Source organism: Clarias gariepinus, chromosome 21 (assembly GCF_024256425.1).
Source record: "Clarias gariepinus isolate MV-2021 ecotype Netherlands chromosome 21, CGAR_prim_01v2, whole genome shotgun sequence".
NCBI classification, from domain to species: Eukaryota; Metazoa; Chordata; class Actinopteri; order Siluriformes; family Clariidae; genus Clarias; species Clarias gariepinus.
Window position 1 is genome coordinate 18,024,114 of NC_071120.1, and position 72,089 is coordinate 18,096,202.

General features: G+C 36.7%; 1 protein-coding gene across 1 annotated transcript; it reads right to left on the reverse strand.

The window, feature by feature from the left end:
• Positions 1-6,544: 6,544 nt before the first annotated feature.
• vcana (versican a) lies at positions 6,545-36,251 on the reverse strand. The gene is made up of 15 exons (XM_053481186.1): positions 36,169-36,251; positions 35,033-35,103; positions 33,355-33,726; positions 32,502-32,676; positions 32,090-32,217; positions 30,609-30,902; positions 25,538-26,677; positions 14,671-21,210; positions 14,432-14,545; positions 14,182-14,295; positions 12,837-12,995; positions 12,433-12,515; positions 9,947-10,091; positions 9,180-9,362; positions 6,545-8,157 (listed from the first exon to the last, which is right to left on the reverse strand). The coding sequence occupies exons 2-15, from the start codon at positions 35,094-35,096 to the stop codon at positions 8,015-8,017; spliced, it is 9,654 nt and encodes a 3,217-aa protein (XP_053337161.1). The 5' UTR covers positions 35,097-35,103; positions 36,169-36,251; the 3' UTR covers positions 6,545-8,014.
• Positions 36,252-72,089: the final 35,838 nt, after the last annotated feature.

A 72,089-nucleotide genomic window follows, 5' to 3' on the forward strand; every position in this document is an offset into this window, starting at 1 on the left:
GCATGAGTCCACAAGATGTCTGGGGGTGTGCTGTGCTGTCTGGCACCAGGGTATTAACGGCAGAAAATCCGGTGCTGTAGGTTGCGGGATGTAGCCTCCCTGGATCAGACTTGTTTGTGCAATACATCCCATTGGCACTCAGTCGGACCAAAATCTAAGCAATTTTACATCCATGGGATCTTGGTTGCTGGGCCATGTGCAGGGTGGCCAGTTGTGCCTTTCTATTGTTTTTAGCACTTCCTCTTTCAGCAATTTGCGCTATATTGTTTCTTCTGTGGGGTTAACCCAGACAAGCTGGGCTTTGGTCCCCCATTCGGTGCTCATGATCCTGTCATCAGTTTACTGGTGTATAATAGATAACCAATGTTAATATGTTAATGTTTTGTGGCATTGATGTTATGGCTAATCAGTCTATTTTTAAAGTAATTCAGCGGTGGTTAAAGATCCATTTACAGATCTGATGGTGTCAGCCCACCAAATTTTAGCTCTATTAGAAATTCAGGAATAGCTATTCTGAATTATGCATGCTTTCAGGTGATTAAGGCCATTACTTCACAAGTCTACTTACAGTTTGCCACATAGATGCAGCATTCCATATGCATAATGAAGCTAATTGGGGGAAAAAGGCTTTACTTTGCTGCATAACATAATGATTAACATTTGAAGCATCAGAAACAGAGGGCGGATTATTGCGCTCCATGCAGAACCGCATTTCAGTGTATATTTTAGGTTAGTGATATTTTATTCATCTTTAATTTACATCCATACATTTATTTTGTGTTTATCTTTCCAGACACAGTGTATATTTCAGATATGTTAGATGTAGTCAATCACTGTTTCAGATATACAGGACATATCTTTTGCATATTCTGTATGTAACAGATGCAACCAATTTCCTCCCTGTGATAGAGCGGTGAAGAAGACCCCGCTTACAGAAGAGTTCTCGGCCAGAAAAACCATGTCACTGTGGTCCATAGCAGATCCTTATTAATTTAGGTTTATTAAAGGTTTGCAACATATGTAGACTATAAAATGTATAGATTTTACACTCAAGCATTACATTGATAGGTCTAGTGCTGCCGCAGTGCAAGTTAGGAAAAAAAAAATATTTGTATAATTTGGTTGGAATTCATGCAAACTGTTTGTATAAAATTTGTACGTGCTTGAAGATCCAATCGCCAGTAAAGTGTATGTCATCCAAGTGAACCAACAAAAACATTTGAATGATCTAAGGTGGCACAGAGCTGATAGAGCTCTGATTATAGTATGATAACAATAATAATAATAATAAGAAGAAGAAATCTTTAAGAGGACACCCAAAGCACAATCTATTATAAAACAATTAGAGTTAAACCTTGCTTAGCATAATTTGCTCTGGAAGCATGCTTGTACAGTATATCAAAACACTTGCATATCAAACTGAATTTCCCCAGAAAAAAAAAATAGAAACTTTGATAATTAATTCCAGAGCCCAAAATATTCATTTGAAAATAATTAATGCAAAATGGCAATAATTTATCCATTCCTATACTATGGGCAATTTTGAAATGCCACTTGACCCTAAGTCATAGTCAGTAGGAGGAACTGGAGGTGAACATTAAAATTAATTAAAGGAGGTTAAAACATTGTCATTTAATGTTTTAACGTTGAAAAACATCAACAAGGTTGATCAGGTGATCATTGGCTATGTATGCTTTCAATCAGAAATAAGGCCTTAAATTAAAAAAAAAGTAACCAATGTGTCTCTGATCTTATCTTGATGTTTCCATTTTCTGTAGAAGAGCTTTCACTCTAAAACTGCTTTTAGAAAATGTGACGTGTTAAGAACCTTAAAACAGCTTGTAGCAGAACCACAGGAAAAATGCTCTGTAAAAGTCAGTTCAAACATATTCATGCTGTGAATTTTTCAGACTGGTGTCTTTAATAAAAAAATTATTATATGATAAAACTCTCTCACAGAGCAGTGAGTATAAATAAATATGATCATGCTTTCCTTTAAACGGAAACATGATCACAATACTGTGTAATAGATTTATATCACTATAGTGATATTTTGATAATATACTGTAAGTATTGTATGTTATATAAAGTGCAAGGCTTAAGTTCATCAAAATGTTTAAATTAATAATCATATTTTCTTTCTTCTCAGCTTCCCATTACATAAATATATAGTACAGTATAGGTGATGTAAACTACAACAACTCAAAAAATGAATAAATAAAACATAAATTGTTCATTAATCAATGATCACATGATACAACTGTGGATTTAAACACTATTTAAATTGAAATGCTTTGATCACAGAGCTTGTTTTTCCTCGCTGTATAAATCACAAATTAGTCCCATATGTGGCTAAGGGTGATGTACTGGGTGTTCTGATACCTTCCTGTCATGGCCATCATTGACTTTTTCCAGCCTACATTGGTGTTTCTGTGCGTTTGGATTTCTGTGGGCTAGCCTTTGGTCAACACAGGCATAGATAAGCCTTGGGTGTCCATGATTCTCTCACTTTACTGAAATTTTTGTGACATTAACCATCCTCATGTGGTTCTGGAAGTTTATTTATTTATCTATTTAAGATTACATAACAACACAATGGACCAAAGAATCAGATAGGAGCTCAAACATAGCTGAATATCCCTCTAACTAGTTATATATTCACATTTCACTCTAGGGTTAGGGTTAGCTCACTAATATAAATGTGAATACCAGAAACATTTGGATAAGAGCAAGTTTTTGTTGCATTTGTTTGCAAACTAGGCCAACCCTGCATCATTTTGAGATAATTGCAAACTAGCTATATTATCTATATCAATGAAGAAGATCTATTATTATCTATATCAATGTTGAAGAGTTATTTATCTTATTTATCCTCTATTTTAGAATCCAACTGTTCCCACATGGTTTGTCCAGTAATGTATACCTTAATTATATAACTTTACTAATTGTGTAAATTAGGCATTTTAAGCTTAAATACATTATATCTAAATTATAAAATGTTGAAAACACCACAAAAAGCAGCAGGTCTCTATTTTCAGATGCACATAGCAAGATTGTAGGCTCTTAATCAATTGATCTGCTACAGTATTGCCTTGTCATTCTAGGGAGTGCAAGGTCTTAACAACATCAAGGTCAAGGTCGAAGAACATACTGGAATATTGTCATACTAAAATATTTAAGTAGTTGTCTGCCAAATGCTTTAAATAGATTTTACAGAAGATTATTAGCCTCGGGCACAATAATATTGACAGATCTATTTACTATGAAAGGCAATTACTTTAAAATACATAAATTTCTTTGCCACCTTTGCATTGTGAGTCTCTTCTGAGAATGACCCAAAAATTTTTGAAAAATAATTGAGAACAAACATGTATTTTCCACAAGCAAATGAGACCAATTTGAAATAATTTGGTAGGAGATTACGCGGAGTGTGGCATGAACAAAAATAACCTTTAATCATTTAAAAATGTTTATTTTGCATGCACAAAGAATGTACAGCAATTACAGTACCCTTCCTCACACCCTGTAACTGCAGGCAGCAAATGTTTGCATATTAACTGCATTTAGAAATCAAAGAATCGTTAAGGTTTTGTTTTGTTCTTTTATAATGGAAAGACGCATTTCTGATTGTTTCCTTGTTGTACAAACACAGTTAAAAGAGCAAAGGTTTACAAAATCAACAAGTAGATTTAAAGAAATAATCACATCCTGCTAGTCCGCCAAATGACACAAACAGAGTGAAGAAAGCTAAATGTGTTTGAGCATTAACAATAGCTTTATTTTAAATTTCTTCCATGTTGTGCTACAACACAATAAGGTTATCACAATTATATAACTTTACTAATTGTGTTAGGTTATATTATACAGGTAATAGGTTACTTTAACCTATTACCTGTATAATTTTTCAATCTAGTATAGTTTTCAACTGTACATTTAACATATTATGGAGCAATCCCCATACTTTCACTTATGTATCCTATTACTGTACATTCTTTTGTTATTGAAATAATATATTTGCTGTCAGAGTTTGGTCACTGTAGAGGGAAGGGTTATGAAACATCTTCTAATATCCTCATAAATCCTAATTGAAACGTCTCTTCCCAGAGATGAGATGACTCTTCTTTCAGGATCTCTCTCTTCTCTGCCCCTATCCACAGGAATGGTTTCATGTTGAAAATGATGTAAATCTTGCTACAGCCTTCACAGTGAACACATTTCGGCTTAACCGAATACCTGTAGATAATTATGAAGTGTATTTCCAGACATCTCCCTCCAGTCCAGTTCAAGAGACGTGTAGAATCTATGCCAATGTCCATGGAAAATGTTCTGGTTTCTTAGTAAGACACTGAAGACCACTTTTTTTTTTTTTTACCTGTCTGAATTTGCAATCAGATTTTATATACTTGTTTGCTATTCTAAAAATGCTATTTTACTATTGTGTTCTTTTACTACTTATTACTTACTAAATTGAATACCTGTGTTTTTGTATGTATGATTATCAGAAGATTCCTAGTACAGTATAATCTACAGGGTACTTAAATGATTAGTGACTAACTATACAGCACATTTGAAACTGAAAAAGATTCAAGTGGTTTTATCTGTGTATGCATGCACGTCTGGCTTCAGCATCAGGTTTGCTTATGGTGACTGACCTTGATATCACATTTAATCCATTAATTAGGTTTTAGACTTTTGTGCATCACTTTTAATCAGTGTGCATAAAGGCATATCTGCATATGGTTTTGTCTCTGTCTCTTTCAAGAGGACTTTAACAAATCCTCTTGAAAGAGAGGATTTTTATTAAAATGTATTAAATACTGAATTTTCCTCATCTTTCTATCCCTAGGAACCTAGGAAACTGGACAGAAAACAAACAGCCACAGGCACCCTTTTGGGGCTTATGTTCTGGGTTTTGCAGCCATTCAGCTGAAGACTAACTGCATTTCAGTCCAAGTTCATCTTCAGGGGTGTGTAAATTTATGGTTTGTTAGGGCCGTTAATAATCTCAGTTTTGTGCTTTATTCCTTGAGGTTTTCCAGTGGGGAAACTTGCCCATCCTGAATCAGTCCATCTTTACAACCCTTGTCTGGACAGCTGACAAAGCAATTTTGCTAACATGAGCTGTGATATAGACCTAAGTCTCTACAAATTTTATTTGACAAGTCATCTTAGTCTTAAATCAACATTCTGTTGTCAGTAAAACTACTTAGACATGTGTGGACCACAGGAATAGTCTGGGAAAAATGTAAAGTAAGAATGCTGAAAGATGAAAACCACTATTGAATTAAGAAGTTATGGTTACACTCATTTTCATGTCAATTTATGTACCTTTAAACTATATGCTTTTTATTATGAAAGATACTCATATAGGTTTTTATCAACGTGTGCCTATTCTTTTTTCAAATTGATTAGACAATATGGCGGCATGGTGTTCTACAGTAGTGGTTAGCACTTCCAGGGTCAAGAGTATGATTTCCACCTCGGGTCTGGGCGCATGGAGTGGATAGAAAACCACCTATGCATGGTGGGTTTCTTCTGGGTACTCTGGTTTCCTCCCACAGTCCAAAGACATGCTGAGGTGGGTAATTAGCATTTACACATTGCCCATAGTAAATAATTAATGTGTGAATGTGTGTGCTTGTGTGCTCTGAGATGAACTGGCACCACATCCAGGGTGTGCCACGAGTCCCCTGGGATAGGCTTTAGGCTTCTCACAAGTCTGTACAGGATAAGTGACATAGAAAACGAGTGAGAGTGATTGATGAGCCACTAATAGCCTTTACTTTTCTGAAGTCTTTCCAGTAGATTTTGGAGCATGTTTTTTTTTTTTTTTTTTTGCTCATTTAGCCACAAGAGCATTATTACTGAAGCCTTGAGTACAGTCTGTGTTCTGATTCATCCCAAAAGAGCTCAGTGGTGTTGAGATCACTGCTCTGTGCAGGTCAGTTCTTCCACTCCAGACTTGGAAAGGATGTCTTTCTGGACCTCAGGGACATACTACGTAAATCATGTTTGTGGCCCTTAGTTTCAGTGAAGGGGAATTCTTAATGATACAGTATATTAATGCATTGCATACTATGCTTTAAAATTTGGAGGAAAGGTTTTTAGGAAGGCCCATATATAACTGAAATGGTTAATTCTCCTTATACATTTGGTCATTTTGTTCATTTACTTGATATTCAGGAGGGCGAAGTACAGAAATATTACAAAAAAATTAATTGGAAGGTCTAAATAAATTATACTGGGAGTAATTTTTTTCTTAATATATATCACCATACATAAGTAAGTGATTTATGCTCTGGTAAAGTGTTTAGTGATAAAGTATGTATTATGACCTGTATATGAACTTCAAAAAATTACATTTAGAATTAAATACATACACTGGCTCAGAATTTGTGTACTTGTTGTAGACTAAAATAATCACTCCATCTTCTGGTCAAATTGTATAACTACTTTTGCATTTCGCATTATAACACTGAAATCACCTGTGCTATTTTTTTTATAATTATAATAGTTCATAATAAAATGTATTCTATTTTATATAATAATTAATATATTCATTAGGCTTTTTATCACAATAATATTATGACACAGAAAGACCCGACTAGAATGGAAAAACCTTGTCTCTTTGGTGACATGTTGCAAGTATAAAAAGTAACATTGCTTGCAAATTGTTTTTTCCACACACAACCCAGACATTCACATTATACAATAAACATGTTATACTTTAAATATATAAAAAGATATGTGCACTTTTGGATAAAACACAACTGACAAAACAACCAAAATGCTTAAAAAAAAAAAAAAACAATGCTTGGGATGAACAAAAGGATGACAATTACTGTTAATATGTTTTGAGACATTCCATGTAAAATTTTTTTTTTTTTTTTTTTTGGCCCAGTGAAACACCCCAAATGTCATAACACTTTCTAACCTCTGTGTTTAAATAGAAAACATCCTTAACAATCACAAGTGACACCACATGGATTTGCTGGGCTCTAAAATAATCCATTTATGCACGTAGGTCATATTACATCTCCAGTGTGTTGCATATAAGCTACAACCACGAGAAGATTAGGAGCAGCTTGGAAAATAAATGACCTGCATGCTGTTAAAAAGCATGTGGTTCAAGTCTTTTTGAGCAATTCACAAAGTACATTCTCTTAAAAGTAGTTTGACATTTACCAACGACAAAATGAAAGCTGAAATTATGGATGAGATATGGAGAATTTAGAGAATAAATGAAACGTATCTGCTGCAAGTATATGAAGACCCAATGGTTTACATGAGATCATTTCACACTGATGGTTCTGTTGCTATTTGATCTAGGCACCTAATTGTTCTTTGGGTGAGTGATTATATAAAAAAACCCTTTTGGATCAGTTATCAAAGCTCACTCCACCTTTTCCTGTCTCTGTCATGTTATGTACAGAATACTGAGCACTTATTGGATTGTCTTTGACTCTTTTCCTCCTTCAGTCTTTTGGATGTGTCTCTTGTTGTGCTTTTTTTCATAGCTCTTGTTCTTCGGAATTTGTGGAATCCCTGGTAGAAATACCTTTTTCATACAGCATCCATATGAAAACATCCAGTAAAAGTGCTGGAATATTTTCTGGCTCAAAGTCCTTTCTAATGTCTCCTGGCATTTGTAGCGTTGCAACATTACAATAGTAAATACAGAGCAAAGAAGGCATTTTGTGATCTCAAGAAAAAGACAAACACAGATTCACTAACATATAAATTGACTAGCAAGGTTTAGTCAGTCATCCAGCAGAAACAGCAACAGTCCTTTCTTTTCAGTGGCCAACTGAAAATACTTGAGAAACTTTCCCAACAATACTGAAAAGGCACGGTGTTGATTCCAGTATCTAGAACTCAAGATGCTTGTCTTTTTTCCATTTTTGTCCATTTCCTATTTCCACACATTTATCTACGTTTACGTCACCTGTCCCTCGAGTGTTGTTAAAAAAAGAAATCAGTCACTGAGACTATAGTATCATAGTGGACAGGCCTGTTATTTTGTTCTGTTGTTCTTGAAGGCATGGTGATGATGTTTCTGGGGGGAACTGGCAGGCTCCTCTGCAGACCTTTTCCGATGACTGCCATAAACTCTGTTAGGTTGATACCTCCGGCTGTATCTTCTCTGGAAGTTGGAAGCTGGGAAACAAATTAGGCAACATTGTCACAAAGTTTATAAGATTACTATTGACACTTTTATGTGAAACTTCAATTTGACCTTTCTTTGAGAATTTTAAGATGGTTGTTTTTTTTGCGGGATTGCATAATGACAAAACACAGTTATGAGAATAAAAACTACATTTCTTTCCCTATATAATCCCCTGCTACACTACTGTTCTTATCCCAGCGTTTTACTAGTGCGTCTACCTTACATCAAAAAAGAAAATCTTCTCAGTACACTGGAGCCATGATCTTACACGCTGGCCTCCCAGGAACTCCCTTAACGGTCCCAATATGATAAAATGACTTGCCACGAGGTCAGGACTGTACTTTGGATGTTGCAACTCACAGTCGAGATCCTTTCATGTGCAAAAAGTGTTCATGAATAAAGGTGTCCAGTTCTTACAGACAGATGTTGAATGTTTGCGAGAATGACTGCAGTAGGCTCCTAGCCACCTCGGCAGGGATCATCATTCACAGACGTACGCCTTTTTTAATATGTTTGGACCATTCAAATGTTTTACTGCGGTTAAGAGTCTCATGACCGTACTGTGCTTGACGTCTTCTGTAAATGTCAATCAGTTTCACACCTTCATTCACAGTCCCAGTTTGACTTGAATACTTCTTACAAGAATACCTCTTGTAATTATTAATCAGTTGCCTTATTAATGACTGGGAGCCAAGTGAGCAAACTTGGTTGGGAATGGGTGGCTTTTTTCTCTCCTCTGTTAATCAGAAGGACACTCGCCAATTGAGAAAGGAAGTGGTTGTGAGTTATACACCACAATTTCAGACATTGTGAGCAGTAAATTAAAAAGGCGCAGTTTCCTAGTTTCACATGTCTCTAAGATAGCATGTGTTAGCCTTTAATCTCTCTGGTTGGTAAATCCCTGGGAGGATCTGTTGTGTAATGGGAAGATGAGTATGACATTGAATACCATATAGATGTACACTGGAATATTTTGTCGCACATATTTTGTTTAATACACAAGACTACTTACGAGTCATGCAAGAAATTTGGGGCAGGTCCCAGGAGCCGTCTACTTTGCACCGGATGGTAGGAAGGTGCCTCTGGATAAAGCCATCCATACACTGGTATCTCACTAGCGAGTTGATTTCATAGTTAGGTCGCATCTGTCCAAAGGTACGAGCATTCGGCACCACAGGTGGCTGACTGCATGACACTACAAACAGAAACAGAAAGAAAAAAACACTATTAACAATGCTACTGCCCAATTTATCTTAGGCTGGAAGAGATTGCACAGTACTAATCTGATTTGTGTTATAAAATAAATCAAACTGTCAGCATCTGTACACATTGTCCATATGGTGATGTCTAGTTTTTATAATAGGCTAAAATATGCATGTACCATTGAGACAGAGAATATTTATTTAAACACTCAATTCTTTTAAGAATCTGCGACAGACTATTATTAATATTTGGGACATTTTTCCATTGATCTTAGTGTATTATAAATGGAAGCATACTGTATAGAGTTAAGGGCAAAAGTTATCACACCCCATCATTCCTGAAATGTGATTGCTCGCAGCAAGATTTTAATCCAAATGCTGGGGCAATGTCAAGAGATTGCTGACCGTTTGACATGGCATTAGAAGACATATGACATGATGAAGAGGACACATACTTTTGCATTAATCTGTTTATATTTTTGATCGCTGTTTATGTAGTGATTTATGTACTGAAGTAAAATATTGCATAATATGGGTACTGCTTTTAATTTCTAAATTATAATAGCTAAATTTTTACCTGTGCCTTTCTTGCAGGTATAGGTGAGATGATAGTTACAGGGAACATCATTCCACTGGCCATCCTCATGCCAGATCATTACCACACAATCCTCTCCAGAAGAGAAAAAACTATCTGGCTGGTAGGGTCTCCAATTTTCATATTGCTTTAAAAGAAAAACAAGAACATTAGCATTGTGACCCTACATGTCATAACTTGTGTAAGTTCTTTTAAGTTCTCAATTATTTATGATAAAACTATGCTCTGGGATTTAAAAAATGGAAGCAAGTAATGTTTTGTTACTGCTCTGCTTAGACAGCAATAAAACATGCTGCAAATTTCCCAGTGCGCACAGAGCTACTTCATTTTGGAAAAGCAACGAAAAAACATTTATCATATTAATAAGCCTCATTTACGTCCCATCATCCCATATTAGTGAACAAATCAAGTGTACTGTTCTGAAAACACCATGGAGAGTAAAATGATAATCATTAAAACGGTCAAGAACCGTTTCGTTCTTGCATCATTTGGAATACGCTTATTAACTCATGCCGACTTGTTCATCTCTCTTATGGTTCATTAGATGACACAGGAGTATTAGCTGAAAGGTTATGAATGACTGATATCATAAACCTTGTGGAACACAAACATTAGAGCTATAAACCATGTGGTAGTACGGCACAACAGAGACCACATGGTGGAGCTGTCCACCGCCAGACTGTAACAGGACACAGACATGGAAAACTTGGGAAACTAACAGTAGCGAAAGCAGAACACGTTTTTATAAGCATAAAATTGTAATAAATATGAAGTACGTATTTAAGCTCGATAAAGGGTAAAGCATGACAAAATTATTGCACATTATATGATTGCACATGCAAAGGTTGTCTATCCTGTATAGCACATATACTTTTAGAGAACCCACCAAACTACCATCTCATGTCAGTGACATGGATTAGGTTAATATGAAATTAAGAAATGGTTTAGTTTCCCATAAGACAGAATACTTCAAAGGCATTAAGGCACTTTAGGCACTAAGGAAAAGTAAACATCAGATTCCACAAGGGGGTGCTGTGTACCTCCCCACTGCAAGACTCAGAAAGAGTCAGATTTTATGGGAAATGCAAAAGAGAAATTTTGGTTTATTCAGAAACCAGCAGGATGAATGTGGATTCTAAATTGGCGCCTGATCATCTATTCTCCCACAACAAGGTGGCTGCAGTTACCAAAACATTAACCACACACGACTCAAGATACAAGATGATGAGAAGCAATCTGCTGTATTTCTTGGGACAGCTTTGTACTCAGCAACCTTTAAGCACTTTCCTTTCTCTCATTATTCTATTCAAATAGCTCACAGTCCAAGAATGATGAGATTGGCTACGGCTTTTGTTAAGATCGGAATAATTAAAACCAGTGACAGAAGAGATAGAGAAAATAAAACTATAACATAATTGTGCTGTCTTCTGTTTCTGCTTTAGTCATGAACTTTCATGCCTATGTTTCTGGGAAGAATTTCCCTGTCAACACAATGTTACAACTATGATCCACTTTAGCTGAGCAGCTGAGCAGTGCTTTTCTTTAGTGTGCTTCAGCTGAGCCATATGGAATGAGCCCCATCTGAGTGTGCGCACTGCTTACGCCTGCCATCTTTCAGCAACATTTTGGAGTACAACGAGCCCTTCAAAAGCAGCATGGACCAATTTGCCACACGTCCTGTTATTAACCTAGGCCAATTCCACAGGCTACCCACTGCTTCCTGCAAACATTTAGTAATGCCACAGTCAAACCCTTAGAACATGCTTAAGGACATCTTAATTCACACAAACAATCACATAGCCATAATGTATACTGTATACAAGCATTACCATCTATGAAGACTGCTCATAAACATATGTAACATGCATGGAAGTGTACACCAGAAACCACATACAACCCCCATCACAACACACATTTACAGGGCCCCTAGGCTGTCTCCTACACTTATCTAGTCCCAGGTGCCGCCCATCTGTATTGCTGGTTCCCCTCTATTTCCTGAGGAGAGTTGGTACCTGTCCACACCTGTCATCTTACAGCCCCTGCTTCATTCACAGTTTTATTTTATTCTCTCAGCTAGGAAGGAATCTTCCTATCGACAAGCACATTGCTTATCTCCTGCCCCCCAAGGCTTTCTCTGCTTTCACCAGCTCCAGGACAAATGCTTTGAAGGGATAGTCCAATCAGCACCAAACAACCTAAACCAGTAATTAGCCACTGTCTTGTCTGCTGCAAAAGAGCCACTAAAAGCAACAAATGAGGTTCCTACAACCCCCTTCCCTAACCATCTCTATATGAAGAAATAGTTTAAAAATAATGAAATTTCTCTGCAGTTATCATGAAAACTAATTTTAGAACAAAATATCTATGATATATAGAGGAAAGCGTGATACATATATTTAGTTAGTCAGTATTGTTTTTAGACTTTATCCTGTATGCCTTCTGACAAGAGGAATCCATAACTCTCTTACCAAAATACGTCCATCTGTCCAACGGAAATCGCTTTCAAACATCTTATCGTTCAGTCCGATCCACTGGTAGTCATGGCCAAGGCCTGCCAGGAAAAAAAGAGCGCTTGTTGGTTAATTCTTTTGCCGTATTAGGCATTCCCGGTCAGTCTTTAAAAATAAGGGACATTTTTATTAGCCTACATATCCCGCTTCCTGTTTCTCAGGCCTGAGATATCTATTCCTTGCATCTTCTCTACAGCATCAGAATGTTCTTTCTCGACAAAGTAGTTGAACAACACCTCCCTAACTGTGTGGATAAGGATGTTCAGCTATTCCTACATGTAGTCTTGATGAAGTATGCATGCATGCTACATGAAAAAAATGAACTCTGGAAAGTGAATTAGAATTAAAGTCTCCACACTTACGGTTGATAAACTGCTGTTCTTCTTGGGACAGAATACTAGTAAGATGACCACCCTGAAGACGACATTCGCGCTCCGCTACATCCCAGGAGCGTCTGTGAGGGAAATACTTATAGCAGTGACCTTGAAATTTATGCCATCCATAACTGCATGTTTCTGTGTCTGCGGAGATAAATACAAAAGAAAAAAAGAAGGTTAATAGCTACAGTAACTTCAATTGATATAACTTAAGTAAATTGGTACAGTAAATTTCAACTATGGTTCATGTCAAGGTTTTGACCTTTATTGCTCTTCCTGAGGGCTTGAGATTGTATCTGCCTTTAATCTTGTAGTCCACTACACACTACTACACTAAAACGAGATCTGTGTGAGCATGTAAAGAACTTGTGTTTCAATTGCAGCTGGAAGAGATGTCTGTTCCAGCAGCTCTATTCGCCTAGGTTAATAGATCATCTTGCTTAAAAAAGAATTGTTACGCTGAAAACATCTTAAAAATGTTAAATGCACTTAAATGCTCAAGACGCCACTTTGCCTGCTATCTTCGTGTACACGTTTCTATGGAGACAGATGTTCAAAACATTGCAACAAGTGAGTCATGAATATAAACTGTGAACATGTCACTATATATATATTTTTTTTTTACATTTGCAAATGAGCCATAGGCAATAAATCACTACGAATGTTTCTGGACCAGCCCTGGGCTGCACTGTTTCCTAACCTATTTAAAATGGCATGATTTTACCCTGGCAGAAACACTAATGACCTGCAGTTAATCACTGAAATGGCCTTTTAAGGAAAGATGCTGAAGCAGAGCCTGTGAATTCCTGCCATTTTAATTTGGCAATGTTTGCAACAATATACATAAGAATTACTAAGCATATCAAAGTTTTATCTAAAGGTTAATTCTAGTTTTATACGCTAAAATAAGATATCTTTAGACATTTGTCTTTAATAAGGATAATCATTTAAAAACCTACTGATTCATCTATTTTGGCTTAATTTCTGAATAGGAAGAAGCTTAAGAGTAATGATCAGCTGTAACTAAGCATACAGACATCCGGAATGAATGACTCCTGTATAATTTCACCACCCAGAGAGTGCTACATGGACTTTTAATATAATGTGGCCTCAAACCGAAATCTCAAAGGTGATCAAGATGTATATACTATTGTTTTTTTTGTTTTTTTTGTTGTTGTCACTTTTATACCACCGTGGTATTCTGCATTAGATATAGGTAAATAAGCCATAAGGAAATTTGCATTTTTATATATGTTGCCCAAAACTGCATGTAGTAATCATGTTAAAAAGTCAAGGGTAAATCAACATCACCAAAGAATTATATTCTCACCTTCCTCACAGAGGGATCCTCTGTAACTTGGTAGACAAACACAAGTAAAAGAGTTGATGCCATCTACACAGGTACCCCCATTACGACAAGGGTTGGGGTGGCACTCATCAATATCTAAATAATAAATAATAATTACACAAATGAGCAAAGATTTAAACAAATTCGATTTAAGTAAACCAATTCTTTAAACAAGACATTACTGTTCATTGCTAAAGTTTAAAAAGTATTTCACTTAAATTTTCATTGATACCTATTTCACAATTGTCACCAGTGTATCCGGGTAGGCAGCTGCAAATCTGGACATTACCCCTTTTCACACATGAGCCACCATTCATACATCCATTGTCAGAACACGAATGGACACCTGTGGTTAAATAAAAAAGAATGCACACAGTAATGGTTAGGTAGCTCCATTTGAAGCAAGAGCATATAAGCATAGTATATGTACAGTAGATAATCAGAAAAATACTGATAATTTTGTCTGCATACCTGCAATATCATATGTCTCTCCAATAACTGTGTATCCTGGGTCCATGTCCAGTCTAGGGCTCACTGTTTCATCCAGTGCTTCAGGAGTAGGGGCTGGGCCCTCAACTAATACGGTGTCCTCTGTAATATCTTCAGGAGAAGCTGTTGTGTGTAAATCTATTTGAATTCCATCAAATGATGTTGTGGTATAATCCATACTCTCCAGAACTGCAGTTGCAGTCTTCTTAGTTTGACCAACTGTCCCTTGTTCCTCTGACAAGTTTTCCTCATCTATCGATCCAGTGACTGAATCATAAGTTTGCAGAACTGTTGATGCTGGTGATGTCTCATTAGCTGGCAGTATGACAGTAGTTACCTCCTGTTTTTCGGTTTCTTGAGTATAGTGCTCCATCGATGACACAGTGGATAAATTATATTTGTCTGAAATACTTGGCCATTCAGTGCTGCTAACCGTCTTACTTTCATATTCTGTAGTGCTTTCAAGGTGAGTCTTACTCTCGAGTGTTGGGAAAGTCTCAGAATCAATCCCATCTAGTTTGGATTCTACTAAAGAAGGTTGAGATGTGGCATTATCATCCAGTGTCACATCAGTGTCTGACTCCATTATTGGTGTCTCTTGAGTCAACTGCACACCTTGGTTTGTGGTTTGGGTATACTGAGTATACTTGGGATTATCCGATGTGAACATAGGCACCAGGGGAATTTCTGTTGTTGTTGTCAACAAATCTTCTGCTACTGAGGTATCTTTACTAGGCTGGGTTATAAGTGTCACTTCAATCTCTGCTTCAGGGTGGAACCTTGATATTGTGAGTATTGTGGTTGCATGAGATGGTGATACCAATGCAGCTGTTGACTCGGAGATTTCACCAGATATTTCATTCATATCACCAGAGCTTTCCTCTAATAACAATGGGCTAGTGGATTGTGCTGTGATGTCAGATTGTGTAGTAGCTCTATTACTTGTAGCACTCTTAAACTCCAAGGCTGGATGTATAGTTGTGTCAAGTTCAATTTCAGATGCACCTACAGAACTCAAATCTGGTTTGCCTTCTACAAGAGGATTTGTGATGCTCACCTCATCAGAATTTAAATCTGAATCAACAATGTCTGGAATCTTTGAAAATGTACTAGCTGTTACTGCCTCAGTAACAGAAGGGGGTGTCGATCTTGGTCTACCTTGTTCTGCAGGGAGTGTCATATCATATGAAACTACTGTTGTTGTTTTAAAAGCAGTTGTAGGCGCAGTGATATCTGACCCACTGGATGCTAGATCTGATATGAGACCTGAGCCTTCATCTGTGCCACTTTCTTGGGAGTCTAAAATAGATTGGTTGAAGTCAGTAGTTTTGTCTGTATTGTATCCAGAGGTTGCAGATACAGTTCCATTTAAGATAGAATTAACATCTGCTGCTAACGTTGTAGATGAGCTTGTATCTGTGGACATAGTTACATCTGGTATTGAAGTTTCCATTCCAAAGCCTTCTACAGACACACCATCTCCTGAGAAATTATCAGTTAATGTAGATGTCAAGCTAGAAAGCAGAGTTTTGGACATTGCCTCTGTAGTTGAAAACTCAGGATGTGATGTTGAAACATGAAAGATTGTTTTAGGTTGACTGGTGGTTGTATGACTGGATGTAATGTGACTCTGCTGACTGGAAGGGGTAACAAAATCAGTGGTAGTAAATGTAGGTTGATTTGTGCTATAGGTAATATGAGAGGTGGTCTGACTAGAATGGGATTTTTCGATGTCATAATCTTCAGTACTACTAGTGGAATACAGAGCTGTTTGAGCAGAATGTGTGACCACTGATAAGTGTGGAGTCATCTTTGAAGGAGCCATGGTTTGAGCAGTAAATCTTTCATCATGCATACCTATAGGGATTGTTGGTTTTGTTTTTCTTTCCACTGCTTTTACTGTGCTGCTTAAATCAATGCCTTTAGAGGTTGTGCCTTCCAACCATAGTTGAGTAGGCAGGTGTAAATCTGAGGATGGTAACACAGGACTGTCTGTCCCAGAACCTTCTGCTTCTGTCATCAATATACTAGAGGATTGAGGTGTCATGGTGACAGCTGTTATTCCAGCTGCTTCTTCTGTAAAGATTGTGGAGGTAAAATGTGATGATGGTTCCAACACTGAAAGTGTATCTGCATCAATGATCAGATCATCTTTGGTAATAATTTCAGTGTTGGTAGTATGGTCTCTCATGCTATCTGTAACTGTTGAGAAAAGTTCATCTTCATCTTTTATCTCTTCTGTGAATATGATAACAGGGCTTGTAATTGATTTGGTATCATGAAGTCTTGTGGTAATTTTGCTAGATCTAATCTCACTACTAGATGGGGCAACAGTTGTAACCTCTTTATCTGTACCATCTTGGTATATGACAGAAAGGCCTTGAGTAGTCAAATCTGTGTCTGCCACCACTGACACAGGTGAAGTTTGTTGAGTGACCCTATTCACAAGTGTAGTATATGAACCCTCTGTAGGCAAACTAGTGGTTTGGAAATCTTGTGTAAAAATTTGTAAACTGTCTTCTGTGCTCTCAGTCAACTTTGTTGTACTGTGGGACAACTGAATTCCTGCTACAGCTTCAGTGGATGTGGGACTTTGTATTGTTGCTTCCACATTGACACTTACAGATGTCTGCAGTCCACTAGTTGTACCAATGAGATTTTCATCCCCTGAACCACCGTCTTCTGTAAATGTTCCTTTGCTCAAACTTTCCTGATTTATTAAGGTGATGGGATCTGTGAAGGTTGAATTGGGAACCAATAGCAGGTCTTTGGTACCTGTATGTTTTGTTTCTTCTGATGTTATATCTTTTGATGGAGCTTGTGAAGGAGGGCCAGATTCAACAAGAGTAACAGAACTATCATAATCAGTACCTTCAGATGTAGTCTCCATGTCACCACTACCAGTATCCAGAGAGACAGCCATAGCTTCCTTTTGAGTCATACTAGGCATAGTTGAAGTAGATTCCGATTGGAACAATGTATACTGAGTAGAAGTCTCAACATTGGTTTCAGCCTCATCTGTTTTCACAGAAAATTCTGTGTCTGTTTCAGTTGTTGTCATTCCTGATCCTTCAACTTGTTGATTATCTACTGTCTCCTCAAATTTGCTCTCTGCCACTGATGTCATCATTACATGATCCATTGAAGCACTGGTAGAAGGTGGATCACCAGAACTATCATCTTCACCCCCTTCAGTTTCAGTGTCACCACTGCCGGTCTCCAAAGAAGGAGGAGAATACAATTCTGTTTGTGCTGGGCTTGAAGAAATGTGTGAGGTAGATTCTGCTTTTCCTGAAGGTGTAGCTGTTTCAACATCTGAGTAATCCAATGTGGTCCTTGTGTAGCTAATTTCTGCCTCATCAGTTCTTACAGAATATTCTTTACTTGCTTCAGTTGTTTCTTGTATATTGTCAGCAGACCCTTCAAGATCCTTCACTTGAGCTGTGCTTGAGACCTCTAATGTTTTCATGTCAACAGGAGTTGATGGTACATGTGTAGTACTATGTCTACTCTGTACGTAAGGTATTTGAGATGTTGTTGTTAAGTAAGCAAAATCTGATGATACCGCCATAACAGTTGGGTGTTCTGGCAACTCTGTTCCGATAACTCCATCTGATTTTACTGTTCCTGTTTCCTGTGTAGGTAAAATGTGTGAAGGAGGAGTAGACTCAACAACTGTATTAGAAGAAGATCCAGAAAAAACATCATCTAACTCTCCACTTTCTTCCCCAGAACCCTCTGGCTGTGGTATTTCTTGAGTTGAAGCTGAAGTAATACGTGACTCTGTTTTTAAATGTCTTGTTTCAGTCGTTGGGTCAGTTGTGTTTTGGTTAAATTTGGTGGTCACTAGTATTGTTTTTAAATCTACTGAGCTAGACTCTTTTGCGTCAACTGTAAATGTACCTGATCCTTCTGTATCTGAGAAGGGCAATATTGACTCTGATGTTGTACTTGGCAAACCTTGGGTATTGCAATCAACACCAAATGCATGAGTTGTTTGCATTATTGGGCTCTCTGTGGGCAAGACCATTTCAGATGTATTAATAATAGGCACTTCAGATGTCTTTGATGGCAATGTTGTTGAAATGGTCTCTTCTGTTAGAGTATCAGGACTCTGGCCACCTGAACCTTCCTCTAAAAACTCTGTTTCATCAACTTTTTGAACTGTGTGCACAGCTGATGTGGTAATATTTTGATTAGAATGGGTTGTAATATGCAGAGGAGAAACTCTTGAGGATTCTGTGGTTGACATAGTATGCGGCTGATCTCCTGAGCCATCAGCTTCTGAAAATTCAAAGGGTTTAGACTGTGTACCTGATGGGACATCTTCAATTGTTTTCTCTATTGAAGATACAGTGGTTGTAGCTAATATCTCATCTGAACTGTCTTCTTCTTGTGTGAAGAATATTTTTTCTGAGGAATTGATAATAGTAACATCTGATGGTTGTGTTAATAATGATTCTTCTGTTTGAAACGTCACTGGGACTGGTGTCATGGTATCAAGATCATCTGTAACAGTATGTTGTAATGTAGATGTATCAATAATAGGCACTTCAGATGTCTTTGATGGCACTGTTGTTGAAATGGTCTCTCCTGTTAGAGTATCAGGACTCTGGCCACCTGAACCTTCCTCTGACGACTCTGTTTCATCAACTTTCTGAACTGTGTGCACAGCTGATGTGGTAATATTTAGTTTAGAATGGGTTGTAATATGCAGAGGAGAAACTCTTGAGGATTCTGTGGTTGACATAGTATGCGGCTGATCTCCTGAGCCATCAGCTTCTGAAAATTCAAAGGGTTTAGACTGTGTACCTGATGGGTCATCTTCAATTGTTTTCTCTATTGAAGATACAGTGGTTGTAGCTAATATCTCATCTGAACTGTCTTCTTCTTGTGTAAAGAATATTTTTTCTGAGGAATTGATAATAGTAACATCTGATGGTTGTGTTAATAATGATTCTTCTGTTTGAAACATCACTGGGACTGGTGTCATGGTATCAAGATCATCTGTAACAGTATGTTGTAATGTAGATGTATCAATAATAGGCACTTCAGATGTCTTTGATGGCACTGTTGTTGAAATGGTCTCTCCTGTTAGAGTATCAGGACTCTGGCCACCTGAACCTTCCTCTGACGACTCTGTTTCATCAACTTTCTGAACTGTGTGCACAGCTGATGTGGTAATATTTAGTTTAGAATGGGTTGTAATATGCAGAGGAGAAACTCTTGAGGATTCTGTGGTTGACATGGTATGCGGCTGATCTCCTGAGCCATCAGCTTCTGAAAATTCAAAGCGTTTAGACTGTGTACCTGATGGGACATCTTCAATTGTTTTCTCTATTGAAGATACAGTGGTTGTAGCTAATATCTCATCTGAACTGTCTTCTTCTTGTGTAAAGAATATTTTTTCTGAGGAATTGATAATAGTAACATCTGATGGTTGTGTTAATAATGATTCTTCTGTTTGAAACATCACTGGGACTGGTGTCATGGTATCAAGATTATCTGTAGCAGTATGTTGTAATGTAGTCGTTGATAAAAGGAAATCTTTAGTTTCACCACCTGATCCTTCTTCAGATATGATTATGGGTCTTGATGAAGTAATGTTTTTTTTGTCTGGTGAAGATGTAACCATAATTGGGATTTTTGTAACTGCTTGTTTTTCAGTCGTGCCAGATATGGATATAGAATCTGAAGGATGTGTTGCAGACATAGGTGTTTCTGTAGTAAAAGATGAATAAGTTATATCTGTGGTCTCACTAAGGGAGGGCGCTAATGGGCTCTTACTACTTGTTTGGTCTAATTTGACACTTTCCATTGCTTGTAATGTTGTACTTGTCACTTGTACTACTTGAATACTAGCTGGTTCCTGCCCCGACCCATCTTCAGTAGGAGGAGAAAGTTCCTCAGTGGTGTGCGTTGACTTAGAATGTACAACATCTAAAATGGTTCTTGCACTTGCAGATGGCTGATGTGGCCTTGGTGAGAAGCTTTTTTCACTTGTGACAGCAGATGAAGTATTTGGTATTAAACTTCCCTCCTCAATTATAGTTTCACCTTTAGGATCTGACACTGGAGCAGATGGAGGAATAGACTCTACAAATAATTTTTCTTGGTCATAAGGATATTTTGGCTCCAATGTGCTGAGGAAAATAGGCGTTGAATAGGTTATATCTTGGCTTGGCTCAGGTGACCAATCTTGTGATGCACCAGTGTCTACCAGTGAGTTATTGAAATTGGATGGTGTTTCTAACTTTCCATCCGTTAGTGTTTGGTTTTGAAGTGTGGACACAGTCTCGACCACATTTCCTCTTGCCTCTTTCTCAGTATTATGCTCAAGGCTCACTTCATATTTGCCATTTATAAAACTGAGTGGTGGTGTGCTGGTGGCTGCAGAGGCAGATTCATCAGATGTAGACTCTTTACTAACCCAGACAGGCTCACCATCTACAGGGGATGGAATGCGCTCATTGGGGACCTCAGGAATAAAAGAAAACTGGGACTTCAGATGGTCCAGGTCAACTATGGAATAAATACATATATATATGTATATATTAAATATCTAAACAGATTTCATTATTTAAAATGATTAGTGTTTATTAATAATAAATAAAGTTACAAAACAATAATTTGTTTTAAATTATTGTTTTGTAAACCAGCCAAGGAATGGTTAGTGCTGAACATAAAATATAACACAGCCATGGCTTTGATAACTTAAATGGGCCAATAACTTAAACAAAAATAAACATACTGTGATTCTTATTAACTATCGGTCTGTCTTGACTATGCAGATGCAGTACTCGTATATAAAGGATGTCTCTTATTCACAAAACCACTTTGAGCATCATATAAAATTCATGTAAAAATCTGCTTGTGTTCCTCTATATATGTGCAGCATTGTGCAAAAGTCTTGAGCCACACCTTATTTCTTCATATTTTGCTTACAAGGAGCCATGTTCTTGTGTTTTTAATGACTTTATGGACTCTCATTTCAGTCTAGTCCCTGTACCTGACCAGTTTCAGAAGGATGATATTTGATTCGTAAGGCAGACTGCAGACACCAATGAATCTTTTTTTTATATATATAACTTGTGCCATGAACAAATGAGAAGCTGGTGCTCATATTCTAAGAAGATGGCAGGTGATTAGTATACTGGTGATACTAAATACTGTGTGTTTGGAACAGATGAGAGGGGAAATGAGCTTGCTGAGGAGGTTGTTACATAAACAAGCAATTGTATCTTAATTGTAAATCAAATTGTATCTTTAGGCACTTTGCAGCATGTCAAAGTAAAATTTAATCTACATAATTTAATTTAAATTAATTTAATTTAATGTGAAGCAATAAAGGGTGGTTCAAGCACATTGCTGTATATCTACTTTACCGTAAATAAGGTTTAAGTACCTTATGCAAATGGTTAATTCTATTTTATCAGGTAGTGACTGTACACTGGCACACTATACATGTTCTACATATCCATGCAAGTTTAGCTTTCAGAGGTAAAGAGAATTAATTCACACAGTAAGAAAAAAATAAAAACATTTGATTTTGCATTGGAAATGTTACAGCCAGGTCCTTGACTAAAATTATCCCTATTATGCCTCATCCCCTCAGCTACATAATCTATGAAATTCTGTCTCAGGTATTGTAGTGTAGGTTCTGTATTAGGTTTAAGTCACTTTTATATGGTCTATGGGGTAATATATAAAAGTTCCTAAAACCTAAGCAGATGTTGCATATGTAAACACATTTCAGGGTTTTCAACGGTGTATGATGATGCTGTTGCTTTACTATGTGTCTGGTCATTAATGTCACATAAAACAACCTAGGTCATGATCATAAGAGTAAGTGTCTTGAGGTCACTGAAGTCGGATACAAATACACCTTTGTGCTCGAATCATTACATCAGTAACATAGAGTTGAGTCAGTCTAGCCGCTATTTGTTACCCTAATTCATTTTCTTGTGCTGTGTTTGGTAAAATCTATGTTTGTCTAAAAATAATATACGTTGCCATTTTGTTCACAGTCAAGTTACAGGAAACCTGTAAAATATTTTATATTAATTATTTTCCTTATTTGGCACAAAGTCATTCTTTACCACAACCTTAAAATATCTAATAAAATGATGTGTGACATTTTTGTTAGTTTTTATACATCAACTTAAAATTTCCTAACTGATGACAATGACAATGTCACAGAAACACCCAGACATGGATAATAAAAAGCAGTGAACACTTTTTGGTAATAAGTATTATTTCACTGTTTAGCTGCTATTACAGAGAGGGGTGACTTTACTCTGGTGGTGACATCACCCTTGTTGTGGCGGCCAGTCTTTACTGCACTAATAAGCATCTGTGCTTATTCAGGTAGTGTGCCAAGATAATTTTTTTTCTGCCAAGCCTCCAGAAACCAGAAAGGGGGAACCCACTGTGGGCTGTCTCGTCCACTCTTGGTCATATGAGCTACGCAAAAGCTTGTCACAGCTTGCAACTAAAGGCGTCAGGTATATTTCTCAGGTATTACATCTAAGCTAGATGTGTGTAAAAAGTGTAAAACCACTCAGAAACATGTACATTTTAAAATAAAAATGTAATTACAATTATAAAAATGTAAATATAAATATGAATACAGTGGAACCTCGGATTATGAGTAACGCAGTTTGCGAGTGTTCCGTAAGATGAGCAAAGATTTTTAATAAACTTTTAAAAAACGAGCAAGTCTTGGTTTACAATTACAGAGTATCATGTTTTACGCATGTGCTTATTGTTTTGATGTGGAGCGTCATGTGATCACAACTGAGCCAATGTTTTTTTTGCTGTGGAATTGTGGGTAATCGTCTACCCTGCTGGGTCTTAGTGCTCGTCTCTCACTGGTATAATCAACATCCGTGCACGCGTGTACTGTTTACTATAACAATGTAACTATGTGTGTGTGCGTGAAACATATTTTATTTTGTGTTTGTAAGTTTGTGTATACAGCGCTTATTATACCCTCTAATGAGTCACACACTCATTAGAGGGTATAATAAACGCGCGCTGTATACACAAACTTACAAAAAAGGGTAAAGATCCATTTTTTCTGTCCCTCTCTTTATCATGTTTCACTTTACCTGTGAAAAGAATCGCGACAGAGCAGAGGTTTTGTGTAAGGTGAGAGTGTGCGTTTGTGTGTGTTTGTGGGAAGCCGAGAGGAGGTGGGGGTGGGAGGTGGTTTGTAAAGTACACTCCCTCTCTCGCCTTTACAGCCCCCTCCCATCCCCTCCTCCTCCCGGCTTCCCACACACATACGGTCGCACATTCTCTGCCTTACACAGAAACTCTGCTCTGTCACGATTCTTTTCAAAGGTGAAGTGCAGGTTCTTTCTTTTTTTTTTACTTTACAGCAGTGATTCCTTGGTATGCGCTCATGCGAGTGTGACTAGCAATGTTCCTTGCAAATTTTTCGGATAAAACAGTCTCACCGTTAATGTGTGTGTGTTTGCAGATTTGATTAATCTTAGAATATGTGTCAATGATTTGAATTTAATAAGGCCTTGTTAAATCAGTGTTAATTTCAGTGTGCTTTGTGTAAAGAGAAAATTACTTTGCCGACATGACATTTGAAATGACATGCCGTTATTTCAGGAAAATGCCACACTTTTAACTCTGTTTAACCCACCATATAAGTCCGTAGTCTGAGATCTGTATATTAAAGTAAGTAATATCTTTATAAAATTTTCAGTATGTGGGTCCAAGTCAGCCCCCCATAATGCAAATTTGGCAAAGTCCAGATATTTAGAACCCTGAAGAGCATTGCTATAAATAAAATGTATGTAATATTTAACCTTCTTAAAACTTTAGACTTTATGGTTATATACTCAGCAAAAAAAAAAAACGTCCCTTTTTTAGGACTGTGTATTTTAACAATAATGTTGTAAAAATCCAAATAACTTTACAGATCTTCATTGTAAAGGGTTTAAACAATGTTTTCCATGCATGTTCAATTAACCATAATTAATTAATTAACATGCACCTGTGGAATGGTCGTTAAGACCTTAACAGCTTACAGAAAGTAGGCATTTAGGGTCACAGTTCTAAAAACGCAGGACACTAAAGAGACTTGTCTACCGACTGTGAAAAACACCCAAAGAAAGATGCCCAGGGTCCCTGCTCATCTGCGTGAACGTGCATTAGGCATGCTGCAGGGAGGCATGAGGACTGCTGATGTGGCTAGGGCAATAAATTGCCATGTCCACACTGTGAGACGCCTGAGACAGCGCTACAGGGACACAGGAAGGACAGCTGATCATCCTCGCAGTGGAAGACAACGTGTAACAACACCTGCACAGGATCGGTACATCCGAATATCACACCTGCGTGACAGGTACAGGATGGCCACAACAACTGCCCGAGTCACACCAGGAACACACAATCCCTCCATCAGTGCTCAGACTGTTCGCAATAGGCAGTCCATGAGGAGGAGATGCACTGCAGTACTTCAAGCAGCTGGTGGCCACACCAGATACTGACTGGTACTTTTGATTTTTTGAGCCTCCCTTCATTCAGGGACACATTGTGAAACATTTTTAGTTTATGTCTTATGGTGTTGACTCTTTTAGTGTTCATACAAATATTTACACATTAAGTTTACTGAAAGTAAAAACAGTTGAAAGTCAGAGGACGTTTCTTTTTTTGCTGAGTATATAATAGTCCCTGATTCTTAATCTTATGTGTGTAATTAAAACACATGGACCACTGAAAGCAACCAATACCATCAAAAAATTGTGTACAGCTGAGTTAATAAGAATAAGAAAACATCAGTGATCTCAGCAATACATACGAATAAAAGTGTATAATAAGCATACCTTACCTGTTTCATTCTGATCTTGAATGTTAATGATGATCACTTGAACAGATGGGATAGCTGTACAATTTTTCCTGCTTTTTGTGGCAGAGGGCGTCAACAATGGGTCCTCTGTGTCCTCGCCTTTTGTCACATTTTCATCATGGACTTCTGGAGAACCTGTATTTGATTCTTCTACAGTTGCCATAGTTGAATCTGATATCTCTGCCATTATGTCAGGTTCATCAGTTGTTTGATTTATCGTTGTGGCAACTGTGGATGCTTCTGATGTGATAACATCAGAATAAGTTGTTCCGGTCTGTGTTTGATGGGATGTGACAGTTGCATCAGTAGTAACTGGAATGGTGCTTGGTGCTAAAACTTCAGTGGTTGTCTGTGTGGGCGGTCCAGCCATAACACCAGTTTCACCAGTCTCATAGTCAGGAAACACTGTGGATTGTATTTCTTCTGTAGGGCTTATCTCAGTTACAGTGGTAAGGTGAACATCGCTGATATTCGGCAGAATCGTGTGATCTGTTGCCATATGAGACTGTGAAACATCAACAGGCTTGCTGATTAACTTTGTGGGTTCGACTGTTAGATCAAGGGTAGTGTGGAGGAGATCAGGAGTTGCATCTTTTTTGTCGTTTTCCAAAATAGTTTTCTCTGTTTTCCCCTCTGCCAACAATGGCTCTGTTTTTGAAGAGGGTGAGATTAAAACATCGGGTGGAACTGTACCTATTGAAGTTCTTGTGCTATCTACTGATTTCTCTGATGGAGTCTTAGAAACAGCCTGACCAGCTGTTGTGGTTACTAAGTGCACTCCATAATCCTGATTTTCCGACACGTTCCTAACATCTGTGAGAGTGGTTACTGAGTCATCCACTTCTAAATCCTCTCTGATAGGTGTTACATGTTGGCTACTCTGTGAGTCAGAACTTCTTGACGGGACCATGCTGGTGGAAAACATGAACGGAGAGTCTGTCGGGGCCTGGTTCTCAGAGTCATCCATGGTGGTCTTTGAGTAAATGAATTCCTTTTGCTTCTGGGAGGAGGCAGGGAGAGGAGTCTGGTCTGTGGTTGAAGAGGCTATAGAAGGTGAGGTTGCGGTGACACCCTTAATTGTAACATCCACCCATGTTGTCTGGTTGAGTAGAAACTCATAACCTAAGGTTAAAAACAGACATACTTACTGATTTGCTGTAAATGTCACAAAAATTTACTTTTTATTACTGATTTCCCTATTACTCAGTACATACAGCCAATATCTAAATAAAGTAATAAAGTTTAAATTAAATTTGATTCGGCAGAAAGTGTGCAATATTTTCACCTAACCCCACAGATAGTTCTAACTGTAACATGAACTGCAAGTTAAAGTAATGTCCCTCCTTTAATATGTTATTGTTTCTATAATAACAGCCCATGTATTTGCATAGCAAACACTCTACATAAGATACATTAATTAAAAAAAATTGTGGTTGTTTACCAAATTATAATGAGAAACATAGCATAGCGGTTACAGCGTTACCAAGGGCTGGCACTAGAGACTCCTAAATGTTTCTATCCAGATCCATCAACATAGCAGTGATTATCTAGTTTCTTCTTTATGACCAGTCAAATGTTTTTCTTAATGTAATTATTATTTATCTTAGGACCTTTTGTACTATTTCTATAAACATATAAACTATACAAACAGATTTTAATAAAATAGAATATGCTGTGTTGTGCAGATTACTTAAACAAAATGTATTAATAATGCAATATATTTCTTTGTTACTGCCAGCCTATTCTCTAAAAACTTCATTTCCCAGAATTCTGTGCTGCCCACTATGGTTAATCTTGTCAGTGTTAATTTCACCACTTTGATAATCACACTCAGCTGCATATCATTTACTTATCACCTCTTCATCTAGAAATATCTCTCAGATATTTAGTTTAGTTCATCTGTTTTTTCCATGCAATAGACCGGTGACTCTATATTACATCTGTTTTGTGTAAAGATTTTTTTTTTTTTTTTTTTAACTTTATTATGAGTACTTCATATAATTAAAGCAGACTAACTGCAAAGCAGGCTTAAATAAAGATCCATGAAGGTTTAACTTTATCATGTTAGGGTTTTCATGCTGCATTATCATGCCACTGCAAGCACGGTGTTCTGGTGTATTATCTTGTTTGGGTACAAGTAATATTTTTAGCATTTGCAATTAGCTTTGTAATGGAAGATATTTAATTTGTAACAAATAGAAACAATAAGCTAAGAACTTCAACGAGTGTTTAAATTCATACCAACTGAGAGACAGGCACTATGCCGATAATTATTCTTGCTACACACACTCTCCTGGGCTCTGCTTCACTTAATTTTATTTCCTCTTTAGCTAGTTAAAACAACCCTATTTATTCCTAAATATAGAAATTTGGGGGGCAGTATTGTACTGTACATATGAAACTGATTATCCTGATAAAAGTTTTAGGTTTAACCTTTACTCATAATTTAGATATTACTGCACAGAGTAATTCTTTGCTTATCCTAGCTTTGTTAGGAAGCTAGGGTTAGAGTGCACGGCCAGCCGTTATACAGCGCCCTTGGTGTAGACAGTTAAGGGCCTTGCTCAGGATCAACAGCAGCAACTTGGTGAAGCTGGGACTTGAACCACCGACTTTCTGATCAGTATCTCAGAGCCTTAACACACTAAGCTACCACTGGATTTTAAATGACATTCATTTGTTGGTTGTTGTTTTTTTTTGGTTGTTGTCTTGCAGAGACAAACTTTTTTTTATGTGTGCGTTTGCTAGTATTGCACTAAATAATTAGAACCCATTATCATTCTGTATCATCGATAACACATTGTGAGAATTAGGGTTATAGGGCATTTTTTTAAATCAACTGAATATGGCATTTGGCATACTCAGTGAGGGTGATTCGGTAAATGTGCACATAATATTACAAATCTTTTATCTAGTATATAGTGGGAAAGCACGCCGAAGGCAAAATGCACTCAGTGTGCATGACCGCAGCATGTGTCATTTGGTCTGCTTTCATCATTCTGCACATTTTCTCTTTAATGCCTGTATTAGCCTGATTGGGTATGTTTAGCCACTGGTACTACGCATGAGAGGAGCTTATTTGATATTGGAACAGCATATCTAACCACAATCCTAAATAATCTATTCCCTCAAGCCAGAACCCATTTGTCTCTGCACCACATTACCACATGTTGTGAGGCTCATGAAAAGACCAAAAATATACAACGCTGACATCTTATGCCATGGACCGTATGATCCTGAGAATATTTTTTTAAGTATCTTTTTTTCTTTTAAGTAATTTAGCTTGACAGATTAAAATTAGATGTACTGTACTTGGTCTCTCTCTATTTTTAGGTACTTTACTTTCCTCATTCTGTTGCTTAAAATGACTGACCACATTTGGCTGAATGTTAAATTAAATGAAATACAAGATACTGTAATGTTTTCACATAATCATTTGGATTCATTGTCCCTAGTGTTTATGTGTATGGAAATCTCTCTGCTGTAATGTGAAATGGCCTGGTGCCAACACTCCAGCTGTTATGTATTAAGTACAATACCCTCCCCCTTATTCTCCAGCTATATCTGATGTAAGGTGCAAGGCATTCCTTTCCTTTCCAATGAAGAAAAAAAAAAAGACAACCCAGACATTGGTCTGTTCCAATAAAAGAATAGTTGAGCTTTCACCACCCTTTTTTTGTGGCGGAAAAAAGTGGAAATGGTATTAGAAGAAATAAGGCCATTCTCTAGCCACTATGTAAATGATGAACAGGACCAAAAACCGCATGGACCCGAGAGTGACTTAAACCAAACAAACAAGCAGGTCATGGTGTCCTGTTTTAGGTGACCCTAATACTTATCACAGCAGGTTGTCATTCTGGATGAGCGCCTTGCCTAGCAGGAGGCAAGTTATCTAAATTAGCCTCAGTTGAAAAGATAGAACCCTCACACCAGGGCAGAGGTCAGCAAGACCTGTTAATTTGGGAACCGTAGGAGTAGCTTAGTTTATTATCTTCAAGCCTCTCCTGATAAGCACAAATTACAAAGAGGAGGGAAAGTCTGGATGAGGAAAATACAAGTGGACAGAAGAATTAAGAGTACAGAGTTATACCAAAGCACTTTCTCATGCTATTTAAAGACTTAAAAATGGGGCATCCACATGACCTTACATAGGTTTGTAAAACATTGCTAAATTGTAAAATGCTACTGAATTGAAAGATGTAATCTGCCTTTGTATGTATTTTTACCTTTTTTCTTTTCTTTTTTTTTAATGATCAGCTCTGAAGAAGTCACATTATACCTAAATTAATTATTTAGGAAGATTAACTCAATGCAATGATATAATGTCTGAAGAAGTGATTCTAAATAGGAATGAGTAAAGTTTTCTGTTAACCAAACCCAATTTGGTTTCCCAAGAAACGAGGGGAAACCCAAAGTAAAAGTAAGTGAGGTCAAGGAACTATTGCACACGTGTGCGCACACTCACACTCTCTCTCTCTCACACACACACACACACACTTACACAGTCTAATAAAATTTGTCTAAACTTTTCCAGCTCCTTCTATTCTCTCAATTTAACAAACAATGTGCTTAGATGCGCACACAGTCTAAGCTTCTGCCTGTATTTAATGTCACTGATGTGGGAAAAGAGAGCGAGTTATTGACTCTGTGAAATGCACGCCAACATGTGTGTGTGTGTGTGAGAGAGAGAAAGTTTAAGTGCCTGTAAGGGTGGGGAAGAGATTACGTATACTCTGAGAAATGACATCAAGAAAAACTGGGACTCTGGTTAAACAATTGTCCTGTGTTTCTTCTAAATGCATCATATACTTCATGCACTTCTTTACGCACTTACTGAACATTTCCTTCTAAGTGGCACAACTGATCGCCCTTTAATGACAAGTTAAAATCCTAAAGTCACATTGATTTTGCCAAGAGTGTGAAAGTATTTCCCTCTTAGACTGGTTGTGCAATAGAAATGACTCAGCTCGCAGATGTGACTTGACTTTCTAAACTGGGAGACAAAAATACATACAAAGAACACTGAAACGCTGTAAAATGCAAAGGTTTATACCTATGTAACAGTAGGCTCCCAGTTTCATACTGGGGTCAGGAAAGCCTGTCTGGTTGCGAAACTGGTACAGGGTGCGAACTCCAAGCAATCCTCCACCACACTTTGACCTGGGTATGGAGACAGGGTAGCGGGCACTTCCGTCAGACAGCCAGCCGTAGTCACAGCGATCTAGACCTTTTCTCCAGGCAGAGTGGAGCTGACCAGGTGAGGCCAAGATGGCATTTCTTTGCTCACACTCAGACTTTGCTTCCTCAAAGGTCATCTTATTTGTGGTAGGTGCAAAAAATACATCACCTGTTCAAATGAATATATATTTTAAAACATATAAGTATACCCATCACATGCTGAACAATTTTTCTAAGAATCACTGAGTTTAAACAGACACTGTCAGATATTATTAAATCAAGTACAAATCCTTATCCATGCATTACAAGCGTAATCAGGATATTTTACTGACATGTTAATGCTCTCCATATGTGAAACTTGTGGTGAATTAAATAAAAATGTAATTAAAGCATGAGCTTAGTTAGGTGTTTTTTTTTTTTTTTTTTTACCTAGATATTTATATAAATATCTAAATCTACAACAATTAACAAATGCAGATTTTTATACTAATTAACAGGCTGGGTGTTAATTAGTAAACATTTGTCTCTTTCCATATTATGACACAGGCATCTCTTCTAATTTGTATATTATGCTGAGGTATGCCAGACATTGGAGACAATCTAGGTGTTTAAACATTTTGAGCAGCGGTTCCTGATGGTTCAAAGCTATCACCTACACATGAAGGTTCCCCCGTGTCCATTTAACATTTTTGCATTTTTATCTACAATTGCAGGCAATCCATAGCACTTTTTGAAACAGAGACTAATTCAACAATATCAAACTCAAACTGACAGGACAAAACACTGATTGGTTAAAAGGTACTGCCTCAGCTAAGATGTGTTGTTGCAACAATCAGGCAGAAATGGACCATTAATCAATACCAAAAAGGACATCTCTGTTGTGGTGCCAGAAATAATGAAATCGTTCTGGAAACAATTCAAGACAAAATTCACATTTTGGTTCCTGTAACTACAGTATACATAATTATGTGATTTTCTTAGCAGTGCAGGCATGCTGTTAGCAATGTGCTAAGGAACAACAAACTACTTTGGCTGCACTCATACTATTACTGCCAGGAGTAATAATGCTTATTAATTCAATTCAATTTTATTTATATAGCACTTTTAACAATGGTCATTGTTGCAAAGCGGCTTTACAGAATTTAATGAAAATGAAATGTTATTAGATCATTAGACGACAGAATAACACTCAGATGGCTATTACCAAATTCTACTAAGCTTGATTTAAATTCTGACAACCAATTCATGACTTATTCAAAAGGAAACCTGATTGGGAGAGCTGGGGACTTTTGTAAAGTAAATGGTTAATCAAATATAAATATTATAGATTTTTTTTTTTTTCATTTATACTCTTACCCTCAAGTTTGTCGGCATAGCAGTACACATCATACGTCTCAGTGGGATTTCGAAGGCCATATGACCGGACACCAGGTTTCCCAGGCAAGTTCCCAGAGCAGCCATGCCTTGGGTTGGTTATAGGGTATCTATATTTGCAAAGAAAGAATATATATGTATAGCACCGGCTTCAAATATCAGCTGGCATACTAAGACTTTACACACACATCTTTTGTAAAGCTTTGTACCATATAAAGCACTGCAAAAAAGCAGGAATGTCTGTAGTCAAAACATGGCATTTGGCCATTTCCCACTGCTTAGATTAGCACAATATATGTCATGTATCCTGTCACATTTTATTTTCAAAAAGTAATATGAATAACAATGATAATGATAGTAGTAGAGTAGTGTAATGATAGTAATGTTCTCTTACCTTACTGACTGGTCTGCAATCCAACCAGCATCACACTGATCAAAACCATCCTCAAAAGCTGCTTTTAGCTGCTCTGCTGTGGCAATTTTAGCCCCGACACTTTGGCAGGTCTCCACAGCTTCATTGTAGGTCAAGGTGTATCTGCTGGTCTTGGACCGATAATGGAATACAACACCTAGATAAGAGAATTAACAAAGGATCAGTATGTTATCTCTACACAAGCTAAGCTCAAAATAACTTATTTTTTTAATACATAATTTTAAAAGCATGTGTTAAAAAATAAAATCTATTTTTTTACTCTCTGTTTACATGGGCCACAATAAGCCAGTAATGAACTGTTATGAATAATAACAATGACGTGGATGGGTAAAGGGAGTTTCCATCCACCCTAATAGTGGCTTGAAAAACAAAGTAACAAAGTAAATGAGTAACAGCTCAATTAGAATTCTTAGACTCTGCCAGTGCTAATTAAACAATTCTAGTCTATTCCACCCTTTTATGTAATCCCAGGGGGGAAAATGGGTCCCTCAAAATAAAAATATTCCAGGAAAAGTTAAGTAACTAGAAAAAGTCTTGCAGGATAGCATTTTGCAGATATATTAATTAATATAATATAAATGTCCTAATTTTAATTACTTTGATTAAAACACAAGGCAGGGGCAAACCTTTAAGTTATTGTTGTCATTGGAGAAATTTAATAAGAATATAGCTCATTCAGAATCTACGATGAGATTAACAGAGACGATATGTAAGTATTATTAATGTTAGTATGGACCCATATTTGATGTTTAAATGTTTAACAGATAAACACACCTTATATGATTATTAATAAATGGCATAAACCATCACCCACCACTGACATCCAAGTTGACCATGTCTTGAGTGTCTTCAATGCCATACATGACCTCACAGCGATAAGTTCCAGCATCGCTAGCCCGCAGTTTCACAACAGTCAATGAGGCATCCCCAATAACCTCTGGATGGCTCGGCACAGACACACGGTTATTGTAGCTTGGCCCAATTTTAATGACACCGTTTTGAGCAACAATTACTATGGACTCCTTGTCACCATCCAACTTGGTCCATTTAATGCGCAGATGATCTGTTGCAGGGGTCGAAGTATTGCTGGGGGCTGCTGTAGGGAGGGTGGAGAAGCGGCACGGCAGGACCACCTTTCCCGAAAGAGCGCCGCTTACTGGCTGATTTACTGTTAGTGCCCCTGAAACTGCAAAAGTTAAAATCACACTGCATAAGTCATCCTGCGAACATCATAAGCCGTTTGTTATTTTTCCCTGTACAGTGATGTCATTGTGGATTCAAAGTGCACTGACATGTGTAAGACAACAGCAGGAAAATGCTAAGCACACAAGCATGCTGTGCACAAGGACAAGAATTGTATTTCCTAATTAAAATAATCTAACTGGGAAGCACAGTGGGCTGCAGATATGAGAACAACAGATTTGAGGAAAATGGGTGGGGTGGCTATTCTGAATTCAATTTGCTAAATCATCCATAACTTTGAAAACAGTTTTTAAGCATCAGTCAGTCTTGAAAGCCATGAGTTACTTTATTTTCCATTTGTAAAAAAATAAAATTTGCAATAAAAGTTTTCATTGTAAGTCATATACACTTTAGTGTACTGTTACTATTTAAAAAGTAATTTTCTCTATTTTTTTCATTTATGTATGTATCTGGAAAACTTTAAAATAATAAAAAATCTATTAACTTTACTTTTCCACTGGCTTAAAAGATAATCAAAGGTACAGGATGCAGCAAGCATTTCCTTATTACTACTGGCAGCGCCACTCTAGTAACCAAGAAAAGTACTGGGTGCATTTTACTAGCTGTCACTGTGAAATCATTTTTCACTTATGTAAAGTGTAAGTACATTTATATATTCCACTTGAGGGCACCATACAGATATAAAAGTAATTCTTCTAACGCTTTCTGTGTAGACTGGCTAGCTACATCAAGTTGTGCAAATGTGTTCAACAGAGTTGGAAGGTTGGTGAGAATTCTATGAATTTCTTCTGATACATTATAAGAATGCCAGCTAGACAATTTTGATATGGAAAAGCAATATAGCAAAAACTGGGAAATTGTATGCAGTGAATAATGTCTCAACCAGATAGTGATGATAAGGTATTCTATGGATGACCTACATTTCCATGCACAGACTGAGAAAATCTTTCGAATTTGTAGAATATTTTCCGTTAGTTTCAGTGTATTTGCAATGGAGATTTGCTCAGGCAACCCTTATGGAATGCCTAGGACAGGTGGGAAACCCCCTAAGGGCATACACTACAGTGAGTGCAGAGCCATTCTATGTTATGATGTGAACCCATCTGTTTTCACAAGACAGACAGTTTCCTAATTAAAAGGTGCTGGGTCCTGGGAAGGCCATTAAGGAGCAGCACATTAAGTAAGAAACAATGTTCGCTTTGTGGACAGCCAGATCAGCAGTAAAGGGTTTCCTTGTGTTATGGATGTAGTCTATATCTTAGAAAGCCAAAAGTGTATTTATCACTTACCCAGTCCGGTCGATATGTGGTATAGAAAGAATAACCACAGTATGTGTTTTATATTCGGAAGCATCTTCTCTCTAGAGGATGGGAGGAAACACAAATGAGTAAATGAAACCACTCAAATATCACTCTAGCCTCATGAATTTCATTTCACATCTCATGACTGGTAAAAGAACCACAAACATATAGGATATTCAGCCTGTCCCTGGTTGTTTTTAGAGCTAAAACAATTTGTGACCCATGGCCAACACGGTTTGCTCCTTTTTGCAATGTGGGTGGTAAAACTGGGGCTTGTGTTGTCCTAACCCCCTATGGGGAAATGGGCAAATTTGTGCTCCATGGGAGAAACCTCCCTGGAGGTCTAATTTCAGTGTCATTAGCCTTTAGCCTGTGAATTAAAGTTAACGTATTCACGCTCATTGTGGTTAATAATGTAAGGTTGTCCATGTTTTGTACGCTTTGTGACAAAAAAAAAATGGTTTAAAAAAAAAGAACCCACACCTAAAACTTCACTACAGTCACAGAAAGGTGACAAATTAGACAAATGCAGCTGTTATACTTCGAAAACAAAGCCATGTAGTGCGTATTGATTGTTAAACATCTCCTTGTCGGATGTGGGGAGCAGTATCTTTAACCGATGTAGAACACCTATAAAGGGAATAGGCAGCTATTTGTAACACAGCCGCCGTCTTCACTCGCGCGCCGGGTTTGGAATTTTCCTGAACATCCTTAGAAATCTTTCTCACACACACAAGAGAAACCCATATACATGCACACACCATTTAAACTGTCGCACAGATAGACTAAATCTGGTGAATAAAGGGATACAGAAGCATCAGGCTTTCTCTGTAAGGCAGCATCATCTTCAACTGGTATCAGTGGCTACAATGTTTCTCTTGTCTTGCTACAATGTTATTTTTTCCCCTTTTGATTAATTTCCGATCAGAACTCCGGTACCTGTCCAGTGTAACTAGAAATCATTTCCTATTTAATTTTTTTTATTCACTCTCGTTTTTAAGGCGTGCATTGAAAAAATGGGCTAAAAACGAGGTCACGGTTAACGGGACATCCTTCACTGATGCATGCGCTCAGCGATCTGGAACAATGAAAACCAAAAAAACTCACGCATTTCTCTCACATACCTTTTTAACAAAAGCGTCTATAATTCCAAAATCGGTTCGAGCTCCTTAAAATTCCAGTATGATGCCCGCCGTATGTCCAGAGTCCATAAGAAGCTGTGCCCCCGAGTGTCTTAGTGTGCGAGTGTGTGTCTGCTTGAAGCCTCCTTTCTTCCCCGTGCCTCTTTTCTTCCGACCAGTGAGCGACTGCGATCCTTACAGAAGATCAGAAGATGAAGTTCTGCTTCTTCTGTACACCCACAATTACGTCGTCAGGGATGGATAGGAGGGGCGCACTCACTGATCACCCGAAAAGTGAGTGGACATGAGGGTGGGGGACATTTGAGTCGGATGAAGACTGAGACACACGAGACGACTGGCACGTATTTACATTAAAGGGTGTTGAGGTGTGTCTGTGTGTGCGTATGTCTGTGGGGCACAGCATCCTTTTATTGCAGTTATTAATGACTGTGCCACGTGTTCATAGTAGACAACGTGGGCAATAAACTGAATAGTCTATAGAACCCAAACATTTAAAAAAAACTGCATTCAGTGCTTATAGTCTTATCCTGCCCAAAAACACAGAGAACCTAAAACACACTTTATGTGATTCATAAACTAACACCCCACATGGAAAAGAACAACAAACAATAAGCAGTATAAACCTTGTATACGGTTTTAATTCCACTTTAGGAGGTGTTATTTTGTGAAAAATCCCAGAACTCAATTTACACCTTTGTGTAGTTGGACGCTATCAAACTGTGCATGATTTAATTGAGGCGTTAATTTAGCGCATACAGAAGGGGAAAATTGCACCAGCTTTTTTTCCCCATCACTCAAGTGTAATAACTTAAGAAAACTGCGCTGTGGAATGAATGCAGTGAATACAACCTCACTCTGCAACAGAGGTGTGAATGGAGTACATTTTATTCATTAGGCAGCCACACAATTAATTGGCAGAATTAATTGCTTCACTTAAGAAAAAAAGCACAGAAAAGCAAATTCCCGAGATATAATAGCAAGATTAAGAATGCGACACAATTAAGATCTGAATTAAAATGAAATGTTCATTGTGTAAAGTACAGCCTATAGATGCGATTTCATTGTATTAATGGCCTTTCTTTGAGTGAATGTTCTGATGAGTTTATTCTTCCTTGCATGTCTTTTCCACACGAGGGAGTGTCCGACCACCGATAAGGAAAATCCCCCGCACTATAGCACAAGCTTAAATGCCTTAAATGCAGGAATATATAGGGGATTGTATGATCATCCTAACACAAGCTTAAAATGTTTATGCAAGTTATTATGCCATTAGGTTTCTTGGATTTGGATTTTAAACTCACCATTTTGCATTAACTTTTTGATGGGATATTACCAATAAAGCTTTTTAACACAAAACCTTCTTTTCTAAGAATCAAACTATAAAACTGGCTAATTTACTGCAGTGATGGCATTTATAAAGGACATTATGTTTTTACTTAATTGTCATGCTTGATCTTAACCACTTAAAGTAATGGCTAATTATTTAATTATTCTCCTTAAATCATATTACTCATAAATGAGTTCATTTGTTAATTCATTCTTTTTTTTTTAAGCCATGATGAATACTTTTGACTCCTTCAACTTCTTACACACATACACATACACATACACACACACGCAAGCAACCAACCCACCCACAATCCTCAGGGCACCTGTAAAAAAAAAAATCTGGAGTGTCGATCCATTCCTTTGTGTACTGTAATCAACGTCGGCCACCACTTCCTAAGTGTGCGGCTCCTTTGGAGCTGTGTTGATGGCGGTATGACGAGGGATGAAGGGAGTGAAAGGGGGTTGACATGTCTGGCAATATGTGTTTCAACAACAGACTGATGTCGTGGTGGAAACCTGTCACTTTCTCTAGGTCTGTCTATCTTTCAAGACCAGACTCAAGTCACCGAATCCACATGGTTATTCATGGTGGAGAAATGTCCCTTAGCAAAGGTATGGAGCACCATGTAATTTACATATAGATGACAAGATGTCTGGAATAAAAGGACAGAATTTATTATGCTTGTAGGTTTTTAGACATGCTTGTAAATTACAGTTTTCTGGGACACATTTCAGTTGCACAGCTTGCACACTTAAAGAGGAATCCCAAAGCTCGTCCTATTATTAATAGCATTTTATTTGGCATCTGACTTTTACATCAAGAGATTATATGTCATTTAAATCCAGAGATCATTAGCCTCACTTTAATTAAAAACAAATTAATTGACTTGCATCAGATCGAGAATGAATCTTTCTTTCATAATCTACAGATGTCTGTGTCTCTTTCTTCATGTGTTGTTTTCTCCATGCACATGGGCAAGTCTTCGATTCAAATGCAATGTGTGTGTTTTGTATGTATGTTATCACATACTGTGTATAAAGTAACATTTGTGTTTATTTTTCTGTATAAAGTTATAACCAAATACATAATATCTTTTACAGAAAGTAAAATTAAAAGAAAAATCTTTAATCCTTAAACTATCTCCACTTCTAAAGGGCATAAAACTTAATTGAAAGGAGTCAGATGAAAAGAAGAATTTCAAAAGTATCCAGCTGTCCAAAGGAACGTGGAACCATGACACAGCTGTCCCACCCGTCCACAAGAGCTGTCAGTCAAGGAAGAGGTACTTATTTAAAGTGAGTATGTATGTATTTACCCAAAGTGTGAAAAGGATGGCTTAATTACAGACTGCCACTTGTCATTGCAGTTAGAAAGATATTCACATGACCTTTCACTTCTCTCCTAGGATCTCTCACAGTAGGAGGAGAAAACACGAATTTTGATGCAATCCCTAAACCATTGTTTTATCCTTGTATACAATATAAATTGTTTCAGATTCAGCATTTCATAACTTTAAAAAAGTTCTTTAAATCATAGCTCCTTGTACAGACAACCAGTACTTGTGAAAGGGGATAGTCGAAAGACGAAGAAGAAGTACTTGATCACAAGTCCTTTAAAGCTAACCACTGCTGGATTTCTTTGTTCCAGAAAAAAAAAATTGTTCTGCAAGTACCATGAACTCTTGTGAGGTTCTGAAAGACATTCAGTTCTGAAAGACAAACCTTGTATGTGTGTCATTGTTTTATTTATTTTTGGAGAAATCCTAATGGTTTTTACAAGCTTTTGTTGTTAGTTTACTTTAGAGACAAGGGAAGAATCTAATGGAGATTCGGCTCAGTGGAGTTCTGGTCGTCCCATGATTGGCTTGAACAGACATGAAAGTTCCACTTTTTGGCCCACAATAGATGCTTAAGCAACAGATTAGGATTAACTGTCCTTGCAGCTTCTAAAGACTGCTGGTAGATTGCAGTTTGTTGTAAACCCTCTAAAGTCATTGTGACCTAGTGAGGTAACACAATATGGCCCTAAAGGTTGTGGTGCCCCCCCACAAACAACACCATCAGAAGAATACCTCCCCCAACCACAACATCTCCCTTCTCTTCACTTGAGTCCATCCTAACTGCTGTATAACCTTGAATAATCCTGTGGAAAGTGTGAGGATTAATTCATGAAGATAGACATTTTCACACATTTGATGTACCTAGCTCTAACAAGATTTAGTCCTTTACAAATTTCTTTTTATATATAACTGTAACCATAATTTAAATTGTGGGACCAAAGGCCTGCTATTGCCTGAGGCTTCATATTAAAGGCCATATTTTAGCTCTAAACTTGGATTGATGGATATTGATGGATATTGCAAGATGGCATTCAGCTGCTCCTGCTGGGGGGTTGTGCACAAGTGTGCCAAGTTGCCTGTGGACCATCCACTCCACACAAATTTTGGCACAGGTTTTATGCTAGATGCCCTTCCTGACGCAACCCTCCCAATTTATCTGGGCTTGGCACCAGGACTGCATTCAGTGGCTGGGGTTTAGGCATTGAGTGGGAACTGAACCCGGCTTTGTGTGTGCCAGGCAAGAAACCTACCACTGAGCCGCCAATGCCCTGGATATTGCAACAACATAATGACCCCTAAATATATATTAAATCCCATAAAAAATTTTTTTTGAAGGGTTATAGAAAAATAGAAGTGTGTGCAAATCTGTGAGTATAGAGTAGGTTGCAAAGTTCTGCATGGAGGAGGGTCTAAGATCTCTGTAAAACTCTTTTCCAACCTTATTGGCATTGCTGGAGGTGCTCAGGAGTGTTGGTATTCACTCCAGGGGAAATTAAATACATCAACAAGCATAGCTGTGGGGGTTCAACTAATGGGGGTCAAAATAAAATTCATTACAGGAAAAAAAACATAACTTAGACTAACTATGAGATCTTATTGTGTTCATATAAAACTATACTGCTACATATTTACATTCATGACAGACATATCGCTCATTATGCATGCAGTCCATTGTACCTGAGATGAACTTCTAGAACAGATACTGTATTGTGATTTTAATCTCCAGTTCTTTTGGTTACCAACAAAACTGTGCAATCATACTATGTATTATAACAATGTTTCCAAACCATCCTTTGTGACTCTCAGATGTTTCACAGTATAACATGTATTCAGTGTAATGGAGGGTTTAGTTTAGCTGTGTTTGGAGAAAATGGTTTAGGAAAGTCTGTCTAATAAGATGCCAGTATAGATAAGGTTGGTCCCAAATGTGCACTTATGATGAGAGAGAGAGAGAGAGAGAGAGAGAGAGAGCGTAAAAGCTGGTAGTTCAGGACCAAGAAAAAGGAAGTTGTCTTTGTAAGCTTCTTTCCTGATTCACCAGTGCATGATGATATAAATATACGATTAACTATCACTTTCAGTGGAACAAAAGACAAAAATTAAAAGCATACTTCTTGTTGCCATCTGTTCACATCATGTTATTGTATTCCTCTCTCTAGTTTATGCCACAGCCATAATTTATCTTAGCCACTTTTCTTGATCCATTCAGGGTTCTTCTGTTGTGAGGCACATGAGTACATTTTGTGTTCTTGTAGCAGACAGACTTCACAAACACTCTCAAGACACATCATAACATAAGTCAATATATGACTGTATATTAAAAAAAATCAAATTGCTGAAACAACAACTAAAGTTTTTGTTACAAGTCAGTTTTCTCATTAAATAGTTATATGAATCCAACACATTTGCAATGATTACCTTCTGAGCAAATGCTTAATGGAATGACACACACACACACACACACACACACACACTGCCAAAAGACAACTTAATATTTGTCCAACTAGTTGTGGTCCAGAAAAATTAAGAAAAGTAAAAAGAGTTGTAATTGTCATATGTTTTTTTTTTTTTTTTTTTTTTTACAATATAAACTTTCAAGCCCTCAAATTAAATTTAACATTTGGTACATTGTTACATTTAAATTGCAGTGTGCTAAAGTACAAACAATGCAACAAAAGCGGTGTAGCTGTCTAATTATGTGCACATTGAATATACTGTATAGTAGTTCAGGTAACATGTACAGTCCTGTACATATGATACACATTTTCTGCTACATTATGTACAGATTCCTCCAATGAATTTAAATGTAATTGATGCCTACCTTGGCTTAGTTAATATAAACCAGAATTAAGAACAGATGTTTGGCAAAAGCTGTGATTGGCTTACCATCAACTTATTGTGGCCTCATTTTTCCACTTAAAACAGTTCAGTAGCGTAGTGCCTTAAGGTATTAAAAAAGAATTTCAGCTAATTACTTAAATGTAAATAAAGCTAATAAAACTACTAATAAAATAAAATGAAAGATATAATAATAATAATAATAATAATAATAATAATGTACATTAGGGGGAGGGGAACCTAGATTGCAAAGAATGTGAGTTGATACCTGTCATTACTATTAAAGTTAATATAATAACTAGAATGTAGTTACATGATTAAGAACAGCAATTTTCTAAATGAGACTATTCCAAATTTCTATATGGGTTTGTGGTCATCAGATTGTCACCCACTCACTCGTCTACACTGCTTTATTCTGTATACAGGGTTGCAGGAGGCCTGTAGTCTATCCCAGTAGACTACTGAACATCGTTTTCTCACACTTAAACTATTGTTTGACTAATGATTATACTCAGTGGAAGAATAATAATTTAAATGTTGAGGACTTTTTTCTTGTGTATTGTTAGTGGTTTGCTGAAGAGGCCTAACTTACCTTATTAAGCTCCAAAATAAACCCCACATTCCCCTGGATCTCTTCACAATCAAACAAGTAGTATGATCGGTTTAATGTAATAAATCACACGAAATTTAAACACATTTACTTTTCCCACTTGTGTATATAAATGCCATTATTAGTTAAGGTTCTAGTTCTTTGAGCAGTGTTAGCTATCTTAACCCAAGTGTTCTTTCACAAGTTCATTTATAGGAATTCCAGTAAAACCAGGGTCCCAAGTCTGTGAATCCCATTAATGTAAAGGGGCACCTAAATTTGAGACGTCTTGTGGGTCATAACTGTGTGGAAGTTGGGTGGGAATTTTATAAAGACAGTGAAAAAGTATGAGAACATTTACATTTTATTAAAGCATACTAATCATTTCCCCAAATGGAAACAAAATTTCATCATCAACCATCATTATACGTAGATATAACAAGATATCTGGGTGTATAAAGAAAAAAACATGGAGAAGGAGAATGAAGTTATTACATTTTGTCTGACTAATCCACATAAATGAGTTTTGGAATCATATAAACTGAGTCACTTAAAATGAAGTAGTCACTAGATTAAAGTTTAAAGCAAAACTTGCCAAGCATATTAAGAGAGATCCACAGCCTGAAATAGAATCTCTCTCTCTCTCTCTCTCTCTCTCTCTCTCTCTATGGCTGACTATAAAATAGAAGTAAGGGCCAGAGTTATGATGTAATAAAATGGAGTTACTGAGCACCAACTGAGTCGGCTGTTTACTGAGCCTGCTTTACATTACAACATTTATATCCACTGACCTTTTGTGAGGTTCATGCACTCGTCACATTTTCTTAATTATCGGTATTACTTTTGCTAAGAAATGGAACAGATGCTTTAAAAATCTATATATTTATGAAAATATGATAAGCAAACAAAGACTATCAATGATCATTAAATACGCAGCATTTACCATGAATTTATCTGGTTATAATTTAAACACTATCAGTCAAAAGTTTGGACAATCTCCTTTGAACAGTTGATATTAAGATGTGTGCTACTGTACTTATGTCGTGTAAAGCCTTCATTATGGCTCTGATCTGAGGTGCTGTTAATTTGTGATTCTTGAGGTTGGTAACTCCTAAATAAACTTCTCCATCGTACATTTTGGTCTTGCTTTCCCGGGATGGTTTTCATGAGGACCAGTTTCATCATGTTGCTTGATGGGTTTTGCAAATGCACTTGATAACAATGTTCTAGCAAAACTTTTCCAGAACATCTGATCTTCATGCCTTTTCATTAAAATTCTTGTTGTTGTTGTTGTTGTTGTTGTTGTTGTTGTTGGATTTCTTAGTTTTGTTTCAGTATTGTTCTATAATGTAGAAAATAAATCCAAACTTGTGTCCAAACTTTTAATTGGTGTGCCCAAACTTTTGACTGGTACTGTATATCTATTATATAAATCATTTATCTTAATACTTTTTACACATGTGTTTTCCTGCTTTTACAATTTAGAAAGTGCATCCCAAAAAGTCAAACTTACTACAAAGCTTGCCAGAGGAGAGTAAACACTAAGGACATTAACAGTCAGTTTAAAGAGGCGTACTGTAACAGGAAATCTCACCACTGCATGTGCTCCATTTTATAATGGCCAGACTGCTGCTTTACCCTTATACATCTACCGCATGAACAGCGTGATGGGTCGTATGCTCTGACATTCAAAAGGCTAATAAGGCCAAATAAAATGCATGAAAGTAAAGAATTTAAGGATCATGTTTCCTTTCCAATGACAGAAAAAACATTCTAATCTCACAACAGGACTATGTAAATATTTTTCAACAAACTATATACACACAGTATATTGATATTAATATCATGTACATCATTTCTATATATGTAATAAAAAATATGAGTTTGATATCCTTTAAATTTAAACTTATCCAAAATATTGTTAATAATACATAGTATGTCTACATTGCCATAAACATAACTCTAGGCATGTTTATCAATTCTGTGTGACTGACTGTGGGAGTGTCTGTTTTTGGGTGTGTGTGTGTTGTTGTTTTTTTTGGTTTTTTTAGAATAATGCAAAAATCACATTTTTAAATGATATTTATGGCATTTGTGCTTACTAACACTCAAAGAAAATGTGCAAAATACTTTTTTGTTTTTTTAAATATATTATTCGATATTTAAATGGAATATTTTCTATGTTTGTAGCAGCATATTAAACCACTCTATGAATCATATTGGTCACTGCTGAAGATATTTTTGGCCTGATTCAGTGACATGTTACATAATGGAAAAAAGGGCACAGACATGTTTCTCACAGATGGCAAGTAAGTTTTTGGCACCACTCACTCTTTAGGTTTTATATTTCCTGCAATCTTGCTATATTGTTGAATAAGCTATATAAAATATAGATATCTAATATATATTTGTCCAAAGGCAATATTTTGCCCAAAATGATGCATAACTTGTGCTTACATGCATAAAATAATGCATGGTTATGTCCATAAATTTATTATGTTATTTATCGCCAGTGGTGTCCAAAGCCATGTAAGGCCTGAGATATGCAGTAGACTTGTTCCAATATACACAAAACACATTTATCATTTATATTCAAGAGCCTATATGGTCTCCCTTGGTTTTGTAGGAGGAAAAGGTGATTTGAGCTGGTTTTTACTGTTGTTGCTAAAAGCACTAGTTTCAAAGAGAAGTTTCAGAGAAAGAAAAAGATGACCAGCATCATCAGTCATCAGATCCCACTTCACCCTCTCATAATGCCCTGATCTCTCTCTGTTCAAGTCAAACACTTTTATATTCAATCACAAAGCAGCAGTGGTGTCAAAAGTATTCACATTCATTACTTGAGTAGCAGTATAGATACTAGGGTTTAAAAAGACTTCTTTAGAATTTGAAGTATCAACTCAAGCTTTTTACTCAAGTAAAAGTGTAAAAGTAACGTGACAGTGAAAAAAAGCATTAAGGATAAAAGCTTAGGCTGTGCCACGAGCCTATATACTGCACTAACACCTCCATTAAAAAAAGAAAAATGTGGTGTTTTTTTTTTTGTATTTTTTAACGGCCATAGTGTTTTGGCATACTGTACAATGCAAATACATTAAAGAACCATATATGTGTACTACTGAGCATATAAATGTTTTATGGAGAAGAAGATATGAGAACTAGTTGCCTATAAGTATTTTAATGGTGCAAAAAGTCAAACTTCAGAGCATGTCATCGGTAACCTTTATTGGAATGTAAATGTACATCCAAGCAGGAATCTGTGAGGGCAACATACAAGAAAATTAGTGTAGGAGTGGCTATGGGCAGGCTTAGTAACAATTACCCCTGTATGGTTGTCTATAATAAACATTAGTGCTGCCAGAATGAATGATTAATCCAAGTGATTAATACAAATTATTTATATATATATATATATATATCATTCCTGTTACCTTCCTGGTGCTGTTACCTTCCTTGCTGGTGCTTGGTTGTGACATTTCGCTCGAATCTTGAGTCTCTATCATGGACATCTCCGTCAACTTATCACAACCTTATTAACCGAAAATGCTATTTCATTCAAACGTCCTTGCTGGAGTGTGTGATGTGACATCATGTGCAGGTGTGATGGATTGCGTACCAATCAATAGGGTGTCGGAATGGTACAGTATGTTTTTACTTCTCATCCAACCACAATCAAATTCGCTCCATCCGGATGGCGCGATTTATCCGAATGTTTTTTGTTTTGTTTTGTTCTGTTTTTTGAATGACAAGCTGAAATAAAATAGGAGTAACGAGGCTATTTTTGTAAGGAGTAGAAAGTACAGATAATTGCGCAAAAATAAAAAAAGAGTAGAAGTAAAAAGTCGGCTGAAAAATAATTACTCCAGTAAAGTATAGATACCCAAAATTTCTACTTAGGTAAGGTAACGAAGTATTTGTACTTTGTTACTTGACACCTCTGCAAAGCAGTGATACAAATTATGATTACACAGCACCTACATTTCATCACCTGTGGCTAGGTCTGAATGGACCTTTTAAAAGAAATATGAAAGAGCGTTCTATCGAGCAGAAGGCTGACAGCGCCAGACAGAATTTCTATAACCAATAACCTACCTGAACTCTGGTTGTTTGACCCTCTGAATAGATATTATGAAAATGCCTTAGGCAACATACAATGGTCGACCATTAAAATTTTTTTTGACAATTCTAGTTATGCTACTTGTCGTAAACAAAGAGGGTGGGGATACTGTGTATGCCTATTATATGCTTTATCCTATTCAAAGTCATACTGGACACAGAACCTTCCTTGGGAAACAGGACATGAAACAATGATCATTTGGAGTCCAGTCCATCACATAGTACTGTGAGCATACACTCTCTCTCCTAGCAGCAGTATAGAGAATTCTGGAAGGTTGGAGGAAACTGGGTCACCCAGAGGAAACCCATGCATATAGAGCGTAAAGAACATGTGTGCTGTTTATATAGCAAGACTTTATACAAACAGGAACTTTGGCACATGATAAAAGCCTGGAAGCTGTGAGGTGGCAACACTAAATAGACAAATAATCACTATTTAGAGTTACCATGAGTAGCCTGAAAAGGAATTTGAGAATGGTTTCCGGGATAAGAAGAACTTGTAATCAGACAGTGTGATGCTTGTCTTGAATGTTTTTTTAATGAAGCAGAGAGTCACAAAAGGGTTTAGACTGGATGCACTGAAGAAGCACTGAATTTTGGACTGTGTCTTGTGCGTCTGGAAACAAGATGGAAGGCAAGGTAGCAGGATTTGCTTCAAGAAACTCAGCAATAGTCAGATGGCCCTGCTCCTCGAGTGGGATGAAATAAGCCAATCACATGTATCAGTTACATCATATTTTCTGAATGATATCATATTTCCAGCTAAACTATGACATGAGTATTGATCAGAGGACCTACTACAGTCGTAAAAATGGAAATAAATACAATGGTCACCATTGGCCCCCACAGTTCCTAGTTGGACATTAAGGTTCCTAGATGGATGGATGGATTGGTGTAAAATGTATGTATATGATTAAATTATTGTAACTCCGTAACCTCATTAGAGAAAGATAACTAATAGTTTTTATAAATCTATTTCTGTACTATCCAAGTGTTTTCCAGTTTGTACAGGTGCATCTCAATAAATTAGAATATTATTAAAAAGTTGATTTATTTCAGTAATTTAATTCAAAAGGTGAAGCTCATGTATCATATAGATTTATTACACACTGATTATATTTCGAGTGTTTAATTCTAATATTTTTGATGATTATTGCTTACAGCTGAAATTTAGTATCTCAGAAAATTTTAATATCATGAAAAACTTCAATATTGGAGACTTATGGTGTTACATTCTAATCAGCTAATTAACTCAAAACACCTCCAAAGGTTTCCTGAGCCTTTAAATGGTCCCTTCAGCTTTAAGTCTGGTTTATGCTAAACAATCAGGGGAAAGACTGCTGACTTGACAACCTGGCTGTTCACAGAGTGCTGTTTCCAAGCATATTAATGGAAATTTGAATGGAAGGGAAAAATGTGGTAGAAAAAGGTGCACAAGCAACAGGGATAACCACAGCCTTGGGAGGATTGTGAAATAAAGCCTATGCAAGAATTTGGGAGAGACTCTCAAGGAGTGGACCGCAGTTGGATTCAGTGCTTCAAGATCCACCATGCACAGACATAAATGCAGGACACAACTGTCACAAGCATTGTGTCAAGACATCCTTGAAACAGTGACAACCTCAGAGGCATCTTACCTGGGCGAAGGACAAAAAGGACTGGACTGTTGCTTAGTGGGCAAAAGTCCTCTATTCTGATAAAAAGTAAATTTTGCATTTTATTTAGAAATCAAGGTCCCAGAGTCTGGAGAAATAGAGAAGATGCACAGAAATCATCAAAGTCATGTCATCTGCTCGTGTTGGTCCACTGTGTTTTATCAGGTTCAAGGTCAGCACTTGAGCAGCACAAGGTCAGCTTTATGAAGATGCTGATTTCATTTTCCAGTAGGACTTGGCACTTGCCCACACTTCCAAAAGTACTGATGCCTGATTTAAGGACCATGGTATTCCTGTGCATGATTGACCAGCAAACTTGCTTGAACTAAATCCCACAGAGAATCTATGTGCTGTGCTGTACATGTAGGATGTGCTTTACATGTTCATCCTTTTCAGTAGTGCAACATTTCTGTGTATTTCTTTTATTATTGGTATATCTAAAGTAAGATTTCAATTTTCCGAGATATAGAATTTTTTTTTTTTTTTATGATATTCTATTACTTATTCTTTTCATTTGCATGTTTTAAAATATTTTAGTCATTACCTTTTTAAGACATTTAGATTAAACTGCTTTGACCTAGTAATGAATTACCAAACCTCCCAGTGCTTCTTATGCCCTCTGTAAACAGCACTAGGTAATCACCCCATTGTGATTTCCCCCAGGCTCTCTGTGTACTGATGATGCAATATGTTACACCCATTTGCCGCGGCACAGACGCACAAATCCCAGGAAAAAGACGTAGGAAAGATGGAAAGGAGTGCATCTGGCATGATAAAGAGAGCCAAAGCTTACTGTAAGTGAGCAAGACGCTGAGGCCAAGCTAAAGTGAGTGGAAAGAAAATGTGTGTGAGGAGAAAGAGGTTATTGTTCTAAGTCTACTGTCCTGAAAAGCATTACAAACCATAAACAAATGGATGAGATCGCAGCACAAAGGCTGTACGGCAACTTGTGTACACACATGCATGATGCCAAGCTCATATTCTTCCACTTAGCATATAAAAACAGCGTTGTGAATGCTTTCTGTAGTCAGATGGTGTAGATTTGCACAGCAGTTGTATGGGTAACATGTCACCACTTTCTCTGCCATGTTTACGAGCAACTCAACACACACGAGAATGCACACTGGTATATGGCGTACTGTATACCCATGCATGGGTTCCAAATGCTTTGAAAGCTTGCTGTTCCAATAGTTTGCGTAGCAATTCTGCCCTGACGTTGCCTAGAGAGCACTGCTGTTTGCAATTTCCACAAATAATGAGGGGTCTCATACAGAGATGAGTAATGGGTTAGTAGCTCTCCTCTGTGACTCATTCCTACTCATTCTCCCATGCTCACACACACACACACACACGCTTGTACAAAAGACCACATGACACTTAGCCAGCTTGTCAAAACTCCATGCTGCTGTGAATTATTCTTTCACTTTTTAAATGTTTTTTCCCACTTGAACTATTGAAAAACACAAACACAAGGGCAAATTTGACGGTGAGGTTCAACAGAACACAGATACCGACCTATTGTTCATTTAACACCATAAAATCACAGTTTCTTTTACACACTTTAACCACGTTATTTAGTAACTACTATGAATGAGCCAATGAAATCAGTGGTAGACTATAACCAAAAGTTTGTGGACACCCAACTATCACACTCATGTGAGCTTTCCCTGTACTGTTGCCATGAAGTAGATGGCACATGATTGTCTATAATGTTTTCGCATGCTGTTGCATTAGAATTTCACTTCACACAAGTGTGTGTGTGTGTGTGTGTGTGTGTGTGTGTGTGTGTGTGGTGTGCTTTAGAATTTCCCTAAGTGAAACTAAATGGATCCAAAGTTCCAGGGTGACACTGACCCTGTGCACAAAGTTCCATGAAGGCTTGATTTTTCAAGGTTGGTATGGTATAAATCAAGGTACTGCACAAGTCCGTGACCTTGACCCCACTGAACCCCTGCACGATTAACATCAGTGTCTCAACTTAGTAATGCTCTTGCAACTGAATGGACAGATAGCCTTCCTAAAAGACTGGAGTTAGCTAGGTATATCTGGAATGGGGTGCATCTCATATTTTTACTGTATTTGTACTTATTAAGATCACATTAACTGCCCCCCCCCCCCCCAAATGTATTCGTATTTCATTAGTGTGTACTGTAATTATAATCTAATTGGCAGACCTATTTTTTTATAAATATATAAATGCAAACTATACATTCCATTACAAATACCATCTAAGTTTTTTTTTTTTTTTTTTAATAATGGTTATTACAGTTCTCAATGACATGACCATTATAAACAAATGCCATAATTAACATTTGTGGCAGTTGGCTGTATTTGAAAAGGAAACTGTGTGTGTGTGTGTGTGTGTGTGTGTGTGTGTGTGTGTGTGTGTGTGTGTGTGTGTGTGTGTGTGTGTGTGCTTTAGCTAGATATATCTGGAATGGGTTGTTCAAAATGTACATACAGTGTAATTGTTATTGTGAGATGCTAAACAATTCATATGTGGTGTAACCTAGACAGATTATTTGTGGGACATTTTCCTAATCCTGTTCCTGTGATTTCCTGATATATAAACGAACTAGTTCTCTAATTTAAACTATTATGTCCCTGAACAGGCAGTTACCAAGAATGAATGGATAAGTGGTCTTTCTTTGTCCCACAAGCTTCAAATTGGAAAACTGCTTTGCATCCACATAAAAGGAAAGTACTCCTTATCACAGTACAAAAAAGGGGGGAAAAATGCTTTTGTTCTGTCTCACGTGATTTCACTTCCCAAGTGCCTGTCAAGTCTCACACATACACCCTTTATGGCAAGCTTCCAGGGGGAAAAAACCTCAATAATGCATCTCATATTTTTACTGTATTTGTACTGTATTAAGGTCACATTATCTGTTTTTTCTTCAAATGTATTCGTATTCCATTAGTGTGTAATTATAATCTAATTGGCAGACCTATGTGGCAAATATGATTTTTGTATACTGTATATAAATGCAAACTATACATTCCATCACAAATACCATCTACATCATTTTTTTTTTATAATGGTTATTACAGTTCACAATGATATGTCCATTATAAACAAATGCCATAATTAACATTTGTGGCAGTTGGCTGTGTTTGAAAAGGGAACTGAATTGTGTGTGTGATTTTTAGTTCTGGCTGGAATAAGCAATAGTTAGCCCATATGTACTTAATGCCATTAAAACAAACACTAATGCATAGTTAAATCATTTGAATATCTTTAAAGAATGGCCTTTTTAAAAACATTACTTATGGTTTATGGGTGCTGATATCGAATCCGTTATTGCTCCACAAGACCCTTGGTACAGTAATAAATAGCAAAGCGAAGCTGATAGTTAAATCCAAAAAATTAATAAATAAAAACATAATATTTTAACCTAGTGTGACTTCCTCCAGTTTCCTTTTACAGTCCAAAGACATGCGGTCTAGGTTGATTGGCGTGTCTAAATTGTCCGAAGTGCATGCTCAATGGGTTGGCACCACAGGCTGTATTTCGTCCTGTGTCCAGATTTTCCTGGGATAGGCTCCAGAGCCCCATGATCCTATACAGTATAGGTTTTATGGATGGATGAATGGATGGATGGATGGATGGATTTAAACATAAATGGGTAGATAAAGAAATGCTTTTGAATTTCTTATTGAAATTTATAAAGACCTTAATGTTTATTTTAATATTAACCATTACCCTGCTGTGGAATGAATGTCACATATTCACAATTCAATGCCGAAAAGGGGCACCCCAAACAGGCAGAATTTTCATTTCTCAGCCTCTGGTAAAAAGACTTAATCATTGAATAAACTTAGTTAAAGCAAGCTAAAAGTAAAGCGGTTCCAGTTGCACTATGATGGTTTAGCACATTGGTTATGTACATTTTAATTATTTCCTGGATTCTACACTGTCAGCCAAAACTATGACCAGATTGTTTCTTATTCAAAGGGTTTACTTGCTCTGTCTGGCAAACACTCGCCTCCTCAGATTCGAAGAGGAACCACACAATGAAGCTTCCTTTCTTTTTTACCAGTCCGTCTCATAAGCTCTTTTCATTCACGCCAACATGTACAAGTACACAATTGAGTTGTCATCAGCCCATGTTTACTTTTTAGCAGATTGCACAGAAAGAATTACTTAGTTTCTCTATTGTTCAACAGCAAAGTGATTAAAACCGAACTGTTTAGTGAATCAGTGTGGCACAAAAAGAGGGAGTGGTGGCATTAACATCTGTAGGAAAAAAAAATGCTGAAAGTAGTTAAACTAGCACCCCACCCAGTACCAGACATGATTTTGTGTTCCTTCTTAGGAGTAATTCAGTCAGTCAACTACGTTGCTTATTAATAAAGCTCAATGACATTTCCATGCATTTCTTTCCAAAAAAGCCCTCGGCTTAAGTTTGAAGGGATGTTGCTGCAACTGCCATGGGTGCTCAATAATTATGTCAATTGCAAGGCCAGTTGGAGAGAAAGATAGTTAAGGGGGGAAAAAAGGTAGAGGAAATCAAAAGTTGGGAAAATTGTCTGGCAAACACAAACCTTACACACATTTATTTGTATTCTGTATAACCGTGTAAATTTTTGTGTATAATTTTGATTTGACATTTTTAAAAGTTAACATCTGGCTGCTTCATTTTATCAGTGATCTATGAAATTATAATCTTAAACAATCAATGGAGGTGAAATCAATCATATTTTACACTACGCAATTTTGTTCATCTTTAATTATTATAATTTTTACCAGGTAATTCCAATAAAATCTTCTGGCTATGACAACATGTTCTTCAAACCTAACTATACTATGAGGAATACTCTAACATTATACCTACAATTAAAGAAAAGTACTCATTATGAATAAATCAGTATTAAACACTGAGCTTGTGCAGAAAACTGGGGTCGCATAAACAGAAAAAAAAGCCACCAGTCTAATAGTAATAGCACTATACCCAGATAAAAATATGTTTGTTGGCTGAGTAAAAGAGGAATGTGGAATGACCATTCTTTAAAGTGAGCAGGGCCAGGCATGTAAGCTGAAGGTACTAAAAGGTGCCAAAGGTACACTCTAAAGGTCTTGGAACAGCAAAGCCAGATGTGTGTCTTTTACTGTATTTTTTTGCAATGCATGCAGCAATCACAGGCAAAACTCAGGCCACAATCCAACTTAAGCAGAGGGCTAAAGAACTGAGAACTGGTGTGCTAACAACCTAACATTAACAGAAGCATTGTTAGAGTTGTGGAAAAAAACATAAGTGACATCAACAACGACCTCCACGTGGCAGGTAAGCAATGGTCTCACAATCCACTGTTCAAAGAAGACCTTGAAGGCAGAAATATAGAGACCACACCATGAGATGCAACATATTCATCAGCAGTAAGAATCCAAATGCCAGATTAGCCACACAATTCTGCAAACAAGGTTAATCTCCATTACTAATCATCGTTGATGATGTAACTTATCATGGTATCAGAAGAATGTGTTCAGAAGCACACAGACACATTGTCTCTGCCAATATACAAGGAAATGCATGTAATCTAATCTAACTTCATCATGCAGCAAAACAATTACCCGAACATACTGCAAATACAAAAGGCTTGATGAGGGAGGAGGGAAGAGGACGGTTATAAGTCAGCCAAGTCATTCACCAGACCACTCAACAAAAAAGCAAAAGCAACTAGAAGCTGCGATAAAAGCATAAAAAAAAAAATCAACACTCTGGTGAAGACAGTGGGACACCGACTGATGTACTTAGGCTTATGTAACCAAATATTAAGTGTTATTCATGTTAAAACTATCCAATACTTTTGCTCACTTGAAAATAATGTAGTTAGTACCAAAGGCTGGTTAACACATACAGATGTAAATATTAGGAAGGGAACGGTAAAATTCTTTTGATCTCCAACCCACAAAATCTTCATTGCATAGCAAAAGCAAAATAATTGCCATTGCATTTCTAATACTTTCAGAGAAAACTACATATGAATTTAATGTTATTAATTATATGCTGTCCTCTTATTAGTGGCTTTCAGAATTTTTAATAAAACATTCCGACACTGCCAGAACTTTTTCAGCCATCTTTGGTCACAGTGGTGCTAAAGCTATTGCCTTTGAGCAAATCACACCATTCATTCTGAGACCACTGATTTTCCCTACAGGGCAAAGAAAGTTTTCTGCAGTTGCAATCTAGTCCAAAAATCACACATTGTAAGCCCAGCTTTATATCCAAGTCCTTGAACATTCAATATTTATAAAAATGACTGTACAGGTGACTTTGGTGACGACAATTTAACAGACCCTAGACTGTAATAAACTCCCTGTGCTATGTAATGGAATGAGTTTTTTGAGATATGTCTCTAGTTAAAATCCAGAGGTGGTCTCAGTTTTTGCAAGGTGTGAGAATGCCAGTGGTAATACAGAGTTACTGTGTGTCAGAGCTGCACTAGTCTTACTTCCTATATCCTTTATTCTATTGCCAGGTCTGCTGACATCATCGCTTGGCAGTGTGGCCCTTCATCTGCCTTAAACAGCCTACCCTTAGCAGCAACAATTTTCAGCAGGTAATTGTACTTCAGGTTTTGTGTTTGGCCAGCTTGAACGGCAAAAAATATATATTTCCTTAAAACAAGACGTGACAACATCTGAAAATGGTAGTCCAAAGATGGAGTAACAGAAATACACCATGCAAAACCCAGTAAAGTCACGGCAAGACATTACCTTAATTTGGCTGGACAGTTTGGCTACATGGATCACTGGTAGACTGTCACATAATAAGATAATTTAATGTCTTGGAACCTCCAAGAAATTAAGCATGAAGGCTCTTTATGTTTTTATTATTTTTGTAAATAACTAACCTATTAAGTCTATCTATGTACTTAATGTTTTCTTTAATTGAGAAATAACCAGGGTATTTGCTAGCTGTGTTGTAAATGAAAACAACTTGTTTGGGCATTTACATTAAGTAATATGCCTTGTTTAAAGTAAAACCACTTAAATATTCAGAAATAAATGTATGCATAGTTAATAACCTATTGCATATTAGACTTAGACATTAAAACCACCTGTCCTCCTTGAGCCACCCGAACATCTCTGACCTGTCAAGGAATGGACCCTCCTCAAGATCTCTAATGGTGTGCTGTGGTATCTGACCACAAGACCTTAGCAAAAAAAATTCATTTCATTTAAGTTTACTTAGTTGCAAGATGAGGATTGGACTTACAGTATTCATCCAGCACATCTGTCTGATGCTCAATTGGATTGAGATCTAAGAAATTTGGAGGCAAAGTAACGCTTTGAGCTCTTGAACATTATCACATTTCGCAAACAATTCCAACAATTTTGCAGTCTGGCAGGGTGCATACCATTTATACCATTACAATTCCATGAAGAGGTATACTTGATTTGCATCTGTGTTTAGATAGATGGAAAGAACATGTCGAAGTAACCGCTGTCTTGCCTTGTCTTCTTATCCTGGTGCCATCTCCTTCCTAGTTAAGCAACCCACACACCTGCCTGTCCACATAATGTAAAAGATAATATAACTGACCAGGCCACTTTCTTCCATTGCTTCCTGGTCTAAATCTGATGCTCACATGCCCTCATTGTATGTGCGTTTGGCAGTGGACATTGTTGGAATGGGCACTCTGACCAGTCTACAGCAGCCATGGCTGTGATGCACTGACACATGCAGCCAGAATGAACTGTTTCAACAATTTATGCTACAGCTGCTATTCTATGGGATTGAAGAGCATCTGTGTTAATGATATTATAATTAATTATAATTCATACATATTCCCTCACATTTTCCAAATTTAATTCCAAATATTGCTTTTTTTATTCTGTAAAACTGCTTTTAAAAAATGACCACTGTTAAAAGCACTATATAAATCTAATTGAACTTAATTTGGTAGGCGGCACGTTCTTATCACTGTCGTCTTGCACCTGAAGGATCGTGGGTTTGATTCCTGGTTAGGTTCAGTTCCCACCTCTGTGAGCATTGAGTTTTCATGTTTTCCCCATGCTTGGAGGGTTTCCCAGTTGGATTGTCACCCGGCTCCAGACCCTGTATATGGGATTAAGTGGTATAGTGAGTAAGTGAATTTAATTGAAAATTGTTAACACTGCTTACTGAGAACATCCCCATAAGCCTTGCAGTTTTGTCCATTTCATATGTCTTTCCTGCTTAAATACCTCAGTCTCAACTGACTGTGCCAAAGGAATAAATAATAAATGTTCACCTTTCAGTGGTTTCAGTTTTAATATAGTGTTTTAGACTCATCGGTGTATATTTCACATTCTATAACCTGTAACAGCAGCATGAAGCTATAATATATGCACATTCAGTTGCATGGGCAAATTGCCTTATACTGTTAGCTTTTAAAGGCTTAGATTGAATTAAGTTTACATTTCCTAAAATTATTTTATCACAACAACTATTGTTATGTTAATTAAGTATTAGATTGAAAATTGCTTTTGTGGTTTACTATATACAGTAAGTTAATTACGTTTTTATCATAACCAGTAATAGTAGTCTGCTCAGTGACTAGTCCATAAAAAGATGTCATAGAACAACCTTAGAATCTGGTTTACCTTGATTTGTTATCTAATTTGATGTTTTTGGGGGGTAATATGATATTGCTTTCACATCTTGTACGTTAACACAACTGTCATCATCAAAAGGATAACTTTAATTCTGTCAGTTAATAAATGAAAGAAACAATACACCATGCTATAGATAAATGCAAAAATTATGCTGCAGGAGGACGTTTCCTGACCGAGCTTGGTATCACTTGTCCTTATAGATGGAAGAGCCATTGCAAAGCACTACTGATCTTCCAAGATGACCACACCGCAACCAACACAAAACAAGGGCCCACTGACTGATTTGAGCATTATTAACATTATGTAAAACATATGTCATGATCTCCATGGTCATCAGATCTCAATCCAGTTGAACACCTGTGTAAGATTTTGAAGCAAAAGGTTAGACATCTCCACTATCTTCAGAACATCTAATGTGTTTTGTTAACATTATCTTCATCCATCCAGGACTAGAATCTAAACAAAGTGCACTTAAGTGATTTTGGTGGTCCAACAACTTACTTTCTTTTTCCCCCATTTTAATATCCCATCTGTAGTTTGATCTGTACCACAAACCTATGTGAGTGTGTTCAGATATGTAGCCATGAAGAATGGAAAACTAACTGTTCCAGTCTACACTGGTGCTTCTGGTTACAACTACAAACAATTTAGAGTAAATCAGAGTTGACAGTACCAAACATATTTTATCCCTTCTCTCATTTTCACTTCATTTAAATGAAACTGATCCAAACACCCTAATATATTTACACGAAGCATTTCAGTATTTCAGTTTCATATTAAGTATGATCTGAAAAATATAAAGTAGGATCTCTAAACAAAAATAGAAAACTGTTTTTTTTATCAATAAATATACCTTTTTTTCCCTCAAATGAGATGTTTCTTAAGAGTATCATGCTCACTCATTTGCTTATGTTTTAATTGTTGTACACAATTGTATATATTGTTTGTCATGTAAATAATTATAATCATAGCTCTATTTTTAAAATGCTGTTGAATGACCCATATCTAGTGACCGATTTCTGAGATCATGTCTGTAATCCATCACTTGGTCATTTCTGACAGGAACATATTTATTAGGTTTGGGTCATTCAGTCGTGGATGCAGCTATTTCACGTTGTGCTTGAGAATGGCAGTGAAATGTTAATGACAGGTTAGCAAAACAGAAGGTGATGTGGTGCTAAATCTTCAGCGGCGTTAGCACAAGGTCACAGTCCCACAGTAAAAAAAAAAAAAAAGGTTCACATTCAAACACAGTCATTACAGGCCTTTCATTTTCAGTCGTGGCTGTCACTGTCATGGCAGGATTTACACCTGGTTTTCCCTCTTCACACATCCAATGGCATGTAGAATGCTACGCTGTCACCGAGGAGCTGTTTGTCCCACTATCATCTAAGCTTTTTCAGAATGTACATCTTTGCTGATATATCAGTTAAAAATAGGCAACATAAAATTGAAATTGTTTATGCAGATGCACCACGCCCATATTAGCACACATCCAGCACTCTACGCACGCGCACAGCCGCTGGGTGAGTAATAGGAACCTCAGTGTCATCTGTGTTTAAACAGAGGGAGATGTGTTTGTGACAGAATGTCTCCTCCTCTTGAGCAGAGCCAGCCATCTTGACAGGATGTATTGCCTCAACTTTCAGACTCAAGAGGATGACCACTGCCAACACCCATACAAACACACACACACAGATACACAAACCATACACAACACACACTAAAATAAGATAGAAGTTATCAGACATTTATCCTTACACTTACTCTTCTGTGACTTGAAGTATATCTAGCCCAAGTGCAAACTCTTGTAAATGCCAACCCCTACTTCATCCACCTACATGATGTTGCCAAGCCACAGAGCGCAGCCAAGAAAACATACAACTCCCATTTCCAGAGACATAAACATTCAGAACATAAAATGCTTTTGATGGCCTCTACCAAATTGCCTAAGAATCAATCTTTCAACATATTTAGTTTATTTTTTTTCTTCTTATTGACATCCCTTGGCTGGTGTCTACTGTATATGCAGTCCAATCTTTAAGTAACTGGAGTGTTTTTATTGCATCACCTGTGAATTCTAGCAAGTTGAATTTGCCATAAGAGAATTATTGTTAAGTTAAAGTGAAGACTGTCAGCTTTTATTTAAAAGTATGTAAGTCCATAAAATAAAGGAATCACAGTTTTGTCTGTGGGTTAAGTAAGAAATAAAAAAAAGAAAGAGCATTGTTTTATAATCACAAGCATGATGTTGCTTCACCCCAACACACTTATAATTTGATAATTTTTCAATTACAGCATGTTCTGAAGTGTGTTATTCCTCTTATACCACAGCTGTCTTTTGTTTATATTTATTAAATAACAAGCAGTCCTCAATTAGATTTAAAGTTACAGGTAGTATTTTTGAACATCAGTGAAACTTGCTATGTGTTGCATATATACTGTATATACTTTGTAAATGCTATAAATATGGTTTTCTGTTTCCCTTTCTCTTGACCTTAATAATGCCACGAATGGAGGTTATGTTGCCGAGAAACTGCAAAGCACGAAACCCTGAAGTCTTTCCTGTGTCGTAAAACTTTAAGGAACAGCTTTGCCTCCGTTATAAATCAGTCACAGTGGAGACTCCTTCCTAAATGTCTTCTTACAGAAACGGCTAGACACTTTTTTTTTTAGCTGTGTATGTAGAGCATCAACAGAAGCTGATGAAGTGATAACGTATTGAAACAGGTAAATTTACATAAACCAGTGGTTTAAATTACAGCCGATACTGCTATAACAGCTGTGCTGCATTAGAAAATTACTCTTTTTCACCCATCGGTGTCAAAAATCTATTTTACACTATGTAACATAACACTTATTATAGAAATAGAACGTTTTTAAAGAGACAGTGGTAGTTTATTGGGTAAAGCCACTGAGTTACTGATCGAGCCCCATTGTCGGGAGCATGAGCAAGTCCCTTAACCCTATCTGCTCCAGGGACAATGTTTCGTGGCTGACCCTGTGCTCTGCCCAGCTATGCTATGTGCGAAAAAGGAATTTTCCTGAGCAGTAATGTCTATGTAAGAAAGGCTTGACTTAAAAAAAAAAAATTGGAACAGACAGAACTAGATGAAAGGAACAAACAAAATATAGTCTATATTCTATTTAAATATAGCATATACATAATATCATAATGAAAATTAGCTAGGAAACAGTTTTCATGGTATAACCAGACATCTTAACTTTTTATTCTCCGGGGGTACTACAATCCAAAGACATTCAGATTAGGCTACTTGGTGTTTCAGATCGCCCAAATGAGTGAATAATTGTGTCTTTAGTTGGACTACAAAGGTTACTACTGTAGATGGATCGATGCATGGAGGTGAAAGCAAACAGTGCTGTGACACAAACTTAAGACAGATCCACTAGCCAGAGTCTGAAGTAGGCATTGTCAGTAGTCATGGTAAAATATCACTATCAAGCATTGTGATGTCATTAATTTAAAATTGATGCAAAAGCAGAAATATTTTGTCTTCTTTTTTTTAAACTGTTTAGAACCATGGAAAAACTGTTAATATTTACAGTACTGTACATGTGAAATGATTTCCTGTGTGATCATTATTGGTCAGTATTGATACACAATTTGACTACATATCAATATATCATTCATAAATAGTGTACACAAAATAACACAAAATTGTCTACAGGATATTAATATTATAGCTTTTAATAAGCAAAACCGACGTCCAATGAAAATATGCTCAATATCCTCACATCTTGCCCAAGAATTAAATTGGTGCTAGAAAGAAGAGGAACTTTGGCTGAGGGACGGGACAAAATACTGCCCCAATTCATACAGGAGATGAACTAAGCCTGTGGGCTTAGAGAGAATGTGCTGGATACATCTGTGGAAGTTTCTGACAGGTGCTTACATTAATTACGCTCACATAGTTTGTGTCTCTGTATGTGTGAGTAATGTATATCACTATATCACAACAGACTACAGTCACATTGCCAAAGTTATTGGGTAAATTTTTAAATGAGGAATAAGTGCAAGTAAATTTTTGTGTTTATTTAGTGTTTCTGGAACAAGTCCTTAGTGCTGTCAGAGGTACAGCTGTAATATTAAATTTTCCAAACAAGGACACTCTTCATGAAGAAGTGTTTTGTAGTTTCCCAGTAACATATACATAGGTTTCACTGCAAAAGTCAATAAATCCATTCTGGCAATTTTGGGAAAAATGAGTTTGTGCAAAAGTTGCTAAAAGAATTGTACACTACAGAATTATTAAAAAGCACAAAAGTCAAAATTATTTATTTATGTCAACATTATTTCTGCTATTTGGTAAGATAATACTGTATATTGGTTTTTATACAATTGAGTTTTAATAAAAATATAATTTATCAGGTATGAAAATAAAACGAACAGTTTGTAGTAAGTTTGGCAGCAAATTAGAACAAACAAAAAGTGTTTTGTTATAAACAACATTTTTAATTACAAGGATCTTTGAAAATCATACATTACATTAAAAAATAATACGAAACATTTAGTTGACAATGCAGCCGCCTCCTCCTCTACCTATTTGGTTGTTAATGACATCAACTATCTGCACTGGTAGCAAAAAACTGGAAACAAACTGTACTTTTTTGCAGATGCAACATTCTCCAAAAGTCGATCAAATGCATTTATTTTATTTACAATAGCTGTTATTTTTACCCAGCCAATAGATTTGCCTTAATGATCATGTGGTGGGATTTAATTTTTTGCATTTCTTTTCTTGTGTTTTTTTTTTTTTTTTTGGATGCACAGCATTTTATTATTATATTATTGTTATATTTTGCCAAAAACCTCTGTAAGTCCAAAGTTTTTAAAAAAGGATGTGTGTCTAAGCAAAATAATTTGCAAATTTGGGTGAAAGTAGAAAAAAAAAATTGTTTTTTGCTGAGAAAATTATCATTTATTTGTTTATGAATGTCAGTGGGTAGAAAGGTTGTTGAGGCAATGACTGAATAAAAGAATGAAACAATATATATCCTTTGTTGCTATGATATAAGAAGAATAAAATATTTTTAACTTTAGGCAACATTATAACATATTGTGGTTGGCAATTGTCCATATCAGTGCATCTTTTGTATAATTCCACAAATTAAATCCAATTTTATGTACTTAAGGGCTGAAAACTGTTTAAACCCCATGAAAAATAAACTAAAGCTCACTTTTTGATTTTCACAAAACAGCTTTGCGACTAGAATAAGAAGATAAGATATATCATGAGTTGCAGAATAATGTGCTTCCATGCTTGATACTATTCTAACATTCACTAAAACACTAAATCAAAGCAAGTAGAATTTGCCCAAAATGCTTCCACATTTAAGAGCTTTATTTGTATCTGCAAACAAACCAACATACTACTCTAATTAAAATGCTCATTGCCTTAGAAAGCATTTACTTGGAGGTTCATTTAAGAGGTTTTCCAAACATACCACATACCATTCTTTATTTATCACCATAAATTGTATGTCTTGTGTGAGAAAGAAACAAAGATTGTTTTCTTTGTTTGCAGCCATTACCATTTCCCTAACAGAAATCCTCACTGTTCCTCTAAAAAGCACCATATAAGATGACCTTTATCAGAGTGAGGGTAGGAGGTGGCATTAGGTCAGGCTGAGGGTGGCCTGACAAAATGTAGGTGTAAAAGGGGGAAAAACTGGCTCTGGTGAAAGCCAGATGCAGTGGGAGCTGGAGGAAAATGACATTTATCACAGCATAAATCTTTGGTTTGTGTTTGAATTATACTTGTTAGACAATGAAAATGCATATTTTGTCTTTATTTTTGCATTTCCACACAATCAAGTCATAGTGCATCCAGTTAATGGGTTTGGATTTTAAGTTTGGTCTCAGGATGAAAAACTGATCAATACGATATAGTTGCAGTATACACTTTTTTTTTTTTTTTCGGGGGGAATAGAACATTGCTGATGCCTTTGTCAACCTTAACAGTATTAAAAGTTATTTTATTTTAACACCAAAAAAATGCATTAATATTAATATAAGGAAATTATCCCATATGTCCATATTCAGAGTTGGTTTATGCCTTTTTTTTTTCTTTTTTACCCAGATTATTAAAAATGCTTTATCAGAAGCTACACTTTCAAGTCTAAAAAAATATCAGGGTTTTTTGTTGTAAATATTATATTCATAATATAATGATTGCTAAAATGAACAACCCGTGCATGACCATAGAAAGAGATTCCGTATCATTTATCTGAACATCAGTTGAACCAATCACTGTGGATTCCTCCAGGGTAAATTTGCATGGGAATGCGGGGGCCTTGTTTCCCCTTGCTGAAAATAGGCTGATATCTGGAATAGAGAGGAGGTTAAGTTAACATGTGTCATTGTGTGAGGATGGATGTGGAGTGCAGCACTGCTAAGAGGTTGGTTTACAGGAGCTGTGGCATTGTGTCCTCTCATTTATTGAGCCCACAGTGCAGAGGCGTCAGAGAAATAAAGAGTGGAAACATGTAGTGCAGACTCAAGGCCAAAATCTCTGGCAATTTACTTATAAGCCTTAAGGGGCTCTAGTTACTTTACTTTCCTTTTCGTCAGAGCAGCTTCTGTTCTACGTCCATGCTGTTAGTTGTGTAGAATATCTAATGTACATTGCTTGATCAGAAAACGTTTATTCTAACTTTTGTAGTGTATTTAAAAGTAATTTATAGCCTGAATTAAACTGTATATCATGAATCTATACAAAGTTTAAAATATTGTTGAAGTGGGAGATTTACGATTTATAATACATTCAACCCATTCCTAAATTTTAAATCATTCAGATTGCTACACTACAAAAGATGAAGAAGTTAAAAAGGTGAAAATCCAAGACATTGTATTTAAAGCAAAGGAACATTGCAATATTTAAACTGTTCATATAAAATCTGCTTAATATAAATATATGAATAATTTTTTATGGACTTTTATTTTTAGACTGTTTGTATCTTGACATTTGACTTCCGCTTACACTTTATGGACGTTCCCAACAGAGCCTTGCTCAAAATCTGCAATCAATAGTGTAATATACCTACTTAAAAGAAATCATGCTTAGCCTTAGAACTTCCTACTGCACTGGACTTCAGTCTCTTGGTCTCCATTTAACTGACTCTAAATGGTTTGTGTAAAAAGGATAAAATAAGATGGAGGTTGTTTTTATAATAAAATAGAAGTAATGGAGAGAGCCAGTGTTATCTAGAGTTACAGGTAACATTTGGATGATTTTACAGTGCACTGCCAACAAAATCCTAACCAAATTCATTTGTTATTTCTTAATGAGTTTATGATAAAGATAAGATTATAAATCCTATTTCTGGACATTTTAAAATATTTTTGTTTAATTGGCAAATAATTGGCTAATTGTAAACATTAGATTTTGATAAGGAACACAATTATCTGCTGATTAAAACTGTAGCTTAACTGTAGATCTAAAAAATAGACTTAATAACCTTATATCTGATTTCGAATAGGAAATAGGAAATAAACTTGACTAAATTCAAAATATTGGCAATTGCTTATATCCTTCATTATTTTTATTTAGCAATTTGTAAACAATACGCATTTTTTAAAATTAATATTAATTGGCATCTTTCATAATTGCCATGTTATTAACCTTTTCGGTTAATCTATTGAGCTTACAACAGTAAATATAAAGCTCAATAGATTATGTTCAGCATCCGCTATGCAAGAATGACCTTCTCCTAAAGAAGGGGAAAAAACATCACAGTAAACAGAATCACTGTCAAGGTTATTCAGAGTGCTGCTTTTTTTTAATTATTCAAACATCTTCTGACCAATCAGACTTGATGATTCAGGTGCTATTGTATAAAAAAAATATATAGGTTTGTTTACAATGTTCTTGTTCTCAATATAGTAACTTGTAAATCTTCTCAAATTAATTAGTGTTAAGTTGATTCAACATAATGCAATGATTTAAACTCCGTGTCATTGAAAAAGTTTCAGTGCTGGAGGTCATCCAGTAGTCTGTCATCACACAAGGAAGCTGTGTGAATTACTTCAAAACAGGTGAAGTAAGGTGGAGCTTGGATCCCCTGAGTGTCTTTGGTTGTTTTCCTAGCCTTCATCAGCTGTTCCTCCTCAGTGTTGTTCTTGACAGTACCGCCATTTGAAGAAGCTGAAATCGCAGCAGTAAGAGCCCTTAAACAAACACCTCTGAAATTCTTCAAAAGGATCTGCATACACTGTTTGAATTGGATTCTCAGCATATGGCACAATAGCTAAGAGGAAACAAATAAGTCATAAAAGAGATATTACTGAAATCTTCTCTCCTCTGACATTTTCTCTGACGTTATGGCACCCTGGCCTCTGTAGTAAAAGCCTATTTTGAAAAGCAAAAGATCTTAAAACAAAGTCCCAGTCTGTATATATAAGGATGCACATGCGCCTTTTTAGCTTTCCATCATACACCGGTACTTAACTAAATGTTTGCATGAAGCTGTCATTGCTTTAACAGATTATACACGTCTACACAAGAAATACAAGGATGTATAAATCAGTGCGGCATACAGGAAGTCGCTGCCAGTATCATACTCTTTTACACTGTCACACACCTAATGAGTACAAATTCTACACCCCATTCAGAAAAGACAGCTCATCCTATCACCATACACTCTTCTTCATTTAATCTCTTGACTTTTTGCCTTCTCACACACGCAACCATCTGTGGCAACACACCAAGTGGCCTGGGATTTGTGTCTTCCTTGGTTAAGTCCCTGCTGTGTCATAACAGGTTTGTTTGACAAAGCTCAATTAGTCAAATCCCCCCAAAACTGGTGGTCTCCATCTCAAGCACATTCAAGGCCAGGGTGGTCTGCTCTCTTTGGCTGCCTTTGGTGATCTTTATGGAAGTAAATACAGTTAGTAAAGCCTCCTACCATCACTCATTTCCTTTTATCTGGTAATATGGTCCCAGAGATGATGTGTGCTGTAAATATAAAATTGGAATCATAACTGTAATATGCAACCTTTATCAAACTAAATGAATCATATTTATTTGGTTGATGATAGATGGGTCATATTGCATATGGATAAAAGCTACAAGTTGAATCGTGTGTCTTCTTACATAAATTTGCATATGTTTGGGTTCGAGTCTATGGTCGTAATGGGGGTCATGAGAACAGACAGTAGAGGGAAGAGGTGCATGCTGAGCTTGTGTTTGTTTTAGGAGCGGTCTTGTCACTTGGCTCAGGGACATTCAGGGTGGGGCTCCATGGGTGGCCTTGTCATCACATTGAATCCCACACAGACTCTCTCTCTCTCCCTCTCTCTCTTGCTTAGAAAAAGACAGACACATGCACCCACACAATTAGCCCTATCAGTGACATGCGTAAAACCAGCTATTTTTATAGACCTACAGTTCGGCTATCAGGTCACTGTTTAGATGTCTACCATCTGCAATAGTTGTAATAGCGCCGAGATAACAACATGGGACAAAAGAATGGCTCCCCACCCAGTGTTTTAGTAGCATTTGTAAGGGTTAGATGGTCCATTACATTTGACAACAGACACAGTACAAGGTAGTGTCTTGTAGTAGGTAGGTCAGCTGGTCGACACAAAATCGACTATAAAGCAACAATTCAGTGTTTCAACATGTGTAGCATTTTGTTCTCCTCCACCAGGTGGGCTGGAAACTTCATCACGTTTATAACGATCATCATAGGTACTAATCATCTGTAACATCTGGTTGGCAAACTGACAAGTCACTTATTGTGAATGTAGCTTGTAGGAACTGCGTGCGTGTGTGTGTGTGTCTACAAGCAACTATAATATTAATAAAAAATCTCCCTTTATTGTTTATAATGCAAAGTAATACATTAATGATTTTAGTGACGCATAACTTAATTGATCCTGAAACAGCCATCCCATGCTGCAAGGATTAATTTATTGTAGTGACTTTTTTTCCTTTTCTCGGTGCAAGGAGAAGAAATTATTGTTTATATTATTTGTAAATAAACTGAAGTTATAGAAAAAGAAAGAAATGCTAAACTGCGCCTTGATTTTGACATATGGTCCACGAGCCATTATATTTGAGTTGAAATTACAAAACATAAACGCGTCTTATTTCACACAGTAAAAAGTGGGTTATTGCTTTACAGATCATAGGGGTATTTTATGCACTGCATTTATTTCATTTTAAATAATGACACAACCATAAATTCTATGTATCTTTATAGCTCCAAAGCCAGTACCCGGATATTAACTCAGACAAACCCATAAAAGCGAATCTTGTCTGAAAAGCATGTGAAAAAGGGTCAAAGATGTGAATGTGCAAAGGTTGTAGACACAGTAATTTGAGTAGCCCATAAATACATTGTGTTCTTACAGCCCTTGATTTTTTTTTTCTTTTTTTTATGTTCAGGAAAGTTTAGAAACATCAAACAATGTTCCAAATACATAAAACTTTAGATGAAAAGATATATTGTTCTGTTGGAACTTTTGCTTTTTAGAAATCTGATCATTTTCTTCTGTGTAATAAATATACTGACAGAGGATGAATATGATACCATTATATTTAAGATAATATATAATGGTAATAAAAAAAGGATACTAGATACTGTATATTTTATATAACAATTATAAAACAAATAAATTAAGTTGTCTTAAATTAATTGATTTGTATGTCAGTCCTGAAGCTTCAGCCCTTCTAAGCTTTACTCATTATTTATTGTCTTACTCATAACCCCTACAAAATGTAATATCTAAATGATAAGGCTGCTTTCCTCTAGCACAAACTACAACTGGATAGCAGCTGATAATAAGACATAATAAGAGTCTTTATCCCATTAGTGAACTTCTGCAGATTATCTCTGTTAAAGCATGTTAAGCGGGCAGGATTGGGTTGGGGGGGGGGGTGTTGGAGGGGGTGTTGGAAGGGGTTGCAGGAGTTTACCATGGACGGCATCAGCTGCTCCCCAGCTGTTATCAAAGGCTCTGTAAAAGGAGAGTCCCAATTATCCCAGCCCAGGGGCATACATAGAGCTACACATCCGCCCAGGCACAGATCTTTCACCAGGCTCTGCAGTCTTTCATCTGGCCAATAAGAGAACATGCGTAGGAAAGCCCAGGTGTCCTCTGACCAGGACTGAGCTAGAAGCACAAAGACTATCATATTGTAACTATACCTGTAGACCCACACAAACCTACACAAGAAGCATATCATATGCACCTGGTTGGCTGTCACGAGGGCACACACTTAACATTTTGTTTTAAGGTATAGAGTGCATGCACACCTGGAATCTGAGATGAAGTCAGTTCTTCTTCTACCAGATGTTCAAGATTATCTCCTAATTTTTACTTTTAAATAAAAACATAAACTCCATTTATCAGCCTTAACTGATATAAGTTGGATATCTGTCATTGCATCTAGATTTGGCTTTTTTTTTTTTTTTTTTTTTGCCTATTTTGGCTTTGAATATAAATGTTGAATGTAATGTCATAATGATTCTCAGAAAAAGAATAAAGATATAATACAATAACATATTTACTGGTTGTAAGTGTTCACTGTTAGTGGTGCACTATATAGTTTTTAATCTATAATTAGAAGGTTTTGCTGCTTGAACGAAATTAAATCATTCTAGTCCTTAATAATGAACATTAACCTTTGGATTAGTAGTAATGCTCATTGTGATAGTGCAGAGCAAATGGTGACGATATGCAAATGCAAATGTTAGATATTAACATTATGTTTATATGTTGAAGTGAATTAAAATTTGTTATCCTACAGTATAAACTATAACTTGTAATTGTTGAATAACGATTATCAGTTATTATATGTCATGCTTGAAGATGAACATGCAAATAATAAGTGAGAAAGATGAACAAAGAGTGATATTTACACACATAATGCTGTGCAAAGGCTCCATTTGGTAAAGAGCTTCTTTTGTAGTCAGTGTGAGAAGTTTATAGGCTGTGTTGTACATTTTGTAGTCGTGATTACTGATCACAACAGTCAGGGCTGCAGGGGCATTGTGGTTAGTCACATGTGGTCTGACACGAGCTGCATAAGGGTTTCAATCCTTGCTCTATATTATTTTACCAATGCGGTTCTCATTAATTCAGCTCGGGAGAAAATAACAGGTCAGAAAAAAAATTGTGGGGGGTGAAAGCCACAGGGCAACTGCACAAGATTCTGTCGTAGGTGTTACGCTATCATCAGTATATTTAAATTAGATTTCAAATAAGCCTTTGAAGAGTTTGGAGACGAGTCAAGTTTTGCTCAGCATGGAGCCTGCTGGAGAACATTAACACTATTACGATAATAGCGTAATGCCTGAGGTTCATGCAGCAATTTTAGAAAACAAAACTTGATAATGGTTATCCTCAGGAAAGTCTCTTCATTATGACCTACATATGGTTACCTGAGTGAAACATGTGGCCTGTCTTAAGCAAAATGCTGCTCCCGCAGTTTGAGTTGGAACACGGAAATTGCCTGCTAGCACTATTGCGCACGAACATATAGAAAGTGCTCTTTAAGTGGCCAGACTGAATTATTTCCTGTCCAAAGCTTCAAGTCACCTTTTTCACTTGAGGAGCTCGCTCAGGTGACATTGTGGAAACCGAACAGAGGACAGAAGACCTTTTTTCCAGATCAAACCTGACCTGAATGTTCAACTTTAACCTCGTAAAAAAGTCCTGAGCTACTAATTAGTATTTGTAACATCTGCAACATGGATGATGAGCCCAGCTGTAATAACAGACATATGTAAAATAGTGTGCTGCCACCATGGAATGGAGCTATTAAAATAGCCATTCGGAGGAAAAAAAAGAATATTCCTGTAAAATATCGTTTAAGAATGCTTTTCTTATTTGGTTAATAAGGGAAATTAAGGCTTAAAATCACTTGGCTGGAATCACATACTCCACTTTGACTTATAAAGGGAAAAAAGGGGGCAGCTAGGGGGTAACACAGAGGTTTATGTGAAAAGCAGGGGGAGCTTTGCTCCAGTGATATAATTTAATGGAAATATAAATCAGCGCGTGGCATAATGGTGATAATAATAATGATGCAATATAGTTTTACACTGCTTTATAGAGAAATGTTTTCCTTATAAAATTGCAAAATGTATCTTATTTTCTCTCAAAGACCGCTAACTGTTGTGTATATAAATTTATCATTAAATCCAAATGTGCTCATTTTGTTCAAAGGCTTTACTGTAATGTGTATTTTTGCCAGGCTAGAATGAGAAAACACAATCATATTAGATTTAAGCAATCTCACACGAGATTGAGTTCTGTTGTGCTGCTGAGCCCTCATGCCCACGACCGAATCACAGCCATGCTGATATTCACTACAACACCATTTATTGTGAACAGATCATGATTCGTTTCTTTATTTAACCAGTTATTTTGCTCTGGAAACATACATCCTTCCACAACTGGCAAAACTAACTAACCACACAGTCGGAACGACATAGAAGTAATTATTAAGGATTTAAAGTGTTTTTTGTTTTTAGATCACAATGTTATTAGATGAGTTTTCTTTCTGAAAGCGGTCCAGTAACTGGTTTTCAGTATAGCGGATCATACCGACTTACTTTCACCCATGCTGTCACTGACACTAAATAGTGTCATTAACAGTTAATAGAACACCTGGGATGTGGAGTGATACATATAGCTAAACGTCCCAGTGGTGTTGGTGTCCATTATCACCACTTGTGGAAAGCCTCTCAACCAATCAGATTACTTGGTTGGAACTAACTGTTGTATAATTGAAATTCTTTTTCTGCCCAAAGTGAAATTCAATACTGAGTACTGAATATCGCATAAAACAATTTTTATGTCCTTTATCACTGTATTAACACATAATTTAAAATGATCTGTTCCAATTATTGGCATGACGAGATCATGAATAGCTATATCACTTTTTGAATTAATATGTAAGCCCTAAATAATCCAACTATCAGCTAAGTGTGGGTCTTTGTAACCAGTAGCATGACATTGTGCAGCTCCAAACATTACAATCTTCAAGAGCTCTTCAAGGGGTCCTTCGGATACTTAAAGGGTCATAGCATCTAAATAGTATTCTTTTTAGAACTATTTACATTATTTGGTTTATGCAGGGAATTATTTATCATTCGTCATTTTGCTTTAGTATGTAAGAAATGTTTATCTGAATTTAACACTTAATTGTTATCAGAACATTATTCTGATTTTGGCCTTGACTGCATTACGTACAAAACAATTCCCATTAGTTATCTTTCACATGTCTGTTTTCCAGTTTCTTATACAAAATATATGTCTAATGGGATTTTAAATGCATTTTTTATTTATCTCCCAGGTATATTACTGACATCCGAAGTTGTCGGATCATGTTACAATCGCTTTGTTCTGAGTGGCCTATTTTACAGATAGCACTGGATTACGGTAATGGACGGCTTTATCAGCAAGTCAAGAGGTTGTGGAGGTGGCAGAGTGGTTTATGACACACTGCATAGTATCATAAAGAAATTCAGGGTCCTCTCTTTATCTGAATCTCATCTCTATTTACCTTCGCATTGATCTCATCTTGTCATTGTGGCCTGAGGACTTTTTGTCAGTCTTTTGTAAGAACCTACCAGTCCTGACCTGTCTTCACAGTTACAATGTATGTAATTAACATGGGGGGAAAAAAGCAGTCTTGGGTCTATATTATAACAGATGTTGGTTAGTATAACATCAAATAAAAATTATTTTTTATATAGCATATATATTTTATACATTTCTGCTTATAACAGTTTTAAAATCTGTGATTCCCTCTTAATTATATTACAAATCACTTTACTATTTAGACGATTTAGATGTAATGAGAATCAAATTAGACAAAATAAATGATTTGAATTACATACAGTTTACATTTAGGCATTTGGCAGACGCCTTTATCCAGAGCAACTTACATTTTATCTCATTATACATTTGAGCAGTTGAGGGTTAAGGGCCTTGCTCAAGGGCCCAACAGGGGCAACTTGGTGGTTGTGGGATTGTGGAACATGGGACCATCCGAGCTGTAGTCCAATGCTTGAACCACTGAGCTACCGATGAGTTTAAATGTTTGAAGTTTGCATTTCACCAATTGGCTGAATAAGTCACAGAGATAAGTCCCTCAACATTTTCATTCCATTGTTTCTTTATTTCACTCTCGTAAAGATAAGATCTTCTGATCTGAGCAAAACAGATACAATGCTTAGAGGAAACAGAGGGAACAGCAGGTTGTACTTCATGGCCTGGCTGTAAGCAGGGAAATCAAAGCGAGTCACAGGCCAGAACAGAGAGTTGGACCTAATGGGGTTTAACAAGACTGTGTTTTGTGTTTAAACTTTGGGGGAGACTAACTAATAGTTCTGTAGGTGTCATTTGTTTTGACAACCTTATGCAGCATTAGACCATTTATTTCCACATAGACTTTTGA

Coding starts and splice junctions, on each gene's coding strand:
- vcana (XM_053481186.1), bottom strand. CDS start 35,096: ATGCTTCCGAATATAAAACACATACTGTGGTTATTCTTTCTATACCAC. Junction 32,677..33,354: donor GGTCAACTTGGATGTCAGTG/GTGGGTGATGGT, acceptor TCTCTTATCTAG/GTGTTGTATTCCATTATCGG. Junction 12,516..12,836: donor AGAACAGCAGTTTATCAACC/GTAAGTGTGGAG, acceptor TTTTCCTGGCAG/GCCTTGGCCATGACTACCAG.